Genomic DNA, 72,089 nt, shown 5'->3' with positions numbered 1-72,089 from the left:
ACATGATTCCAAACCCGGTTCACTTCGGTTCTTCTCCAAACTCCAAGAGCAATCAACCAAGGCCTCTATCAACCCAATTCCATCAAGAGCAAAGGCCCAATTGAAGGCTTGAAGACCATTTGAAGAAAGTGTATAAATAGCATAGGATTTAAGTTTTTCGGGAGCTTTTCTTTTCGGTTTTGATTTGGTAGTTTGTAGAGAGCTCACTTTTACATTTTGGCATTGTTGTTCTAGAATTCAAGAGAATTGGGGAGGAGAATTAATCTCTCTTCTTCCTTGTTCTTGCTTGAGCACTCTTTACTTTTCTTGCTTCGGATCTTGGGTGGAGAATTGAAGAACTTCTGTTTCAATCTCACCTTGAGATCTTGTTTAAATTTTCTGCTTAATTGAATTTCAGTTTCTGTTACTTGCTTCTTCATCTACTTTCTCTGCAATTTACATTTCCTTTGCAATTGCTCTTGTTGGATCTAGGAAGGCATTGAAATCTAGACTTGGTTATCTAGTCTCTTGGGTCCTGAGATCTGAATTATCATTTTACTTTCTCTGTTTAACGCTTTTCATGTTCATTTACATTTCCGTTTTAGATCCGGTTCAATCCAAGCCATCTTCTACTCTTTTGTGTGTTAAATTTTACTTTTCCTTGTTTAATTTCTGCAAATCCAATTCCCAATTCCCTTTACAATTCAAGCCATTTACATTTCTTGCACTCTAAGATTCTGCAATTTACATTTCTTGCATTCTAAGCTTCTGCTCTTTAATTTCTTGCTCTTTAAGATTCAGCACTTTAAATTTCAGTTCTCTTTAATTTCATGCAATTTAAATTCTGCAAATCACAAATCTCTCAACCAAATCTTGATTCGCTTGACTAAATCAACCACTAAACTAAAATTGCTCAATCCTTCAATCCCTGTGGGATCGACCTCACTCCCGTGAGTTATTATTACTTGATGCGACTCGGTGCACTTGCCGGTGAGTTTTGTGTCGGATCATTTCTGTGCCCTCTTCTTTGTCATATGAGCAGGAGCAAGGACAAGAACATTCTTGTTGAAGCAGATCCAGAACCTGAAAGGACTCTGAAAAAGAAACTAAGAGAAGCTAAAATACAACAATCCAGAGATAACCTTTCAGAAATTTTCGAACAGGAAGAGGAGATGGCAGCCAAAAATAATAATAATGTAAGGAAGATGCTTGGTGACTTTACTGCACCTAATTCCAATTTACATGGAAGAAGCATCTCCATTCCTGCCATTGGAGCAAACAACTTTGAGCTGAAACCTCAATTAGTTTCTCTGATGCAGCAGAACTGCAAGTTTCATGGACTTCTATCTGAAGATCCTTTTCAGTTCTTAACTGAATTCTTGCAGATATGTGATACTGTTAAGACTAATGGAGTAGATCCTGAAGTCTACAGGCTCATGCTTTTCCCTTTTGCTGTAAGAGACAGAGCTAGAATCTGGTTGGACTCTCAACCCAGAGACAGCCTGAACTATTGGGATAAGCTGGTCACGGCTTTCTTAGCCAAGTTCTTTCCTTCTCAAAAGCTGAGCAAGCTTAGAGTGGATGTTCAGACCTTCAAACAGAAAGAAGGTGAATCCCTCTATGAAGCTTGGGAAAGATACAAACAGTTGACCAAAAAGTGTCCTTCTGACATGCTTTCAGAATGGACCATCCTGGATATATTTTATGATGGTCTGTCTGAGTTATCTAAGATGTCATTGGATACCTCTGCAGGTGGATCCATTCACCTAAAGAAAACGCCTGCAGAAGCTCAAGAACTCATTGATATGGTTGCTAATAACCAGTTTATGTACACCTCTGAGAGGAATCCTGTGAATAATGGGACGCCTATAAAGAAGGGAGTTCTTGAAGTTGATACTCTGAATGCCATATTGGCTCAGAATAAAATATTGACTCAGCAAGTCAATATGATTTCTCAGAGTCTAAATGGAATGCAAGCTGCATCCAACAGTACTCAAGAGGCTTCTTATGCAGAAGAAGCTTATGATCCTGAAAACCCTGTAATAGCAGAGGTGAATTACTTAGGTGAACCTTATGGAAACACCTATAACTCATCATGGAGAAATCATCCAAATTTCTCATGGAAGGATCAAAAGCCTCAACAAGGCTTTAATAATGGTGGAAGAAATAGGTTTAGCAATAGCAAGCCTTTTCCATCATCCACTCAGCAACAGACAGAGAACTCTGAACAAAATACTTTTAATTTGGCAAACTTAGTCTCTGATCTGTCTAAGGCCACTGTAAGTTTCATGAATGAAACAAGATCTTCCATTAGAAATCTGGAAGCACAAGTGGGCCAGCTGAGTAAAAGGATCACTGAAATCCCTCCCAATACTCTCCCAAGCAATACAGAAGAGAACCCAAAAGGAGAGTGCAAGGCCATTGACATAAGCACCATGGCCGAACCTACTAGGGGAGTGGAGGACGTGAATCCCAAGGAGGAAGACCTCCTGGGACGTCCAGTGATCAATAAGGAGCTTCCCTCTGAGGAACCAAAGGACTTTGAGGCTCATCTAGAGACCATAGAGATTCCATTGAACCTCCTTATGCCCTTCATGAGCTCTGATGAGTATTCCTCTTCTGAAGAGAATGAGGATGTTACTGAAGAGCAAACTGCCAAGTTTCTTGGTGCAATCATGAAGCTGAATGCCAAATTATTTGGCATTGATACTTGGGAAGTTGAACCTCCCTTGTTCATCAATGAACTAAGTGATCTGGATCAACTGACATTGCCTCAGAAGAGACAGGATCCTGGAAAGTTCATAATACCCTGTACCATAGGCACCATGATCTTTAAGGCTTTATGTGACCTTGGTTCAGGAATAAACCTCATGCCCCTCTCTGTAATAGAGAAACTGGGAATCTATGGGGTGCAAGCTGCTAAAATCTCATTAGAGATGGCAGACAATTCAAGAAAACAGGCATATGGACAAGTAGAGGATGTGTTAGTAAAGGTTGAAGGCCTTTACATCCCTATTGATTTCATAATCCTGGATACTGGAAAGGAAGAGGATGAATCCATCATCCTAGGAAGACCTTTCCTGGCCACAGCAAGAGCTGTGATTGATGTTGACAGAGGTGAAAGTAGTCCTTCAATGGAATAAGGACTCCCTTGTGTTTAAAACTCAAGGATCTCCCTCTGCAACCATGGAGAAGAAGCAGAAAAAGCTTCTCTTAAAGCAGAGTCAACCAGAGCCCCCACAGTCAAACTCTAAGTTTGGTGTTGGGAGGCCACAACCAAACTCTAAGTTTGGTGTTGAACTCCCATATCCAAACTCTAAGTTTGGTGTTGGAGAGTCTCAACAAAGCTCTGCACATCTGTGAGGCTCCATGAGAGCCCACTGTCAAGCTATTGACATTAAAGAAGCACTTGTTGGGAGGCAACCCAATTTTTATTTATCTAATTTTTATTTTCATTGTTTTTCATGTCTTTATAGGTTCATGATCATGTGGACTCACAAAATAAATAGAAAAATTGAAAATTGAATCAAAAACAGCAGAAGAAAAATCACACCCTGGAGGAGCATCTGTCTGGCGTTCAGCGCCAGAACAGAGCATGGTTCTGGCGCTGAACGCCCAAAATGGGCAGCTTCTGGGCGCTGAACGCCAGAACAGGCATGGTTCTGGCGTTCAACGCCAGAAATGGCACACAAATGGGTGTTGAACGCCCAAAATGGCCACCAACCTGGCGCTGAACGCCCAGAGTTGTGTGCAAAGGCATTTTTACATGCCTAATGGGTGCAGGGATGTAAATCCTTGAACACCTCAGGATCTGTGGACCCCACAGGATCCCCACCTACCTCCACTCACTTCTTCTCACCACTTTCTTTCACACAACCCCATAAACACTCTTCCCCAAAAACCCTTCACCAATCACCTCAAACTCTCTTCCCCATCACCTCTTCACCACTCACATCCATCCACTCTTCCCCATAAACCTACCTCATAAACTCCACCTACCTTCAAAATTCAAAACCAATTTCCCACCCAAACCCATCCATATGGCCGAAACCTTTCCCCCCTCCCTTCCCTATATAAAGCCCTCCATTCTTCATCAAATTCACACAACACATCCCTCTACACCCTTCTTGGCTGAAACACTTCCCACTCTCCCTCTCCTCCATTTCTTCTTCTTCTTCATCTATTCTTTCCTTTATTGCTCGAGGGTGAGCAAAATTCTAAGTTTGGTGTGGTAAAAGCATAAGCTTTTTGTTTTTCCATTACCATTGATGGCACCTAAGACCGGAGAATCCTCTAGAAAGGGGAAAGGGAAGATAAAAGCTTCCACATCCGAGTCATGGGAGATGGAAAGGTTCATCTCCAAAGCCCATCAAGACCACTTCTATGATGTTGTGGCCAAGAAGAAGGTGATCCCTGAGGTCCCTTTCAAACTCAAAAGAAATGAGTATCCGGAGATCCGACATGAAATTCAAAGAAGAGGTTGGGAAGTTCTAACAAATCCCATCCAACAAGTCGGCATCCTAATGGTTCAAGAGTTCTATGCCAATGCATGGATCACCAAGAACCATGATCAAAGTAAGAACCCGGATCCAAAGAACTATGTTACAATGGTTCGGGGGAAATACTTAGATTTTAGTCTGGAGAATGTGAGGTTGGCGTTTAACTTGCCCATGATGCAAGGAGATGAACGCCCCTACACTAGAAGGGTCAACTTTAATCAAAGGTTGGACCAAGTCCTTATGGACATATGTGTAGAAGGAGCTCAATGGAAGATTGACTCCAAAGGCAAGCCGGTTCAACTAAGAAGATTGGACCTCAAGCCTATAGCTAGAGGATGGTTGGAGCTCATTCAATGCTCAATCATTCCCACTAAGCAACCGGTCTGAAGTTACTATAGACCAGGCCATCATGATCCATAGCATCATGATTGGAGAAGAGGTGGAAGTTCATGAGATTATACCTCAAGAACTCTACAAGGTGGCTGACAAGTCCTCCACTATGGCAAGGTTAGCCTTTCCTCACCTCATCTGCCACCTATGCAATTCGGCTGGGATTGACATAGAGGGAGATATCCTCATTAAAGAGGACAAGCCCATCACTAAGAAAAAGATGGAGCAAGCAAGAGAGCCCATTCATGGAGCTCAAGAGGCGTATGAAGCTCATCACCATGAGATCCCGGAGATGCCTCAAATGCACTTTCCTCCACAAAACTATTGGGAGCAAATCAACACCTCCCTAGGAGAATTGAGTTCCAATATGGGACAACTAAGGGTGAAACATCAAGAGCACTCCATCATGCTTCATGAAATAAGAGAAGATCAAAAAGCAATGAGGAAGGAGCAACAAAGACAAGGAAGAGACATAGAAGAGCTCAAGGACATCATTGGTTCCTCAAGAAGGAAACGCCACCATCACTAAGGTGGATTCATTCCTTGTTCTTCTTTCTTCTGTTTTTCGTTTTCTATGTTATGTGCTTATCTATGTTTGTGTCTTCATTACATGATCATTAGTAGTTAGTAACTATGTCTTAAAAGTTATGAATGTCCTATGAATCCATCACCTCTCTTAAATGAAAAATTTTTAATTCAAAAGAACAAGAAGTACATGAGTTTCGAATTTATCCTTGAACTTAGTTTAATTATATTGATGTGGTGACAATGCTTCTTGTTTTCTGAATGTATGCTTGAACAGTGCATATGTCTTTTGAAGTTGTTGTTTAAGAATGTTAAATATGTTGGCTCTTGAAAGAATGATGACTAGGAGACATATTATTTGATAATCTGAAAAATCATAAAAATGATTCTTGAAGCAAGAAAAAGCAGCAAAGAACAAAGCTTGCAGAAAAAAAAATGGGCGAAAAAAAAATAGAAAGAAAAAGCAAGCAGAAAAAGCCAAAAGCTCTTAAAACCAAGAGGCAAGAGCAAAAAGCCAATAACCCTTAAAACCAAAAGGCAAGGGCAATAAAAAGGATCCCAAGGCTTTGAGCATCAGTGGATAGGAGGGCCTAAAAGGAATAAAATCCTGGTCTAAGCGGCTAAACCAAGCTGTCCCTAACCATGTGCTTGTGGCGTGAAGGTGTCAAGTGAAAACTTGAGACTGAGTGGTTAAAGTCAAGGTCCAAAGCAAAAAAAGAGTGTGCTTAAGAACCCTGGACACCTCTAATTGGGGACTTTAGCAAAGCTGAGTCACAATCTGAAAAGGTTCACCCAATTATGTGTCTGTGGCATTTATGTATCCGGTGGTAATACTGGAAAACAAAGTGCTTAGGGCCACGGCCAAGACTCATAAAGAAGCTGTGTTCAAGAATCATCATACTGAACTAGGAGAGTCAATAACACTATTCAAAATCTGAAGTTCCTATAGATGCCAATCATTCTAAACTTCAATGGATAAAGTGAGATGCCAAAAATATTCAAGAGGCAAAAAGCTATAAGTCCCGCTCATATGATTGAAGCTCTATTTCATTGATAGTTTGAAATTTATAGTATATTCTCTTCTTTTTATCCTATTTGATTTTCAGTTGCTTGGGGACAAGCAACAATTTAAGTTTGGTGTTGTGATGAGCGGATAATTTATACGCTTTTTGACATTGTTTTTAGTATATTTTTAGTAGGATCTAGTTACTTTTAGGGATGTTTTCATTAGTTTTTATGTTAAATTCACATTTCTGGACTTTACTATGAGTTTGTGTATTTTTCTATGATTTCAGGTATTTTCTGGCTGAAATTGAGGGACTTGAGCAGAAATCAGATTCAGAGGTTGAAAAAGGACTGCTGATGCTGTTGGATTCTGACCTCCCTGCACTCAAAGTGGATTTTCTGGAGCTACAGAACTCGGAATGACGCGCTTCCAATTGCGTTGGAAAGTAGACATCCAGGGCTTTCCAGCAATATATAATAGTCCATACTTTGGCCAAGAATAGACGACGGAAACTGGCATTCAACGCTAGCTTTCTGTCCAAATCTGGCGTCCAGCGCCAGAAAAGGAGCCAAAACCAGAGTTGAACGCCCAAACTGGCACAAAAGCTGGCGTTCAACTCCAAGAAGGACCTCTACACGTGAAATACTCAAGCTCAGCCCAAGCACACACCAAGTGGGCCCCGGAAGTGGATTTATGCATCAATTACTTACTTCTGTAAACCCTAGTAGCTAGTTTATTATAAATAGGACATTTCACTATTGTATTTGACATCTTTGGATGCCTGGTTCTTAGATTAGAGGGGCTAGCCATTCGGCCATGCCTGGACCTTTCACTTATGTAATTTTCACGGTAGAGTTTCTACACTCTATAGATTAAGGTGTGGAGCTCTGCTGTTCCTCAAAGATTAATGCAAAGTACTACTGTTTTCTATTCAATTCATCTTATTTCGCTTCTAAGATATTCATTCGCACTTCAACCTGAATGTGATGAACGTGACAATCATCATCATTCCCTATGAACGCGTGCCTGACAACCACTTCCGTTCTACATTAGATTGAATGAGTATCTCTTAGATCTCCTAACCAGAATCTTCGTGGCGTAAGCTAGAATGATGGCGGCATTCAAGAGAATCCGGAAGGTCTAAACCTTGTCTGTGGTATTCCGAGTAGGATTCAATGATTGGATGACTGTGATGAGCTCCTAACTCGCGATTGCAGGGGGTTTGTGACAGACACAAAAGGATAGTAAATCCTATTCCAGCATGATCGAGAACCGACAGATGAATAGCCGTGCCGTGACAGGGTGCGTTGATCATTTTCACTGAGAGGATAAGATGAAGCCATTGACAAGGGTGATGCCTCCAGACGATTAGCCGTGCCGTGACAGGGCATTGGATCATTTTCCCGAGAGATGACCGAAAGTAGCCGTTGACAATGGTGATGTATCACATAAAGCCAGCCATGGAAAGGAGTAAGACTGACTGGATGAAGATAGCAGGAAAGCAGAGGTTCAGAGGAACGAAAAGCATCTCCATTCGCTTATCTGAAATTCCTACCAATGAATTACATAAGTATTTCTATCCCTATTTTATTATATTAAATTCGAAAACACCATTATCAATTTATATCTGCCTAACTGAGATTTGCAAGGTGACCATAGCTTACTTCATACCAACAATCTCCGTGGGATTCGACCCTCACTCACGTAAGGTATTACTTGGACGACCCAGTGCACTTGCTGGTAAGTTACACGGAGTTGTGAACCATGGTTTTGGCATCATGTTTTTGGCGCCATTTCCAGGGAAAGAAAGAGCAATGAATTTTACATAATTAAAGTGTAATCACGATTCCGCATACCAAGCATGTTTTGAGCGTTCAACGCCAGAACAGAGCATGGTTCTGGCGCTGAACGCCAGAAATGGGCAGCATCTGGGCGTTTGAACGCCAGAAATGCACCCTGGAGGAGAACTGGCGCTGAACGCCCAGAACAAGCATGGTTCTGGCGTTCAACGCCAGAAATAGGCTACAAATGGGCGTTCAACGCCCAGAACAAGCACCAACCTGGCGCTGAACGCCCAGAGTTGTGTGCAAGGGCATTTTACATGCCTAATTTGGTGCAAGGTTGTAAATCCTTGAACACCTCAGGATCTATGGATCCCACAGGATCACCTCAGGATCTGTGGACCCCACAGGATCCCCACCTACCTCCACTCACTTCTTCTCACCCCTCTTCCACACAATCCCATAAAAACTCTTCCCCAAAACCCTTCACCAATCACCTCAATCTCTCTTCCCCATCACCTCTTCACCACTCACATCCATCCACTCTTCCCCATAAACCTACCTCATAAACTCCACCTACCTTCAAAATTCAAAATCAATTTCCCACCCAAACCCACCCTAAATGGCCGAACCTTAACCCCCCTCCCTTCCCTATATAAAGCCTTCCATTCTTCCTCATTTTCACACAACACAACCTTCTCTTCTCTTCTTGGCCGAAACACAACCCCTTCTCCCTCTCCTCCATTTCTTCTTCTTCTTCATCTATTCTTTCTTCTCTTGCTAGAGGGCGAGCAAAATTCTAAGTTTGGTATGGTAAAAGCATAAGCTTTTTGTTTTTCCATTACCATTGATGGCACCTAAGACCGGAGAATCCTCTAGAAAAGGGAAAGGGAAGACAAAAGCTTCCACCTCCGAGTCATGGGAGATGGAAAGGTTCATCTCCAAAGCCCATCAAGACCACTTCTATGATGTTGTGGCCAAGAAGAAGGTGATCCCTGAGGTCCCTTTCAAACTCAAAAGAAATGAGTATCCGGAGATCCGACATGAAATTCAAAGAAGAGATTGGGAAGTTCTAACAAACCCCATCCAACAAGTCAGTATCTTAATAGTTCAAGAGTTCTATGCTAATGCATGGATCACTAGGAACCATGATCAAAGTAAGAACCCGAACCCAAAGAATTATCTCACCATGGTTCGGGGGAAATACTTAGATTTTAGTCCGGAAAATGTGAGGTTGGCATTCAACTTGCCAAACATGGAAGAGAACGCACGCCCCTACACAAGGAGAGTCAACTTTGATCAAAGGTTGGACCAAGTCCTCATGGACATATGTGTAGAAGGAGCTCAATGGAAGATTGACTCAAAAGGCAAACTGGTTCAACTAAGAAGACTGGACCTTAAGCCTGTAGCTAGAGGATGGTTGGAGTTCATTCAATGCTCAATCATTCCCACTAGCAACCGGTCTGAAGTTACTATAGACCGGGCCATCATGATCCATAGCATCATGATTGGAGAAGAGGTGGAAGTTCATGAGATTATACCTCAAGAACTCTACAAAGTGGCTGACAAGTCCTCCACTATGGCAAGGTTAGCCTTTCCTCACCTCATCTGCCACTCATGCAATTCGGCTGGGATTGACATAGAGGGAGATATCCTCATTAAAGAGGACAAGCCCATCACTAAGAAAAAGATGGAACAAGCAAGAGAGCCCATTCATGGAGCTCAAGAGGCGCATGAAGCTCATCACCATGAGATCCCGGAGATGCCTCAAATGCATTTTCCTCCACAAAATTATTGGGAGTAAATCAACACCTCCCTAGGAGAACTAAGCTCCAACATGGGACAATTAAGGGTGGAACATCAAGAGCACTCCATCATCCTTCATGAAATTAGAGAAGATCAAAAAGCAATGAGGAAGGAGCAACAAAGACAAGGAAGAGACATAGAAGAGCTCAAGGACATTATTGGTTCCTCAAGAAGGAAACGCCACCATCACTAAGGTGGACTCATTCCTTGTTCTTACTTTCTCTGTTTTTCGTTTTCTCTATGTTAAGTGCTTATCTATATTTGTGTCTTCATTACATGATCATTAGTAGTTAGTAACTTTGTCTTAAAGTTATGAATGTCCTATGAATCCATCACCTCTCTTAAATGAAAAATGTTTTAATTCAAAAGAACAAGAAGTACATGAGTTTTGAATTTATCCTTGAACTTAGTTTAATTATATTGATGTGGTGACAATGCTTCTTGTTTTCTGAATGTATGCTTGAACAGTGCATATGTCTTTTGAAGTTGTTGTTTAAGAATGTTAAATATGTTGGCTCTTGAAAGAATGATGACAAGGAGACATGTTATTTGATAATCTGAAAAATCATAAAAATGATTCTTGAAGCAAGAAAAAGCAGCAAAGAACAAAGCTTGCAGAAAAAAAAATAGGCGAAAAAAAAAATAGAAAGAAAAAGAAAAAGCAAGCAGAAAAAGCCAAAAGCTCTTAAAACCAAGAGGCAAGAGCAAAAAGCCAATAACCCTTAAAACCAAAAGGCAAGGGTAAATAAAAAGGATCCCAAGGCTTTGAGCATCAGTGGATAGGAGGGCCTAAAGGAATAAAATCCTAGCCTAAGCGGCTAAACCAAGCTGTCCTTAACCATGTGCTTGTGGCGTGTAGGTGTCAAGTGAAAACTTGAGACTGAGCGGTTAAAGTCAAGGTCCAAAGCAAAAAAAGAGTGTGCTTAAGAACCCTGGACACCTCTAATTGGGGCCTTTAGCAAAGCTGAGTCACAATCTGAAAAGGTTCACCCAATTATGTGTCTGTGGCATTTATGTATCCGGTGGTAATACTGGAAAACAAAGTGCTTAGGGCCACGGCCAAGACTCATAAAATAGCTGTGTTCAAGAATCATCATACTGAACTAGGAGAATCAATAACACTATCTGAACTCTGAGTTCCTATAGATGCCAATCATTCTGAACCTCAATGGATAAAGTGAGATGCCAAAACTATTCAAGAGGCAAAAAGCTATAAGTCCCGCTCATTTGATTGGAGCTATGTTTCATTGATAGTTTGGAATTTATAGTATATTCTCTTCTTTTTATCCTATTTGATTTTCAGTTGCTTGGAGACAAGCAACAATTTAAGTTTGGTGTTGTGATGAGCGGGTAATTTATACGCTTTTTGGCATTGTTTTTAGTATGTTTTTAGTAGAATCTAGTTACTTTTAGGGATATTTTCATTAGTTTTTATGTTAAATTCAAATTTCTGGACTTTACTATGAGTTTGTGTGTTTTTCTGTGATTTCAGGTATTTTCTGGCTGAAATTGAGGAACTTGAGCAAAAATCAGATTCCGAGGTTGAAGAAGGACTGCTGATGTTGTTGGATTCTGGCCTCCCTGCACTCAAAATAGATTTTCTGGAGTTACAGAACTCAAAATGGCGCGCTTCTAATTGCGTTGGAAAGTAGACATCCAGGGCTTTCCAGCAATATATAATAGTTCATACTTTGCCCAAGTTTAGACGACGCAAACTGGCGTTCAACGCCAGATCTCTGCCCAATTCTGGCGTCCAGCGCCAGAAACAAGTTGCAAAGTGGAGTTCAACGCCCAAACTAGCACAAAAGCTGGCGTTCAACTCCAAGAATGACCTCTCCACGTGTAGACTTCAAGCTCAGCCCAAGCACACACCAAGTGGGCCCCGAAAGTGGATTTATGCATCAATTACTTACTTCTGTAAACCCTAGTAGCTAGTTTATTATAAATAGGACCTTTTGCTATTGTATTGGATCATCTTTGGATTATCTTTTGATCTATTGATCACGTTTGGGGGCTGGCCATTCGGCCATGCCTAGACCTTCATTACTTATGTATTTTCAACGGTAGAGTTTCTGCACTCCATAGATTAAGGTGTGGAGCTCTGCTGTTCCTCAAAGATTAATGCAAAGTACTACTGTTTTCCATTCAATTCATCTTATTTCGCTTCTAAGATATTCATTCGCACTTCAACCTGAATGTGATGAACGTGACAATCATCATCATTCCTTATGAACGCGTACCTAACAACCACTTCCGTTCTACCTTAGATTGAATGAGTATCTCTTAGATCTCTTAATCAGAATCTTCGTGGTATAAGCTAGATTGATGACGGCATTCATGAGAGTCCGGAAAGTCTAAACCTTGTCCGTGGTATTCCGAGTAAGATTCTGGGATTGAATGACTGTGACGAACTCCAAACTCGCGAGTGCTGGGCGTAGTGACCGACGCAAAAGGATAGTAAATTCTATTCCAGTATGATCGAGAACCTCCAAGATGATTAGCCATGCAGTGACAGCGCATCGGACCATTTTCACAGAGAGGAATAGGATGCAACCAACAACAAGGGTGATGCCTCCAGACGATTAGCCGTGCTGTGACAGAGCATTTGGACCATTTTCCCGAGAGGATTGAAAGTAGCCATTGGCACCGGTGACATCCTTACATAAAGCCAGCCATAGAAAGGAGTAAGACGGATTGGATGAAGACAGCAGGAAAGCAGAGGTTCAGAGGAATGAATGCATCTCCATACGCTTATCTGAAATTCTCACCAATGATTTACATAAGTATTTCTATCCTTATTTTAGTATTAATTTCGAAAACTCCATAACTATTTTATATCTGCCTGACTGAGATTTACAAGGTGACCATAGCTTGCTTCATACCAACAATCTCTGTGGGATCGACCCTTACTCACGTAAGGTTTATTACTTGGACGACCCAGTGCACTTGCTGGTTAGTTATGCGAAGTTGTGAAGATATGTTTAGATCATGGTTCTGTGCATCCGTTTTTGGTGCCATCGCCAGGGAATCAATTTTGAACAATAATTCACAACCTGAGTAACAATTTTGCATACCAACAAGGCGTATTCAATTCCCATCCTCCTTTTTCTAAGGACTTCCACCTCTCCACAAGATCTCTTAATTTCAATCATTTGTTCAACAATTTTATCTAAACATTTTCCCTTACTCAAATCATAAATGGGAGGACGAGAGAGATTTACCTCCACATTGCTTTCAAATCCAATGGGGGAAGGTTCTTCATGTTCAAAGGATTCTTCACCACTAAGACTTGGTGCTTGATCTTCCTCACCAAGGGAACTCAATTCTTGCTCTATCCCATCCAAGGCTTCATATGGAATATGCCTTGGAAGGTGTGCACTTTCCTCCCTAGCATCAATTTCAATCATCTTAGAGGGGTTTTCTTCAACTCTATGTTCCTAAGGAGGTTTCGCATCTCCTAAGTCTTCAACCATCTCTTCCTTTACTTCAACAATTATGGCTTCCTCCAATTGTTCCAATATAAAGCAACTTCCCTCATTCTCCACCAATCTCTCCTTCATGTTATGCTCTTTATTTGATTCTCCACATGTAGCCATGGGAGTTCCTTGAGTGTTCAAGCATTGGGATGCTAACCTATTTACCACCGCATCCAAGGCAGCCGTGAATTGTTCTACATCCCTTTTCATCTCCTCTTGTACTTGAACAAGAACATTAAGGATATTATCCATTGGAGGTTGGGGTGAATGGAAGGGTTCATCAATTTGGGGGAAGGATTTAGAGTTGGAAGGTGGTTCTTCTTGGTGGAGTTGTGGTGGTCTAATGTTTTCCCTTCTTTCCATTTGTTGCACAACACACTCCATGGTTGCTTGGAATTGTTCCAATTCCTCCTTGAAACGATCCCTTGACTCTTGCTCCTCTTGGATATCATGAGTAGGATCATATGGCTCTTGGATTGAAGGGCATGAATATTCTTCCATGGGAGGTTGTGGTGGAAAGTAGTATTCATCTTGTGGTTGGAAATTTTCATACATTGGAGGTGGTTCATCTTGGTAATAATATGGAGGGGGTGGCTCTTGAAAATGTTGATGTTGGAATGGTGGTAGCTCTACATGTGGTTCATATGGCTCATATGGTTGTTGGTAGGATGGATATGGATCAGGGTCATATGAAGATGGTTGGTGAAAGGTGGCTTGTGAGCATGGTTGATGGCTATGTTGAGGATATGGCTCATAGGTGTATGGTGGTGGTTCTTGGAAGTCACAAGGGGATTCACCATAACCATTGGATTGGTATGCATCATAGAATGGCTCTTCTTCATAGTGCATTGGTGGAGGTTGTTACCAAGAGGATTGATCATATGCATATGGCTCCTTCCACCTTTGGTTATCCCATCTTTGATGCACATCTTCATTGAAGTTCCCATTTCCTACAACATAGTTGTAATCACACTCGTAGCTAAAGTGAGAATTCATAGTGAAAAGTGAAAATAAGAAACAAAAGCTAACAAGAAATAATGAAACAAAGTCCTAAAACTAACAAAAACTAACAAGCAATCCAAAAATCAAGCTATTCACAATATTCACATATATACAATAACCAATAATGTAACACCATTGCGATTCCCCGGCAACGGTGCCATTTTGATGAGAGGACTTTCGTGTGGTTTAGAATTCACAAATGAATTCTCGTTGCAAGTATAGTTTCTAAACCAAAAAATAGTCCTTTCATACAAAAATTTGTTTGTCACAAGTAACAAACCCCTAAATTTATAAACCAAAGTATTGGAACCTCGGGTCGTTCTCCCTAGGAATTGCAACAAAGTGTCTTGTTATTGGTTATGAGATATTTTGGGGTTTTTTGGGATAAGAGGCATGAAAAGTAAATAGCAATGAAAATAAACTAACAACTAGAAAGGTCTTGGCAAGGAATGAGAATTAGAAGTCCTATCCTAGTTATCCTCCTCAATTGTGACCACAATTATCCATTACTACCACTTAGTTAACCTCTAACCATGGAGGAAAGTCAAGTGGATGAATTGATTTGATCCCAAAAGTCCTAGCCAACTCCCAAGGGAAAAGACTAGCTTTAGTGGTATCCAAATCAATTAGCAACTTCTAATTATCAATCAACACGGGAATTAGATAACTCAAGCGTCACTAATTACTCTACCAAAGCCAAGAACACTAAAATCTACACTAAAATCCAACCAAGCATTTTATCAAACACTTGGAAGACATAAAAGGAAAACATAGTAAATTGCAAGGAATGTAAATCTACACTACTCAATTGCAAGGAATTAGACAACAACAAAATCAAATCAACAATAAAGGAACATGAATCATAAATTGCATTGAATTGAAAATAGAAGAACAAAAATGCATCAACATAAAAGTAGAGAATTACATGAATTGAATGCAAAAATAGAAAGAGGAAGAGTAGAAGAAGAAGTATTGCAAAGGAAGAGTAAATCAAAGCATGAATTAAACTTAGATCTAAGATGGAAATATCCTAAGAACCCTAATTCTAGAGAGAAGAGGGAGCTTCTCTCTCTAGAAACTAAACTACATAATGCTAAGCTACCAAACAATTGCTCCCCCTTTTCCAATCTTGAATTCTGCATGAAATAGCATCAGAAATGAGTTGGGTTGGGCCCAAAGTGCTTCAGAAATCGCTGGGGGCGATTTCACTTTAGTGGGCTACGAGCTCAATCGATGCACATGCGTACATGGCGCGTGCGCGCCCCTGTACGCGAAGCAACATATGACAAATTTAATATCATTTCGAAGCCCCAGATGTTAGCTTTCCAACGCAACTAAAACCGCCTCATTTGGACCTCTGTAGCTCAAGTTATGGTCGATTGAGTGCTAGCAGGTCAGGCTTGACAGCTTTACGGTTCCTTCATTTCTTCATGAGTTCTCCCACTTTGCATGCTTTTCTCCTCACTTCTTCTACCCAATACTTGCCTCATGAACCTGAAATCACTTAACAAATATATCAAGGCATTGAATGGAATTAAAGTGAATTAAAATCACCAATTTTAGGGCCTAAAAAGCATGTTTTCACATTTAAGCACAATTCAAGGGAGAATTACAAAACCATGCTATTTCATTGAATAAATGTGGAAAAAAGTGATAAAATACCCTAAATTAAGCACAAGATAAACCACAAAATTGGAGTTTATCAGTGGACTCCTCGAGATAGCAACGAATTGGTTAACCAATTGGCTAAGAAAATGTATAACGACCAATTGAACCCACAAATGTGCTGGAAACCCCAGGGAAAATTGCTTTAATTCTTGTGGAGGAAGCCATAAACGGCAGTCACGGTGGTGGGAGGGTGACAAACCAAACTAGAGAAACAACGAGTCAATCCCTAGAATGGCAAAGCTCACAAGCAGAAGTTCAAGACGCTGGCTGTCTTGGACGGCAAGCAAAATGGTGGGCAACGTTTCAACGACAAGGGCTAACTCAGAGAAATAGCATTGTCTTCTCCTTGGGAATCCTAGTCCAAAGTAGACCCAATTAAAGAGAGAATCAACATAGGCGAGTAGTGAAGATCTCACTGGCAACGGGCAAGGATCTGGGATCGCTACACCAGGGCCAAGCTGTAGCAACCGGCGGTGAAGAGATGGTTGGAGCTAATAGGGATAATGCCAGCAGAGAGACATAGACGGACTTCATCAACCACTTCTCGTCCTGATTCCAGACCCAAAGATCAACTGAAAAGTAGAGCTAACAAGGTCATGTCATGGCGGCCATGGGAGCATGTGCTTAGCGTGTTAATTCAACATTCAACACTCTGAGAGACAACGATCAGAATGGGTTTTAGGTTTGGGCGGGTAGGGGTTACGAATCTGGGTAGGGTTCTCTGGGCATAGCCCAATACCACAAAAAAGCTTTTATGTTATTTTCTTCAAATGTTCCTCTATTTTTTACCGAAAACAAAGTTTTTCGTATTACTAATTTGATGATACTATATGACCAAGTTATTATAATAACTAAGTTAAATCAAATTAGTCCAATAACTTATTGACAAAAAAAGTGTTAAGTACGATTTTGGTCTCTAAGGTATAGGCCTTTTTTTTCGTCCCCAATCTTTTTTTTTATACAAATCGTCCCTAAAGTTTAACTTGGTTTTAAAATTGTCCTTCAGATCAAAATACCCTTATCTTTTTTTACCAAAATATCCAGTTCTTCTTCTCCATCACAGCAGCATTTCTTCTTCTTTTTCTTCTTCTTCATCATCAATAACTTAATCAGAAGAATAATGAAATCAAAAGAACAATAAAATCAGAAGCGCAATAACAATGAATTCAAAGAAATAGAATCAGAATAAGACGCACAACAACAACCAAAACAAAATCAAAATCAAAAGCAGAAGAAACAGAAGCTATCAACCTAACCTCCGACCGTCGCTGCCCTTACTGTGCCGGTTTTACCCTCCTTCTTCCTCCCCTTCTTTTCATCTTCCTCTTCCTCCCAACCGCCACCCACCGTTGCCGTCCGTCGAAAGCCATCAGCCACCACAAGCGCAGCCTTTCCCTTCCCAGAACACGTCACAACACCGCCACATCTTTCTCTTTCTCTCTCTCTCTACATCACCCATCGCCGAGGTAACCTCCATCTCCGTGGTTCCACCTCTCTCTTCCCCTCTCCACAAGCCCAAAACCTCCAAACCCTAGCGCCGCCGTCGAAACCCAGGCCGCCGCAACATCTCCCTCCTTCGTCCCTCGCCAACCTAGCTGTTCACCTGTCCTTGCCATCAATTCCCTCACAGAACAAAGACCACCGAAGCCGGCCACTTTTCTCCACAAGCTCGCTGTTGCTGTCGATCTGCCACTGCCGGCCCCAATGTCCCAACCACCGGCGAGCTACCCATTCTTCTCTCCTCCACCGTGACAAATGTTGTGACCTTTGTTTCTGTTCCTGTAGCTACCAGCGTCGGCGACCACCACAGTCATTGGCTTGTCCCTAGCACTGCTTCCCTCACCACCATTTCCCCTTCCCTGTGCTTCTGCTTCTCTCTCTCAACTCCAGAACTTTCTTTCTCCTTTTTTTTCTTTTTTTATTTTATAATTTTTTTTGATTAGGGATAATTTGGTAATAAAATTTAAGATTTAAATAAAAAGGACAATTTTAAAACTAAATTAAACTTTAGGAACGATTTTGTAAGCACAAAAAAGTCTAGGATGAAAAAAATTTTCAACCTATATCTAAGAGACCAAAATCATACTTAACCCAAAAAAAAAAAATAAAGAAGAAATAAGAAACTACAAAAAAAACTGAATTAAATTTGATTATGAAAATAACTTGTTCACCTATTATTTCTCTTGATATTTCGAATCATTTAAATCATACTTGATAAAAATAACAATCAAATCACAAAATTTCTAGGTTATTACTAATTAAGTTTTCATGGATCACGAGCAGGACAAGTAATTCTTTTTTTTGTTTAATTATTCTGTTGGTCCTATAGTTTTACTAAATATGTAATTAGGTATCTATACTTTTTTTCCCTTTCGATTGAGTCCTACTCTATTTTTAATTTTATAATTAGATCATTTCTAATATAAAAAATATTAGAATTAATTGAATATTTTTTCACAAATTGAATGTATTTATAATTAAAAGTCTACTTAAATTTTTTATTGTATGTTTTTTAAGAAAAATATTTTGTTAATTTTAACGTTTTTGACATAAAAAAAAGTCCTAATTACAAAACTAAAAGTAATTTAAAGATTCAATTAAAAAAAAAGGTATAAAGAGTTAACTAAAAATTTAGTAACCAACGGAATAGTTAAGTTTTTCTTTTTTTTCAAAACAGTTGTAGGTAATTCAATTTTGCTTAAATTAATAGTCATATGTGACACCAATTAAGAATAAAAGAAATCTTAAGCTAGAAGCCTGAACAAAAGTAATGGGTTTAATTATGTTTGTGCTATTATGCCTTTCCATTTCATAACAGAAGCAGATATTGGTGATGTAAAGCAAAAATACTCTAGCTAGCGCTATTATGTTTTCCATGTCTAGGAAAAAGAATCCTACGTCGTTAAAGTTTATCATAGGAATATTATCTAATGAAACTAAAGTTCGTATCACATGCAACAGTTTTTTGACAATTGCTTTATTTTTCTGATTTGATGAAAGATGCTGCAACTTGCCAAGTTAGTAGCAAAATAGCAGTATTCTAAACAGAATATTTTAATAAACTACATCTATACATATTATCAAGAAAATTAAAGAGAAAAACTACCTTAATTTTATATCTAATTTATATTTTTAAAGAATTTAATTTCAATGTGTTGATATTTGACAATATAAAATATTTTTTAATAATTATTCAATCATATTCAATTTTTAAATGATTATTTATGTATGTAGCAGAAGTAAAAATTAGTTATTTTATTAAGGTAACAACAAGCGATTAAGAAAAAGTATATAAAACTATTTTTTAGTTAGCTAATGTTAACTAACTTTACTTTAAGATTTATAATTTAGGATTTAAATTTAGAATTTATAATTTAAAATTTATAATTTAAGATAAACAAAATAATTTTTAAAATATTATCTGATGTGGGCTGAAAAAATTAGTTCTCTAGTATTACTTTGTAAATGTATATTGTCATCCGTAATTAAAATTAAATTATTTTTAAAATTCTTTTATAGATGATATAATATATAGTATTTGTTTAATCATATTTGATTGTTTCACATTTTTTGAGTATATAAATATTATGTGACATAATAATCATGAAAATAACTAAGTGATAAAATAAAATTGGTAAGGAATATAACCTGAATCAAATTCTCACAATTCGTAAGCAAGTAAGTGATTATTATTGATTCACTAATTAATAACAATAATAATTAATTTATTTAAACAGTTAAGTAGAAAAGAAATCTCCAGCTGGAAGCAATGCATATATGCCCCCCTTTGTTATGAAAGAGAAAGTTGAAAGTAAGTCGAGAAAATAAAGGCACGAGACAAAAGCTTCATGAGGGTGAAAGCGGGAAGTTACCAAAATAAAAAACGTTGTTTATAAATAATAAACAAAAAGTTAGCACTTGGCACGACCTATATAGTTGAGGGCAAAATACTTGGAACTTGAAATCCTCACACACACTTGCCACTACTCATGCCTCTATAGGTAGGAAGCTTCACCCATATACCTAAAAAATTGAGCTTAAACAATGGCAATAACTTCCTCCATTCTCTTCTACATTGTTGCATTTTCCTCCTTCATGTTCATAGGTAATGTTATTTCGTCTTTTTAATCCTTGTCGATTGCTCTCTGTATTTGTAAAGAGAGTTTTTGAATGCTAATTTGGTAAATGCACTTGTCACTTGCCATAAGGGTATTTTTTTCCCCTATATATACATACTTAATTTCACCTATAATTGTTTTTTTATTATTACAATGATTAACGTATAATTTATGCTTTTTTTTTTATCCAACTCATATCAAAGTCATGTGAAAACAATAGATAGACTTAAATTGTGGTGGATACACATGAAGAAGAGTCACTCAATCAGCTAAATCGAGCTCAACAAAATTTAAAAGGGTGTCTTTTTTTTCTTTCCAGTATGAATTGGTCACGTGGATAAGAAACATGGGAGTGGGAGGATCTATTTCCTTACTATCATCATTTTCATCTTTAATATTTTGAAAATTTCAATGGTATGTTACTAACTGTTAGATAATTCAATCAAACATATTTAATTAAATATATTCAATTATTTAACAGTTTACTGTATTATTTTTCGTAAAGATGTCTCCATGGAAAGAACCAGTGCCAATGTAGCGGTTGAAATTTGAGACAGGATTACCTTTGTCACATAACTAGTGTGATCCAAAACACTAAGCAAGATTACCTTTGTCACATTAATGTGTATTCTGATACATTGACTAAGAAAGTATATATGAAAAGTGAACAAATAAAATGTATAAAAGACTTTCTTCTCAATAAAATGCTGTCATTCTAATTTCTAACCATATGTATTCTATTGGTTACAGATGGAGCTCAACTGATTATAGTGAACAACTGTCTTGAAAGTGTGTGGCCAGGGATACTTGGAAGTGCAGGGCAACCAACTCCACAAGACGGCGGAATGCACCTCGGAAGTGGCGAAGAAGTAGTTCTGGACGTGCCGGAGAAGTGGTCGGGGAGGATTTGGGGCAGGCAAGGCTGCACCTTCGACACAAACGGAAAAGGCCACTGCCTAACGGGTGACTGCAACGGCCAGCTACATTGTAACGGCAACGGAGGAATACCTCCGGCAACCGTGGTCGAAATGACACTTGGCTCCTCAAAATCGCCACTCCATTTCTACGACGTGAGCTTGGTGGACGGATTCAACTTGCCGGTGTCCATGAAGCCGGTAGGAGGCGGGGCCGGATGCGGCGTAGCTTCTTGTGAGGTTGATTTGAATGTTTGTTGTCCCTCAGCACTTGAAGTGAAGAGGAATGGGAAAGTTGTTGGGTGTAAGAGTGCTTGTTTGGCTATGCAATCAGCTAAGTATTGTTGCACTGGCAGTTACTCTGATCCAAAAACTTGCAAGCCTACACTATTTGCTCATCTTTTTAAGGCTATTTGTCCTAAGGCTTATAGTTATGCATATGATGACTCTAGTAGCCTTAATAGATGCAGGGCTTCAAGGTATGTTATAACTTTCTGTCCTCCTGCAATGCTGTAACCATATTTATCAGAATCGATCTGGATTAACGTAGCTGCAGCTTTGCTAAGATCATTGTCAGTTATCACTGATGATGTTCTTTTCTAAATTGATCTTTTAGTATTTTCTTTGGGTTAAATTGGTGTAGTGATGTTCTTTCTATTAGTCATTAGCAAATGTTATTTCTTGTGTAGATAGTTTAAGAAGGTTAGAGTGATAATAGTTAGTTTCACCCTTAGCTTTTTCTTCCCTGTGTCTTTTGAGGGTGGTTGTTGATTATGCTTTGCAATGTATGGAATATATTCTCTAATTTAATTTGAAACAGTAGTTGTAATCTTTGTACAGTTCACTAGATATTGCACTTGTACAAAAAGTTAAATTAAAATTTGAGTAACATCAGCAGATAGCAGAAATTGTGGGCTGCACAATAGCATATATATAAATAACTTACCAATGTTTCGGTAACAAATAATGAAAAATGTTAGTGACATATATCTTTTCTTATTTTTTTTTTCCAACTCCCGCCGTTACCTCTATACTTTTTATGATAAACACTGATTTTAACACCTGTATTTTTTTAATAGCTAAATAGGTGTTTTCTTTATTTTATTAATTAAAAAATATTTTAAATATGCAATTAATTAGTAATAATCGTATTTTTTAATGATTGTTAAGAGTGTTTAGTGTATAAATAATATTTTTCTTTTTGTTTTGTTTTGTATACGATTAATATTTTTTGGTAGTTTTTTTTTTTTTTTGTGTTTAACCATTGTCGCCACGTTTTTTTCTTGTTACGCTTTAAAAGTGTAGCCAAAAAGGTTCAATAGAGTACATTTAGTTTTAAAAATTATTATTTTATCCACCAGTTTTATCAAAATATCTATTCTATCTTTATTCCTTTATAAAAACCTAACCCTAACCATAAATTCTCAATTTCAAACCCTAATTTCATTAACTCTAACCCCATTTACCCAACACACACATACGCTTTCGACAGTAATCTCTTCCATATTCACACACGCGTTTCACTCTGAGCCACTCACTCACACACAAAAACGCATTACACACACGCAGAAAGAAATCAGAAAAGGGAGGATAGAGGAAGGAAGAAGAAAGAAGGAGAGGGAAGGAGGGAGACGGTGCCGGTGGGCGCCACTGCCACCGTCGCCATCGCCGCAGCCGCCATCGTGTGGGTGAGAGGGAGAAGTTGAGAGAGACTAAAGCTGATGTTGCGAGAGAGAGAGCGCTCACGAGGGAGTCACTGGTGATGAAGAGAACTATTGTCGATCTAGAATTCCACAAAATATATAAAGGTTCGTTGCGAGTATAGCCTAGACCAACAAACAATCCTCAAATCAAAATTTAATCCAAGATAATGTCACAATTCAAACCAATTTAACCGAGAGTATTTAGACTCCCTGGTCGTTCTCCCTAGGAACTAGTACCAACAAGTGCATACAATTTTGGTTGTGAGAAAGCAAAGGGGGTTTCAATGATTGAAAGAAAACAAAATAAAGGAATTAAAGAACAAGACAAAATTGCAATTAATAAACTAATAAGGGAACAAAAGAACTATGTATGTAATATGAACAAGTAAGACTATAAAGTGATAAAAATGTGATTCAAAGCATAAATGAAACCTTGACTTGGGATGAGTTATGGAATCCCTTTCTTGTCATAACCATAACTTTGATAATTATGATGGATTAATCTCACTAAGTCAACCCTTAACATCGGAGAGTAAGTTAAGTGAGCAATAATTGTTATTAATCCACAAATCCTAGATAACTTACCAAATTAATTGGTAAAAAGCTAGCGTTAGTGGAAACAATAACAACTAACAACCCAAGAATTATCACTAAATGTTGGACATTATGGCTCTAGTAATCCATAAACTCATTTTCCCCAAGTCAAGGGGTGAAAATTACCCCATAATCATAAAACATGGCAAAATTGGGAAATTGATGAAAGCTATGAACCATAAATGATCAAAATCAATAAAGGCAACTCAAACAAACATAAAATAAGCATCAAACATCAAATTCAACAACTTGCAAAACTACATATAAATTGGCAAGAGAAATGAAAATATAAGAAAGTGTTGAACAAGTGGTATAATAAAAGAGAAATTAAAAAAATACTTACAATGAAAATAGCTAGAATCCAAGAACAAAATTGAAGTATAAAATGCTACATTGAAACCCTAATTAAAACCCTAAGAGAGAAAACCTAAAACTAAATTACTCTAAAACTACTCCTAAAAACTATTCTATGAAGTATGATATATTATGGTATGATGTATGGTTGCTTCCCCCTTCAAATATGTTCCAAAGCCTTCAAAAATGGGCCAAAAAGCCCTCAAAACGCGAGTCCACGTGACTTTTTAATGGAGGCATATATGCGCTGGTACCTGTGCGTACACACAGGTCTGTGCATGGGCACACTTGCTGATTTTCCTCCTGTGCGTGGACACAGACCTATGCGTGGGCACAGGTGCTGATTTCCATTCTGTTCTGAGCATGGGCACAGCCTGTGCGTGGGCACAGGTGCTGATTTTGACCCTGCCTTGTGCGTACGCACATTTGCTGATTTTGACCCTTGTGCATGGGTACAGAAGCTGTGCGTGGGCACAGGCTGAGATGTTTTTCTCCTCTGTTTTTTTCATATTTTGTCCCTTTTTGCATGCTTTCTTCCACTTCTACCAAACCATTCTTGCCTCTAGGACCTGAAATCACTCAACAAATATATCACGATATCGAATGGAATAAAAGTGGGATTAAATTGCTCAATTTAAGCACAAAAATGCATGTTTCACATTTAGGTTTAATTTAGGGATCAAACACAAAAGTATGCTATTTTAGTGAATAAGTGTGAGTTTATATGATAAAATCCATCCAATTCAAGCTAAAATATATCGTCAAATATGGACTCATCAATTTCCCCACACTTAAACAATAGCATGGCCTCATGCTAAACCAAACAAGGAGAATGATCAAAGGAAAACAACTTATTGAATGCAACTATCTATATGCATGCAAGTATGTTTATACTATATATATCTATCTAACTATAATTTCCTATTGATTTGGTGAAAACAAACAATCAAATTCCAAGCAAGTGTATAGACATATAGGGCTTAAGCAAAGAAATAATCCAATGCAACCAAAATCTAGAGAATTGATTCAACTCATCAAAATGAAGCAACTTGCAAGAATGCATGACAAGAGGTGTGGAAACATAGAATTTAGTAATTGAACCCTCATTAGGTGTGTATACATTCTAATCACTCGGTGTTTAGGGTCAATTCACTCAAGTCTCCTCCTAATCATGCTTTCAAGGATTTGCTTTTCATCTAACAATCAACAAATATGTGATGCGTGAGTGCAAGTATCATGAGATCTTTAGAGGGTTGTAATGGGGTTAGAGTTAAGGTAGGATAAATATGGCTAAGTGGACTAAGGAATTGGATCTTTGATTAGCTCAAGTGCTCCACTCAACCTATATTAACCAAATAACAAAATATGCAACCTAACTTCCCATAATCACACATTTTATACTCATTCATGCATCTTTTTCATCCAAGTCCACATATGCTTTTCTTATTCATTTTATTTTTTTTTCTTTTCTTTAGGGCAACCTTTGTCCCTTCTTATTATTTTTTCATATATTTTTTTTCTATTTTTTCTTTTTCTAGGACAAATGCATATGGTTAAAGCAAATTGATACATGAATGTGCACCCATTTTCCAAAATTTTTCTTTTTTAATGCATACCCAATACAATTTTTTCATTCACTACCAATATTTCCCAAAATCCCCCCCCATACTTAAATGAGACACACTCTTCAACCTAAGCTAATCAAAGATGCAGTTCAAGATAATTCATAATTTTCCGCTTAGGGTTGTGATGTTCTAACAATTAGAACAAAGGAGATTAAGAGGCTCAAAAGGGGTTAACAAAGGTAGATGCAAGGGTAAGTCCATATGGATGAGTGAGTTTAATACAAAAAATGGCCTCAATCATGCTAAATGCATTCAAAACATCAAACATTGGAAATAAAGAATCAAGCAAAACCAAGATTACAATCATAGAAGGAGCGTAGCACACAATGAACAAAAATAGTGGTTAAAAATTATAACCACTCATTAAGGCTCAACAACTCACAAGGTTGTTTTGTTCTTTCTCTCTTCTATGTTCCATAAAAATCATTCAAGCAAGTTTAAAATTAATTTTCCAAATCAATTCAATATAACGCCCTATAACAAAAAATTCTTGGAAATCCTTGTTGTTTTTCACTAAAATTATTCCTATATGTATGTATGTATGTTGTGATGGATGCAATCTTCAAAATTTTCCTAGTTCTCTTCCTAATTTTCAACAACCAAAAACTAACATGAACAATTAGGACAATTGAACTAAGCACTATGCTATTCACATCATCAAATCACAACTTCTATCTATAAATATATACCATGCAAATGCAATAGTCAAAAATACTAACAAATATCTACAAGAATCATAATAAAAGAAAACAAAAAATAAAGTGCAATGTGTTTGAAAAAGAAAGTTTATACCCCAAAATGACGAATCCTCCCCCACACTTAAGCGTTGCACGGTCCTCCGTGCACGAACACAATCTGGGGGGTGTCTCTCAAGAGCTCCACCTTGAGTTGGCGGATGCGGGGGCTCGGGTTGCATGGAAATTGCCAAGTTCAATGTCTTCTTGGCATCTCCATCCTTGGTGTCCTCCTCCTCTCCCGGCTCTTTGCCATTATGTCTCATCTTCAAAAAGAGTGAATAAGGTATAATTAGGAATTATAGGGCAAGTAGCACAAAAGGGTAAAGGGAGAAACTAATAAGCATCTAATTGAGGAGTTTGCATAGTGGTGTGGTATGATGACAATGAGCCGTGTATGTGTTCCAATTATGCGCGCGGTTAGAATACACACAACGGTCGATTAAAATAGCATCCACACAATCAAAAAGTAAGTATGTGTTCCTCAACTAAATGGTTTAAGATGCAAGTAATGAATGATCATCAATTAAGTACAAGCAAACTTAGGCAACTACAACAAGAGTGAATTGAATTTAGAGAATATTGGATATTGAAATTCTGCAAGTAAAAGCGCAAAATTAGTATAGAATAGCACAATAAACAATGACCAATCCAATAATGAGTAGAAAACTTCTTATTCATCATGAAACATAAATAAAAGGTCACATGGTAAAGATACTTGTTACAAAAAAATGACAAGCATGATAAGAATCAAGTTGAGTCACTCAAACAAATGCAAAGCATTAACAAGGAACAAGTATCGGTCATGTGATAAATTTAGCATGAAAAATCATGATGAACAAGTAATTTTAAGTCAATTCACTCAATTCAATGCACTTACATAATTTGTCCTAGTGGTACAATCAAAACATGAGTATTCAAACCCACTAGGTACTAGTGAATTAAGGCAAAGTATAAGTGCATTGATGAAATTTAATCAAGAAGCAACCCAATCAACATAAAACAAACACTTGCAATTTATTCAATTAAGAAACAACTAAAGTAAGACTAATATAATAACTAAAAGGAAAATGAAATGCAAAGAAAACTGAGTAAAACAAGTATATAATCGAGTAAAAGGAAGATGATAGAGGGGTGGAGGGTGTGAAAGTGCGTTAGGGTTCAAAGAAAAGTGCAATCAAAATTTTGCTCAAAACAGCACTTGTGCGTATGCACACAAGGTGAGAAAGGGAAGGTGTGCGCTCGCACAAGGTGTGAGAGTGCTATGAACAGAGGGGGAATCAGGACGTGTGCGTACGCACAAGGGGTGAGCGTACGCACAGAAGACCCCCTTTTTTTATAAAGACAAAGATCATGTGTGCGTGCGCACACAGGTCCGTGCACACGCACAAGGGCAAAAATGGGTAGGGGTGCATGCGCACAGGACATGCGAGCGCTCCCACCAGAGTGGGTGTAAGGACGTGTGCGTACGCACAAAGGAGTGCGCACGCACATAGCACAAAATAGAGGGAGATGCGCACGCACATAGCGTGCGAGCACTCTCAACAGAGGGCATATAGGCTAGTGTGCATACGCACCAGTGTATAGAATTTTGTTGTTGTGTGCGTGCGCACAAGGGTGTACGCACGCACATGCCCTGTTTTTCCAAAAATTTTTCTTTCAAAATCTAATTCACTCAACTTTAGCTCAACCAAAATTCAATCCCAAACATTCAAAACTTCACAAAATCATGATCCATACCAAAATCAACCAACTAAATTCAAAATTAAACTAATCCTAAGATAACCAAGATAAACAAAAATGCAATAAACCAAGATTAATAACAAAGAGAAGGGATAAGAAAGATGTTACCATGGTGGGGTGTCTCCCACCAAGCATTTTGGTTTATAGTCCTTAAGTTGGACTTGTAGAGGAGACTCTTGCTAGGGTGGCTTGTGTTTCCACTCCTCCTTGAATCTCCATCCATGCTTGGTCCTTAAAGCTCCTCCGGGATCCCATATTCTAGTTTCACGTCCTCCTTCTTGTTGCTCTCTATGCTTCAAGCCAGATGGACAAGCTCTCACATTACCCTTGAAGTACCTCAACATTGTCCAAAAACCACTCAATTGTATTCCACATCCCACTTGAATTCCAAGTCTTGAATTGATTTTCTTGAAGAGCTTTGGACTCATTTGGCAACCCACACTCCTTTCTCCACCATGTACCAACCCAAGAAGGACCTTGAGTTGGTTGTCCGTCTCCAAGATAGCATATTGATGGGGGCCAATAAAGCTCATAGGTGAAATTGCCACCAACTCAATATGTTCTTGGAACAGAATTGCTTTCTCACCAACTTTCTCTTCCTCATCACTCAAATCATAACAAGGAGGTTGTGAGAAGTCTACCTCCATGTCTCCCTCAAGCTCAATGGGAAGAGGCTCATAAGAGTCATTAAGGGGATTGACCAAGGAGGACAAAAAATCATCAATGATGAAATCCTCATCTTGATCAATCTCCCTCAATTCTCCCCTTCTCTCCTCCAATTCCAATGCTCCACTTTCTCCCTCTTGTTGCTTGTCATGCTCTAATCATTCTTGTTTCCCTTGTGGCTCCATGCTCTCCTTTTCACTACAAGCTTTAGTTGATCCCTCATATTCCTCAAGAGAAATGCCTTGATCGGTTGAGCGTAGGAGGATTAAGCGGTTTACCACCTCGCCTATGGTAGCCATGAAGTGCCCTTGTGTCCTTTGGAATCCTTCTTACTCTTGGAGAAAGGCTTGAAGGTCTTGATGGTCTTGGGTCAAGGGTGGAAAAGCTTCACATTGGGGTGAAGAATGAGGTTCATAGTTTGGGAGAAAGGTTGTATATATGGGAGGTGATTCACGTTGGTGAATATTTTGAGGTGGTATGTAAGAAGGTGTATGGTGGTGGTGGTGTAGTGTTTGAAAATATGGTGATTGAGGGTTATGTTGGGGGGCATGGATCATAGGTATATGATGGTGGAGGTGTATAATCAAAGTGAAATCCACCATATCCTTGGGTTGGGTATGGCTCATTGTAGTATATAGGAGGTTGCACCTTCCAAAATTGATGTGCCAATCCCATGATGCAATCCCAAAATTGAAGTTATCACCCCTACAAAATGATCACGACCAAACTCCAAATCAAGAGGGTGATAACTCAGAGAAAATTAAAAACAAAAACAAAAGACATCAAGCAACAAAAAGAAACAAAATCCTAATTATCAACAAAAACAAGCAAACAACCCAAAAAGGATCTATTCACACTATCGACATATTTATAACAACCAAAATATAGCACTCATGATGCTAGTTCCCCGGCAACGGCGCCAAAATTTTGATGAAGAGAACTATTGTCGATCTAGAATTTCACAAAATATATAAAGGTTCATTGCGAGTATAGCCTAGACCAACAAACAATCCTCAAATCAAAATTTAATCCAAGATAATGTCACAATTCAAACCAATTTAACCGAGAGTATTTAGACTCCTGGGTCATTCTCCCTAGGAACTAGTGCCAACAAGTGCATACAATTTTTGTTGTGAGAAAGCAAAGGGGGTTTCAATGATTGAAAGCAAACAAAATAAAGGAATTAAAGAACAAGACAAAATTGTAATTAATAAACTAATAAGGGAACAAAAGAACTATGTATGTAATATGAACAAGTAAGACTATAAAGTGATGAAAATGTAATTCAAAACATAAATGAAACCTTGACTTGGGATGAGTTATGGAATCCCTTTCTTGCCATAACCATAACTATGATAATTATGATGGATTAATCTCACTAAGTCAATCCTTAACATCGGAGAGTAAGTTAAGTGAGCATAATTGTTATTAATCCACAAATCCTAGATAACTTACCAAATTAATTGGTAAAAAGCTAGCGTTAGTGGAAACAATAACAATTAACAACCCAAGAATTATCACTAAATGTTGGACATTATGGCTCTAGTAATCCATAAACTCATTTTCCCCAAGTCAAGGGGTGGAAATTACCCCATAATCAAAATTGACATTTTATCAAACACATGGATGGCATAATCATAAAACATGACAAAGTTGGGAAATTGATGAAAGCTATGAACCATAAATGATCAAAATCAATAAAGGCAACTCAAGCAAACATGAAATAAGCATCAAACATCAAATTCAACAACTTGCAAAACTACATATAAATTGGCAAGAGAAATGAAAATATAAGAAAGTGTAGAACAAGTGGTATAATAAAAGAGAAATTAAAGAAATACTTACAATGAAAATAGCTAGAATCCAAGAACAAAATTGAAGTATAAAATGCTACATTGAAACCCTAATTAAAACCCTAAGAGAGAAAACCTAAAACTAAAATACTATCAACTACTCCTAAAAACTATTCTATGAAGTATGATATGTTATGGTATGATGTATGGTTGCTTCCCCCTTCAAATATGCTCCAAAGCCTTCAAAAATGGGCCAAAAAGCCCTCAAAACACAAGTCCACGTGACTTTTTAATGGAGGCATGCGCTGGTACCTGTGCGTACGCATAGGTCTGTGCATGGGCACACTTGCTGATTTTCCTCCTGTGCGTGGGAACAGGTCCTGATTTCCATTCTGTTCTGAGCATGGGCACAGCCTGTGCGTGGGCACATGTGCTGATTTTGATCCTGCCTTGTGCGTACGCACAAACCTATGCGTACGCACAGGTGCTGATTTTGACCCACAGAAGCCGACTATGTCACCGTCGCCACACCTTGACTCCTTCGCCACCACCGAAGGCTCCAACACCGCCGCTGCTACCACAGTCGCCGTCATTGTTGTATGTGCAAAAGGTGAGAGAGAGCGAACAAGACTGAGAGAACAGGAATAGACACGGTGAGGTGGGGAAGAAGGAGGTCGTTCCTCCTGCTGATGAACTGTTGTCGCCCTCGTTGTCACATACTGTCGCCATTGCTGGAAACACGGAAACCACCATTGGAGTTGTTGTCGTGAGTTGTAGTGGTAGATGACGTCCATGTCACCGCTGGTGCTGCTGCTGTAAACGCCAGTGGATGTTGAAGCTACTGTTCTTGCTGGCTCAACCGCTACCGCAACAATTCCGCCTCTGATTTCCTGTTAACGCGACATTGAGGTAGGGGGTTCATTTTAAAATTAAAAATTTTTAATTTAAGAATGCCCAAAAAATTTATTGAATAATTATAAATAATTTATAAATGTTTTGTATGAGTAATTGATTAATTGATATTGGATTGAGACTGTGATTGTTGCTAGAATTTATGGTTATGTTGATTTCTTGATTTGGGTGTTGAATTGAGATTTATTTGGTGATGGTGGACACAATTGCAAGCTGGTTTGGGAATCGTTGCATACTGGATATGCTAATTTGATTGGATATTGTTGTGTTGAGTGTTGAAGTGAATTCGAATGAACCGAGATTCAAATTAAAAACTGTTGAACGAGTCAGAGTTTACTTGATGAACTGATTTCTTGGAAATTCTGATTCTTCCTGGTTATGTTGACAATATTACATTGGTTATTAAACTGAAGTAAGGTAGATTGATTATTGAGAATTATGCTGTTTTGATATTTGTTGGAACACCGGTGAATTCTTGAGAAAGAGGGAACCCGTAAAGGTGGTTTAAGTCCGAATTTTAGAGGAGATGCTGTCAAAATTTTTATAAAACTCTGAGACTTTGTTTGAATTGTTATTTAAAATAAAATTTGATTTAAGAATCATATTATTTGATTTTGATTTATTACAGAAAGAGTCATGTTGTTTGTTTGATTTATTAAGAAAAGTATTATGTTTTGAGTTTAATTTATTGATAAAAGGATTTTGATTTGAGTTTGATTTATTAATAAAAGGAATTTTATCTCGATTAAATGTTGAAGAAGTTTGAATACTTATAACCTAAACGTTTTGATGTTATGATTGATGAATGGCTGAAAGTGTACCTTTCTGGTGATGTAGAGGTGTGAACGATTGTATGGTGATACGGAGGTGTGAATGATTATGTGATGATGCGGAGGTATGATTGATTATTTCGTGATGCGGAGGTATGACAAAAACTGATAATTATATATGAGAAAGATCATTGAGAAATTGTGAATGATGAACTAATGATTGAAAACTGATAATTATATATGAGAACTGGTTGCTTGATTGGGCCTTTGTGCCAATTGCTAATGTGGGGACGGCCATCTAACTCATAGCTTGTTTCTCATTGAGATGCATTTTTCTAAGCTATAGCGAATTATTATTATTATTATTATTATTATTATTATTATTATTATTATTATTATTATTATTATTATTATTATTATTATTATTATTTCTGGCCTGACTGACACGGATAAATCCGTGATGCCGCGATATCCTGATTGACATGGGTTCGCCCATGATGATACCAGTGTCTGACTCACTCAGTGAGAAACCATATTCGGGGTTCGCCCTGGGTAACGTCGGGTTGTGGGTAGACAACCAACGCATGAGCTAATGACCTGCTGACGCATACGCGTCGATGCGAAGTTTGCTTTCTAATAAAAAGTTACAGAGAGTTAGGCTAGAATCACGCTGGTAGGGTGCTAGAAGCACAACGCAACCCACGAGTAAGAAGCAATTAACAAGAGATGTTGTGTATTTAAAAAGCCTTGGCTAGGAGAAGATTAATTGGAGTTTCTATCCTCATTGAATTTCTCAAGTGTAATAGTAAGAAGTTATTGCTTCTACTTAATTATCCTTTAATTAATAAAGGAAAGTCAAGTAGATAACACCAACTTTGATTTACAAGTCCTAATCACCTCCCAATGAGGGATTAGAGTTAGTAAAAAAATATTCAATTGGCAGCAATTTCCAATTATCTATTGACACTTGAGTATTCCAACTCAAGGGTTTCCCATTAATCAACTCCAAAGCCAAGTTAGGAACCTACTCCATTGACATGAATGCCATTTTCGTAAACATGTAAAGGGAGTAGATAGAAAATATGGTAATTAGAACTAAATCAGTAAAATTAAAATTGACTCTGATGATTAATTTGAGGAAACTTGGAATTAAACATAATAAGAATAAGCCATTGCATTAATAACTCAGAATTCAATGAAATACAAATATGAGTACCAATAATTGAATGGCAAAAATAAAAGAGATGAGTAATAGAGAAGCAAACTAAAGTGATGACAAATCAACACACAAATGAATAGCAATAAGACAAACAGCACAATCACAGAGAGACAAGATAAGCAAACACAATCAAATGTAAATGTGCAAACAATGATGATGCATGTCTAGTCCTATTGCAGGTAATGAGATCATTTGTCGGTTTCGACCCGCACTCGACGCAATTCGACTCGCAAGTAAGATAAGACATTCCAGTGGCGTAACCTCTGCAAGTTTTTACTTCTTGTAGAAGCTGATTCTCCAGCTGAAGTATGCCGAACATGACCTCTGCAAGTACTTGCAGGTGCTGATTCTCCAGCTGAAGCATGTGCCACTTTCTCCTGGAAGCCAGTCCATACACACAAGCATCCCCGCACAATCATTCACTCATAAATTCCACAGCCTCTAGTGAGCGTTACGTATCGTCGTTCTCACTGAGCCGTCTCTATTGTGTCAAGTGAGCATTACATATCGCCGTCCTCACTAGACACTTGGCACTAAGGCCCAACAACACTCAATATCTTTTCAGTCACTGTTTTCTACTCTTCTGTGGTAGAGGTCCCTTACCACAACTAGAAAATGGCTTAATACAGACAGATTTGGTCTATATTACAGACGGATTTTTGGTTACCGACAAAATTACTGATGGATTTTGTCCCTCTGTAAAAGCCTCGTCGGAAATTATTTACTGACGGATTTTTTCTGTCGAAAAATTACCGACGGATTTTTACCAGTTATCGACGGATTTTTCCTCTGTAAATTCTCCATCCATTTCCCAAAGCCAACGAACTTTCCGACGGATTTTTTATCGGTAATTACAGACGGATTTTTTGTCTGTAACTACAAACAGATTTTCTGACGGATTTTCTGTCTGTAATTATAGACGGATTTTCTGATAGATTTTTCGTCTGTAATTTGAACCTTGGAAAATCATCTCACACTCTGATTACAGACAGAAAATCCGTCTGTAAATACGTCAGTAAGCTAAAATAGATTTTTTTTTTATTTTTCTAATTACAAAATAAACTTGTTTTCATATAAAATAAATATAAATTTAATACAATTTTTTATCTAATTTGTATTCAAATATTTATAATATTACAAAAAATAAACAAATTCATCGTATTATAAAACTAAAAGAAAATTATTATAAACAAGCAAGTCAATATAATTCAAAACATAAACAAAGTGTATTATCAACTATAATCCTTAGTATATTGTTCAACCATACTAAATTTTACATATATTATAAAAAGATTAACTGAATTCTTTGTCAAAAAATGGACATGAATTAGCATCCATCAACCATATGTGCATGAATTCTTCTTAAACCTAATAGGTTTGATTCAGAAGAGTTGATCACCAAAGGGAAAGTAATTTCCTTATGGTGCTTTCTTCTTACTAGTTTCCCCACCATATTCTCTCTTGAACGAATCTCAAAGTCCATAGCATCCTTATTCCCATTAGATTCCTCAACAGTAGCTTCTTCTGAATCACATCCACTTCCGGTTGGATTAGAATCTAGTTTATTATAAACAGAAACTAGTTCATTGTAAACACAAAAACCAAAGATAATCATAATTCAATAACCAACCTAGTGTTAGCAAATTAAGAATTGTTATCAATATGATGGTAACAAAAAGCATGTGGCACGGATTATCACATCGCATGCGTTATTATACTATTGCATTCCACCATAGTATTTACAAAAGGTGATGGTAATATAAGCATTAATATATTGTTTACAAAGCATAGATTGAAGATCCCAAGAATATAAACAAGAGAAACATCTAAGGACAAATAACATTATATATACATTTAATACCATAACAAAGCTATGGTGGAAATCAAGTGCAATATATTGGGAAACCAAAATATTGGCTATGAAAAACCTTATGGCATGCATTTGAAACTTACAAAAGAAAATATCACAATCTACGTAAAAGATATCTAAATCTTATTGTAACTTAGAGCAACACTTGCCTTTAAGAAACCGTTTGGTGTATCTTGCACAAGAAAGTCTGATGGAAGCCTCTTAAAATTGCGACCAGCATCAACTGAAGCATCTACTACTACCCACAACCCTTCTGCATGCTGCTTGCAAAACCTGAGGAAGCTCAATTGACAAACAGGAATGAGTGGCGAAAGCAATTGAATTTCCGCTTGCATCTGAAAAGCATTATTATTTGACCCTCCTATCAGTCATCAGTTCCAGCTAAACAGGAAAGAAACAAACATTCAGAATAGAGACATACCACTTACAAAGATCCATTTCTTGATCCACCTATGCCACTAGCTATAACATCAAGTGTTACAGCTCTAGAAATCATAGAAGGAAACATCTCCGACCATCGTTCCTAAACACAGAAATGGTCGATAAACTCATCAAGTTATGAACACCTAGAAGAAAAGTATGGCTTCTAATGTATTGAATTAATGGTTAAATATCATCAAAACCTAAGAAGTTGGCCAACATATTCATACCAATCCATCATTGTTTCAACGAGAGCTGAACTGTTGATTATTACTACATCGTTTTCTCTCGAAGCTTCAGTTACATATCCCGGAGATGTTGGAGAAATAAAAGAAGACATTCTTGCATACTCTTCTTAGTTCAGAATTTCCTCCCCGCCATCCATCTTAATCCAAAGTGGGCTATCTGCCTGAGCCGTCTTGATTAATTCGTCCATAGCCACTAATGCAAGTTCCAATACATAGATATCTCCGCATGGATTTCATTTCCCATCAACCCCATAGGTGATCTAATCCCGAAAATCGCAGGCATAGTGCCCCCTGAAAAGTCCCCAAAATCAAGCCCCATTGACATGCCAAGACTGCTTGAACCACCACTAAAACCATTCCTGCCAATACCGAGCTCTAGACCAGAATTCGAGGCAAGCAAGGACATGGGGCTGGCCAATGATGAGATTGGCCTGCCGAGAAACTTGTTCGCCAAGGCACATATACGATTCAATTCATCCCTCAATCGAGCATTTTCAATTCTAATTTGATGCTCATCAAATGAAATTCGCCTTGGAATGGCTGCTCCACCACAGTTGTTGCACATTGGGTTTGCCATAGCTTCCCTCATCACACTGTTCTCAGCTCGGAGCTTCTCATTTTCCTGTTTAAGAATCATATTCTCATGGCGCTCGATTTACGTCTGAATTAGAAAAAAAATAGATTCAATTACTCCTCTATGCAAATTGCACCATAAAACAAAATATCGTAATGTTTTCTTGAATGGCATTGATGAAGTCGCCTATCTCAGAACCATAGAATATTTCTTCTGCTGTCTCAATTATGCTATCATCCCAAACCTGCATGATATCAATAAAATTCAGCCTCTATATAGTAAAATATATGATAGATCACGTTCTTGTATTTGATATGAGAATTAGGACTAACATGGTGAAGATTTTGCTTCTGTTTGTACCAGTGAACATCAATTGTGTTACCTCCCTTATCTCTAAGAAACCCAACATGTAGAGGCTGCACTATATAAAAGAACTCTACTCCATTCTGTTTATACCACTCTACTCCATTCCATTCCCTTGCTTTCCTCTCCATCTTTTTCCATTCTATTAGCTTCCACTAATTACCAACCCAAACATAAATATGACATGGGTTTATCAGAATTTAGCACTCTTAGTACCTTGTCTGGATGAGGAAGGAGGCAAAACCTAACAGAAAATGAAATCTCTGACCTATCAACATAAGCAAACATGAAACAACAAAGAAACCTATGTTTAAGAAAGGCCAAACAAGTCTAAAACCATGAAAGAGAATCAGATAAGATATAGTTTGGTCAGTAGCTGACCGAATTGCAGGGTTGAGCTCAGAAGAAGAACAAGGAAGCAATAGTCTTTTCTTCTTTTTGGCATTTTCATCAATACCACTAGATATAGAAGAATGAAGAAGTGGTTGAGAGTGAGGAATGATTGCAGCCCTCAATATGAGAATTGCCATTGCTTCCTTCTTCCTCTCCTTCACACACTGCCACTGGCGTGAATTGTGAAAATGAACGTTTATCGCTTACAATAAAAGAAACAAAATTACAAAGTATGATATAAATGTTAAACAAAATTACAAAGTATAAATGTTTATCCATATTGAAGAACTAATAAACTAAACAATCAAGAGATTTTTCTTGGTCTCGTTAGGTACCTGAGCAAGGGAGGCAGCACTTCAATTGCTTAATTAAACTACTAAACTAAACAAAGTACGAACGTTTATCCTTAATTGATCTGATCATCACTTCAGTTGTCCCCTTTTTACCATATTTGCTACCACTCCTCCTTCAAAATTCTCTTTGTTTCTTCTCTAATGTAAAAAAATCATTTTATCCTTCAAATTTTAGGGACATACATAACTCTGTTCTGGTTTTAAGACTTTTGCTCATTATTAAAAAGAAAAAAGAAAAGAAAGAATTGCTTGTTTGTCACTTGATCTGGAAAGGCTGAATGGAAAACCAATTCTTTCTGAATGGTGGTAATGCTACGATTTTAAGAAATTGCACGATCGGCAAAAATTCCTTCCGGCAAGTGCACCGGTTATCGTCAAGTAAAAACTCACAATAGAGTGAGGTCGAATCCCACAAGGATTGGTTGAGTGAGCAATTCGGATTAGAAGTGTGTTCTAGTTGAGCGGAATTAAGATTTAGATGAGAATTGCGGAATGTAAAATTGCATGAATTAAAGAGCGAGAAGCTAAATTGCTGAAATTAAAAAGGGATCGGGGTGATTGCATGAATTTAATTGCAAAATGTAAAGAGAAGTGATAGATCAGAAATGGGGAATTCATTGGGTTTCAGGAGATATTGAGATCTCCGAATCAAACATTTTTTTTATCCCTTCCTCAACCAATGCATTCATTGAATTTTGCTTGGCAATCTTATATGATTGGATCCCAATCCCTTGGCTCACAAATTCTCTCTAAAAACAAACAAATTCCCAATCCCTTGGTTTAAATGTTCATAAGAAGAGATGATGCTCGATCACTGATTATACCACACAGTTTCATGAACCACAATTTGATAGGATTACATGTCACAATATCCATCCAAACCCCAATCCAATTCACTGTGAGAAAGCTTCTCTAGCATGAATCCTCCATTCCTTTCCCAAGGTTCCGAAGGATTCCAATTATGGATAGTTTCTTTCCCAAGACAACTAACCAATAGAATTAGATCGAGAAGCTTTCTAACAAAATTCAAGAGAAAAGGTTGAAGAAGAAGATAAAAACTATTATTGATTCATTGAATTACAATAGAGCTCCCTAACCCAATGAAAGGGGGTTTAGTGAGTCATAGCTCTGAATTCAATTACAAAAAGTATGAAAACTAGAAAAAGTGATCCCCCAATTCCCCCCCGAGTGCCAACCAACTTAAATTCTATCCTATTTATACACTTTCTAAATTGAGCTTCTGTTGTGTTTCTTGGGCTTTGAGGCCTTTCCCTGATTTCCTTTTGCTTTGGGTTTATGATCCATAATCCTGATGAGGCTGCTGATCCAATTCTGTAACATTCATTGAGCCAACTTAGTGATAATCAAGTAATGACACATGACTCAACAATTTTGAAATTCCAGACTCATCAATTCTTCAGGCCCAATCCCATAAACCATGATATTTAATTGGGTTTCATACCAGAGTACGTTTAAGTTAATGTTTGTGCTCAAATGCTAACTTAAACTGCAATATCTTTGGCCCAGAAACCTTTTCAATTAGTGGCGTTTAAGTTGCAGTTTAAGCTTAAACTGCAACTTAAACGTTGGACACTCCTGGAGGTGGTATAATTCAAGCACGTTTAAGCTTCAGTTTAAGGTTAAACTGAAGCTTAAACGTGGAAATGGAAGAAGGCAAGTCTGGAGTGTGGAGTTGTCGAACACGTTTAAGCTTCAGTTTAAGGTTAAACTGAAGCTTAAACGTGGAAATGGAAGAAGGCAAGTCTGGAGTGTGGATTGTCGAACACGTTTAAGCTTCAGTTTAAGGTTAAACTGAAGCTTAAACGTGGAAATGAAGAAAGCAACCCTGGAGGAGAATGGTCGAACACGTTTAAGCTCCAGTTTAAGCTTAAACTGGAGCTTAAACGTGGAAATGGCTCCCTGGTGCATTTCTCATTTCTGGCGTTTAACTTCCAGTTTAAGGTTAAACTGGAGGTTAAACGCCACTTTCAGCTTTTCCTCAGCTTTCATGATTTTGGCGTTTAAGCTCCAGTTTAAGCTTAAACTGGAGCTTAAACGCCACTGATAGTTCCCAGCATTATATGGCTTGGTAGTTTGAGTTCCAGTTTAAGCTTAAACTGGAACTTAAACTCCACATGTGATATTCAAGCTTCCTTTATTGATTTTGTTGCTTCCTTGCCTAGCCTCTTCTTCCCTGAAATCATCCAAACAACTGCATCAAAGTCTTGCAAAATTTCATGAGAAATCTTCCATTCATAGCATTCAAGTAATATAACTAAAAACTCATGGAAATTGCATCAAAATCATACTGTTTGGATGGTTCATTGCTTTGTTATTCATTTAACCATTCTTGGTTACTTTAAGCTCAAGAAAATGCATAAAACAACTAAAACTAACAGAAAAAATGCTAGTGAAACTAGCCTAAGATGCCTTGGCATCACAACACCAAACTTAATGCTTGCTTGTCCCTAAGCAAGTCCTGAGTTATTTGAGAGGAAAGTATGAAACAGAAAGCAATTACATTGGCTATATTAGCAAGCATTTGAAGTTCATCAAAAAGGGTTATATGCAGAAAGTTGCAGCATCACTTTTTCATTCTTATCAGGTAAAATTATCACTTTTTCATTGCATCCATCAAACACTGCTATGGCCTCTTGTTATTCTTATGTCCTTGGCACTTTTCTCTTCTTTGTTTTTCTTTTCTTTTTCTTAGAGCTCCTTTGCTCCTTGTTTGCTTAGTGTCATGTGTTGCACAAGCCTTTGGCATTTTCTTTTTCTTATCAGTGCACTACACATATCCACTACAGGCATTTTAGTTCACATTTCTTCTTGAGACATTGGTGCCCAGCACCTCTTTGTGTGACTAAATGTTTTGTATTTAGGTTGCTCTTGATAATGGACTTTTGGTTGATAATCCCGGGTTAGTTAACCCAAGTTACCAAGTGTTGAAACACTCCTCAGAACCTATTCATCCAAGCATATCCTTAATACATAAACACCACAGGCATTTGTCTCAGAAGTTCAAACCATTGGTGCCTAGCTTATTTTCTCAAAATTTTGGTTGCCCTTTTTCAGTGGCTTTTTTCTTCTTCTTTTTCTTTCTTTTTCATGGCCAAAGACATTTATTCATCAAGATCCATAGACAGTATTCAAACTTCTACACAAAAATGATAATTCTACACTCAATTTCCAGTGATCTGACTAAACAATCAAGCATGCATACCACCACTTAATTCTACTTGATTTGTCACTAATTGAGCCAAGCTACTTTTGTTCAAACTTTTCTTTTATTTTTGGAAACAGAACAAGCATGGCAAGCATTTGTTTAAGAAGGTGAAGTTATATCCAAACATCTAGGCATTCACTTTATTCAAAGCATTAAACAGACAAACATACTAGAAATTCCACATAAAACTTAAATGACTTAAAATGAAAGAAAGCTCATAAAGACACTTCACAAACTATTATTTGATTATTAAGGAACAAGACCACCTCTCATTTGTTGCTTGGTTCTTCTTGACTCTTGGGGTCCTGTTTCTTCTTGCTTCTTGTCTCTCTTTGACCACTTGTACTTCCTTTGTCTTTTCTTATGAGCTTTGTCCAGAATCCAGCTTTTTTCATTGTTTCTTCCACTCTTTCTTCAAGGATCACTGCCTTTTTCATTTCTCCTTCTTTTGAATTGTAAATCAATGATTGACTTCCTGAGCTTATAGCCGTGACTCTTGTATTTATGCACACTTATTACTGGACACCAAACTTAGTGTTTGGTAATGTCTCCTGATGACATGAAATCCATGTTGGTTGTCCTTAATGAATGTGCATAATTCTAATAAATCATAGTCACTTTGGCTCTTTGATCCTAAACAATTTTACTACCTAAAGTAATTGAAATCAAAGTATTAAAACATGCAAATGGTATACTTGTCATGAATTTCTAAATCCAGAGGAACTTCTTGCTTTTCATTAACTGTGTTCAAGGAGGAACACCAAACTTAATGTTTGGTTGTGCACTTTGAATGAAAGATTGAATACAATTTGAATAAAATTTGGGGTGCCTTTCAGGCACACCAAACTTAGAGACCAATTGTATTTTACATGCAATGTTTAGTGCACTCTTTCAACAGTTGTCCTGAGGATTCAAGTTCATGCATAAGAAACCATGCTTTATTAGATGCAAAGCAAAACAATAAAGAGTAAGGATACTAAAACATGGGTTGCCTCCCATGAAGCGCTTCTTTAACGTCACTAGCTTGACGGTTGCCCCTTGTTAGGGTGGATTGTAGTGCTTGATGTCCTCTCCTCTCACTATGAAAACGTCCCCATTTGATTCCTTCATGATTTCCAAATGTTCCATAGAAAGAACTTTCCTGATTGTGAACACTTGAGGGAGCTGGGAAGGAATGGTTTTGAGGCCAGGTGGGATTGGCAGATAATGACTTGATATCACTTTATCTCCCGGAGAGAAACCTTCAGTGGGGATTTTCTTGTTTCTCCACCCTCTTGGCACTTTCTTTACAATTCTTCCCTTTCTCTTGAGGATTTCTTCATTGACCCTTATGCCAGGAGGATCCTTCTGATCTGTTTCTATTGATTCTTGTGGCTTTAACTCTTGCAATTCTTGTTTGCCTTCCAAGGACTGTTTCAAAGTTTCAGCTGCTGGATTGCTTTCCTCCAAACACAGATGGCTACTATCATCCTTAGGCTTTTCAGGTTCTAGTTCAGGCTCAGATGCAGGTTTGAAAACATTGAAAATGAGCTGTTCATCATGTATTCTCAAGATTAGCTCTCCTTGTTCTACATCTATGAGCACTCTAGCAGTGGCTAGAAATGGCCTTCCCAGAATGATAGGGTGTAGGTAGCTTTCCTCCATGTCCAAAATGACAAAGTCTGTGGGGAAGAAATAATTTCCCACCTTCACCAGCACATTTTCAACTACCCCTTCAGCTTGCTTCTGAGTTTTGTCAGCCAGTTGTATGATTACATCAGTGGATCTCACCTCATTCAGTTGTAGCCTCTTCATAAGAGTCAGAGGCATCACATTTATGCTAGCTCCTAGATCACAGAATCCTCTGTAAATTTTTGTTTCCCCTATGATGCAGGGGATATGAAAACTTCCTGGGTCTGTTTTCTTAGAGACTATGTCCTTCTTGATGAGGGCACTGCATTCTTTGTTCATTATTACAGTTTGTCCTCCCTTCAAAACTCTTTTCTTGCTCAGCAATTCCTTTAAATACTTGATATGTGTAGGCATCTGCTGGAGAATCTCAAGAAAGGGAATATTGATATGGAGAGACTTAAATGTCTCTAAAAACCTTGAATAGGTTTTCCCTTTTTCACCTCCTCCTAACCTCTGAGGAAATGGTGCTTTCGGTTGGTATGTTTCCAGCATGCCTTTTTGCAATTCCTTGGCTTGCTCAGTTTCACTTTCCTGCTTAGCTTCTTCCACACCTTCCTTCAAGATTTCTGGCTCCTGTTCTGAGGGTCTGATTCCTTCTTCTTCTGAGACTTCCTTCAATATGGTGATGGCCTTGCATTCTTCCCATCTCACTCCCTTTTGTTCCCCTTTAGGATTCTTTTCTGTGTCACTAGGGAACACTGCAGTTGACTTGGGGGCCTGTTGAGATAGCTCTCCTACTTGAGACTCCATCCTCTTGAGTTTTTCACCATGGTTCCTTAAGGTAGATCTCACATCATCCCTAAAGCTTTTCAACTCACTTATGTCCTGACCCATGTTTGCCAGCATTCCTTCTATCCTGTTTAATTGATCTTGAAATTGTTGGTTCGGATTAGGTTGGGTAGGTTGATTATTTTGGCCATGATATGATGGTTGGGAGTAAGTGTTTTGTGTGGCTTGGTATGATCTTTGGTTGGAGTTTTGGTATGTGGACTTGTTATGTTGGTTTTGCTGGTTTCCCCACCCAAAGTTTGGGTGGTTTTTCCAGCCTGGGTTGTAAGTGTTGGAATGTGGATCATATGGTTGCCTTTGTTGATTTCCTACATAATTGGCCTCTTCCCAATCACCTCCTTCAGTGCTTACTTCCTCTTGATCTTGTGTGTGTATTGCAGCCACTTGCTTTGTTTCTAATTTCCTGGTGAGCTCTGCTAGTTGCTTGGCAAACACCTTGTTTTGGGCTAAAATTGTATCAACATGGTTCAGCTCCATGACTCCCTTAGTGTTGTGTCTCTCTGAAGCATAGTAGTACTCATTCTCAGCCACTGTCTCAATCACTTCAATGGCTTCTTCCACAGTCTTTTTCCTGTTCAATGAACCTCCTGATGAATGGTCTACAGCCTTCCTTGATTCATAAGAAAGTCCATCATAGAAAATATGAAATTGCACCCAGTCATGGAACATGTCTGGTGGGCATTTCCTTGTCAAATCCTTGAACCTCTCCCATGCCTCGTAGAGAGTTTCACCATCTTGTTGTCTAAAAGTCTGAACCTCAGATCGAAGCCTATTGACCTTTTGTGGGGGTAGAAACGTGCCAGAAACTTGCTTTCCACCTCATCCCAGGTTGTTAGGCTCCCCCTTGGGAATGATTCCAGCCATTTAGCTGCCTTGTCCCTAAGTGAAAATGGGAACAAGAGCAGTTTATAGGTATCTTCCTGGACTCCATTGGACTTCACAGTGTCGCAAATTCTCAGGAATTTTGTGAGATGTTGGTTTGGATCTTCATTAGCATTCCCACCAAATGAACAATGATCCTCCACAAGTGATATTAGCTGTGGTTTGAGTTCAAAATTGTTGGCCTGAATGGGTGGTTTCTGAATGCTGCTACTACAATTCCCAGAGGTTGGGTTTATGTATGAACCAAGAACCCTCCTCTCGGGAATGGCATTGTTTCCATCAGCTCTCTCATGGTTGTGAACTTCTCTATCCATGTTGAGATCTAGAGCTTCCTCAAAATTGTCCTCAGATTCTCCTTCAGATTCTTCTTCTCCCAGTACTCTCTTCCCTCTTGCTTCCCTTCTAAGTTTATGAAGGGTCCTCTCTGGTTCGGTATAATGAGGAGTTGATGTCTCTCCTCTCCTACCTGTCATACAAGAACACAGCACAGGCAACAAACAAGTGAAATACTCTTAGTTAATGGAAGAGTATGGTTAGAGCAGTTGAGGAATTAATTCAAATAGTTAGTGAGTCAGTGAGTTAGTTGCTTGAATTTAAAGGCATAAAGAAAGAAAGCATGTAACAGAGTGCAGAAATTAAAATTCAACAAGTAACTTGAACTGAATTAACAAAGCAAGAAAAATGCTCAATCTAGTTAACTTCCAATTTGAGAATTGTCAATCGAAAACCAATCCCCGGCAACGACGCCATAAACTTAATGCTACGATTTTAAGAAATTGCACGATCGGCAAAAATTCCTTCCGGCAAGTGCACCGGTTATCGTCAAGTAAAAACTCACAATAGAGTGAGGTCGAATCCCACAAGGATTGGTTGAGTGAGCAATTCGGATTAGAAGTGTGTTCTAGTTGAGCGGAATTAAGATTTAGATGAGAATTGCGGAATGTAAAATTGCATGAATTAAAGAGCGAGAAGCTAAATTGCTGAAATTAAAAAGGGATCGGGGTGATTGCATGAATTTAATTGCAAAATGTAAAGAGAAGTGATAGATCAGAAATGGGGAATTCATTGGGTTTCAGGAGATATTGAGATCTCCGAATCAAACATTTTTTTTATCCCTTCCTCAACCAATGCATTCATTGAATTTTGCTTGGCAATCTTATATGATTGGATCCCAATCCCTTGGCTCACAAATTCTCTCTAAAAACAAACAAATTCCCAATCCCTTGGTTTAAATGTTCATAAGAAGAGATGATGCTCGATCACTGATTATACCACACAGTTTCATGAACCACAATTTGGTAGGATTACATGTCACAATATCCATCCAAACCCCAATCCAATTCACTGTGAGAAAGCTTCTCTAGCATGAATCCTCCATTCCTTTCCCAAGGTTCCGAAGGATTCCAATTATGGATAGTTTCTTTCCCAAGACAACTAACCAATAGAATTAGATCGAGAAGCTTTCTAACAAAATTCAAGAGAAAAGGTTGAAGAAGAAGATAAAAACTATTATTGATTCATTGAATTACAATAGAGCTCCCTAACCCAATGAAAGGGGGTTTAGTGAGTCATAGCTCTGAATTCAATTACAAAAAGTATGAAAACTAGAAAAAGTGATCCCCCAATTCCCCCCGAGTGCCAACCAACTTAAATTCTATCCTATTTATACACTTTCTAAATTGAGCTTCTGTTGTGTTTCTTGGGCTTTGAGGCCTTTCCCTGATTTCCTTTTGCTTTGGGTTTATGATCCATAATCCTGATGAGGCTGCTGATCCAATTCTGTAACATTCATTGAGCCAACTTAGTGATAATCAAGTAATGACACATGACTCAACAATTTTGAAATTCCAGACTCATCAATTCTTCAGGCCCAATCCCATAAACCATGATATTCAATTGGGTTTCATACCAGAGTACGTTTAAGTTAATGTTTGTGCTCAAATGCTAACTTAAACTGCAATATCTTTGGCCCAGAAACCTTTTCAATTAGTGGCGTTTAAGTTGCAGTTTAAGCTTAAACTGCAACTTAAACGTTGGACACTCCTGGAGGTGGTATAATTCAAGCACGTTTAAGCTTCAGTTTAAGGTTAAACTGAAGCTTAAACGTGGAAATGGAAGAAGGCAAGTCTGGAGTGTGGAGTTGTCGAACACGTTAAGCTTCAGTTTAAGGTTAAACTGAAGCTTAAACGTGGAAATGGAAGAAGGCAAGTCTGGAGTGTGGATTGTCGAACACGTTTAAGCTTTAGTTTAAGGTTAAACTGAAGCTTAAACGTGGAAATGAAGAAAGCAACCCTGGAGGAGAATGGTCGAACACGTTTAAGCTCCAGTTTAAGCTTAAACTGGAGCTTAAACGTGGAAATGGCTCCCTGGTGCATTTCTCATTTCTGGCGTTTAACTTCCAGTTTAAGGTTAAACTGGAGGTTAAACGCCACTTTCAGCTTTTCCTCAGCTTTCATGATTTTGGCGTTTAAGCTCCAGTTTAAGCTTAAACTGGAGCTTAAACGCCACTGATAGTTCCCAGCATTATATGGCTTGGTAGTTTGAGTTCCAGTTTAAGCTTAAATTGGAACTTAAACTCCACATGTGATATTCAAGCTTCCTTTATTGATTTTGTTGCTTCCTTGCCTAGCCTCTTCTTCCCTGAAATCATCCAAACAACTGCATCAAAGTCTTGCAAAATTTCATGAGAAATCTTCCATTCATAGCATTCAAGTAATATAACTAAAAACTCATGGAAATTGCATCAAAATCATACTGTTTGGATGGTTCATTGCTTTGTTATTCATTTAACCATTCTTGGTTACTTTAAGCTCAAGAAAATGCATAAAACAACTAAAACTAACAGAAAAAATGCTAGTGAAACTAGCCTAAGATGCCTTGGCATCAGGTGGCATGTCCCATCACCGGCACCATCCAATTCATCAGTTTGAAGCCGCTTCAATGCGAACAACATGGTGTCATCATTCGTCATCATCATCATCCATGGAAATTCATCAACAAAATAATGTTGTAAATTCCTCTCCTGAGAATAATAATCACCAAAACCAAGATTCCTTCTACAACAATAACAACATCGATCATAACAACCTTCAATTTGACTCCTCATCTTTGAGCTCAATGGTTTCATCTCCATCAACAGTAGCATCGAATTTCAACATGATCCAACACGACAACAATTTCGTCATAAGAGTACTCATTAGAAAATTAGGAACAAAGAAAATAGAATCGAGAAAAAGAAAAGGCTTATAGCGACGATGTCAGGGTCACACCAGAAAAGTTGGTCTTTGCCAGAGAAGAAGTTACCAACAGAGTCAACTATCATTCCGAGTTTCGCTTCAAGCTTCGCCATTCAACAATAACCACCGAGTTTCCACCGAGTTGAGATGAGTTTCACGAATCGCTACAGATGCGACGAGAGCGGTAGCGGAGGGAGCCCGTGCGACGCAAGGGATGACAAAGAGAGATCCTGCAACGCGAGTGGCGGCGGCAGCGGCGGAAGAAGCTGGGGCGACAGAGAGAAGAAGCAACTCAGTGACAGAGAGAGGAACAAGCTCATTTAATTTGTGTGGAGTGTGAATGGAGCTCGATAAGTTGGGGATAAAATTAGGGTAAACTCAATATTTTCGACGGAAAATTTTAAATTACAGACGGATTTTCTATCTGTAATAATTTAATAAAATGCAGCGTTTTTATTTATTTAATTACAGACGAATTTTCTTTTCCATCTATAATTTATGCTAATTCATTTTTTTTTTGTTTTCTGACAAAAAATCCCTCTGAAATTCCGTCTATATTTCCATGGGATAAAATCCGTCGGAAATATCCATCTGTAATAACAAATTTTCTAGTAGTGTACTTAATAAACCGAATTCAAGTCAGTTTTATTTAAAACCAACACCTCTCTTTATAAGCTTTCCAAACCTCTGAAACCACTTTACTTACAACAAGTTCTTCTTTCATATAAAAACCAATTCTTTCTTAACCATGATTTTCCCAACCCAACTTCAAAACCATTTCAGATTGAAAACTCTTTAAAAGAATTATTTATTAAGTAAATCTCGCGGTAGGGTCTCGAGACTTTAGGGAGGACGACAGTCAAACTCAAAACATAAAGTCTTTCTTAATAAATCAAACCCAAATGTAAATCTTTTCTTAATAAATCAAGAGCCAAATAATACAATTTTTCAAGTCCAACCTTTTTCTAAATATTTCAAACAAAGTCTTAAGTTTCATAATAAAATTTCGACAACGTCTCCCCTAAAACTCGGACTTTGCCATCTTTTTCGGGTCCCAACCGTACCATTCTCAACCTCTTTTCAAACATTTCCAAAATCAGAAATCATTTTCAAATCTCAGTTCAATACCAACAAATCAGACCGACTTTCCAACTCAACAATCAGAATTCTCAGCATTCCTAAACAATCAAGAAATCAAATACATATTCATCACATTCAGTCACAAATGCAATTCAAACTTATCATTCAGTCATTCCAAACAATCATAAATTATTTGCAAATATCCACTAGACTCCCATGGTATTCATAAATTAAAAATAGTTATGAGTTCTAAATTGCATCAAATAGTAATTCAAAGAATTCAAGTAAGCAAACAGTGAATGGGTTGTGAATTTAATATGAGAAAACAGTTAAGGTTTTGGAGATGTTAAATTTTCGGATTAACGGTTCTTATCACTCACTTTAATCATGCAAAGGTTCAATTCATGGCAAACCCTAATTGATTAAATCCTAATTCCTTGGCAATTCAGTCTCTTCCAACCAAATCAACCACCAATTTCTTGGTCTAGCAATTCAATCCCTGGTGATCCTACTCAAAACACCACAGATAAGGTCAGATCTTCTGATCGGAGAATGAAGCTTTATGATTCTAGTCTATACCACAAAGTCCCTAATCGCCCCGTACCTCGGCTGAACAGATGTTCCCATGTCCCCAACAAAGTCGTGGATTAGCCATCTAAGAGATGTATAATCAAGCTTGTGATTCAATGCTGTCCCGCTAGGGACTCGCAAGAACCCATGTAGAAAATGGGTCATACTCTCGTTCCACCCGGTTTCATTAGTTTGATGAACGAAGATACATCTTAGAATGGTGTCAAACATAGATTGAAATAGAAACAGTAATATTATTAATCCATGAGAATCAGCAGAGCTCCTAACCTTAACCTAGGAGGTTTAGTTACTCATAGCTTATAGAAAATAAAATATGAAACGTGTAGAGAGGCAAGAGTTCCTAACAAAGGTGAACTCTTGTCTATATATACTAATCTAATAACTAGAGATTACAGAAATAAGATAGACTGGACTCCTAGTGCGAAAATCCACTTCTTGGACCCACTTGGTGAGTGTTTGGGCTGAGCTTGGAGTGAATCCATGTGTTGGGACTCCTCTTGGGGTGTTAGACGCCAGCCTTGCTCCTTTTTGGGCGTCCAAACGCCAAGCTTTCTCCCTTTGGGGAGTTGAAAGCCAAAAAGAGGGTGATTCAGGCGTTCAACGCCCATTTTGGGCCTTCATTTCCAAAGACAAGTATAGACTATTATATATTGCTGGAAAGTCCTGGAAGTTAGCTTTCCATTGCATTTGAGAGCACGTCATTTTGACCTCTGTAGCGCTAGAAATGCTTGTTTGAATTCATGAAGGTCAGAATCTGACAGCATCTGCAGTCCTTTCTCAGCCTCTGAATCAGACTTTTCCAAAACTTGCCAGAATCACTCAAAAATCACCTAAAAAAATAAGAAAAACACAAAAAGTCAAAGTAGCATCCAAAAAGTAATTTCTGCACTAAAACTTGATAAAACTTAACAAACCAAAGCCAAAAACACTAAGAAAATAATACTAAAATGTGTATAAAATATCCGCTCATCATTAGCTGAGGCTTCAACTCAAAATTGTTGGCATTCATAGGGGCACAAAAATGCTACTGCTATAGAAAGTAGGATTTGGAGCAATGTAAGAACCAAGAGTTCTTCTAGGTTATTCAGGAGCATTGGAAGCGTTAGAAATAGAAATATTATTGTTGTTATTTGGCTCCATGATGCTTTCTTTAGCTTCCTCCTTAGAATTATCTCCGAGACTCTCAATAGCTCTAAATAGCCTGTTGTTGGCATCTTCTAACGGTCTTTTCAATCTCAGAATCAAACTCAAGAAGGGGTTTCTTGTCCCTGTTCTAACTCATAAACAAACAGAAAACAAGAAAAAGTAAAAATCTCTACGTTAGAGTGAAGAAAATTTCCAGTGAGGTAAACTAAGTAAAATAAATAAAATAAACTAAATATAAAGAAGGGAAATTTCTCGAAAATAAAAAGGAAAACTAAAAAAAATTTTCGAAATTCAAGAAGGAAAAATAAAAAATAAAAAAATAAAACAAGGAAAAATTTAAGCAAGGAATTCGAAAATTAAAAGGAAAAATAAGCAAATTAAAGCAAGAAAGCGTCTGATCTAGGTAATAAAACAATGGGTAGTTGTCAATCACAGTTAATCCTTGGTAACGGCACCAAAAATTTGGTTATAGATTTTCGAATACCACAAACTAACTAGCAGGTGCATCGGGTCGTCCAAGTAATAACTCAGGTGAGTGAGTGTCGATCCCACGAGGATTAATGGATCGAGCAACAATAGTTGAGTGATCGAGCTAGTCAGACAAGCAATTAAGAGTGTTTTGAGTTCTAAATTGCATCAAATAGTAATTCAAAGAATTCAAGTAAGCAAACAGTGAATGGGTTGTGAATTTAATATGAGAAAACAGTTAAGGTTTTGGAGATGTTAAATTTTCGGATTAACGGTTCTTATCACTCACTTTAATCATGCAAAGGTTCAATTCATGGCAAACCCTAATTGATTAAATCCTAATTCCTTGGCAATTCAGTCTCTTCCAACCAAATCAACCACCAATTTCTTGGTCACTTAATTTAAATTAGAGGTTTATGTCCAATCCTAGTTTATGAGCCACACAAACCCTAAATACCCAAAGATAAGATGATTATATATCACATATGACGTTAAGTCCAGGTAATTAAAGAATTATGAGGAATTGATTTCAAGCTTTTATTCAAGTGATTTAACTTTTTCAAGGTTCAACCAGAATTCAATTTATCTTCCAATATACTCTAATTCCTAGGATGAAGAACAAAACCAATCTTTGAAAATAAACCAATGCATTGATTAAGGAAAGAATGACAATAATATTAATCTATTAAAATAACAGAGCTCCTAAACTTAACATAGGAGGTTTAGTTGCTCATGGATCAGAGAAAAATCTAGGGTTGTAAAAAGTCTGAAAAATACGGAATGAGAAAGAAGAAGGGAAGAGAGCCCAAAGGACTAAATCTTTTCTCCTTTTATATCTAATCCTAATTGATTTGAAAATAAAATACAATAAACCCCAAAAGATTTTGTTTTCTTAATTTGAAAATTAATTAAAACCTAAATCAAAGCCTTCCGTGGAGCACCAAAATGCACTACTGTCGCTAAACGCCGGTCTTGGCATTTAGTGCCACTGGGGCAAACAGCTTTCCTTTGGTTTATGGATGCCTGGCGCTAAACGACAGGTAGTGGCACTAGTGCATGGTTCTGGGCACACCTTACGAGACACCTGGCGCTAAACGCCGAGTCGTGGCATTTGGCGCCAGTTTCACAGAGAACTTGCACGAAGCACGAGGTGCCTGGCGCTAAAGAAAAAGCTAACTACAGCACTAGTGCTCGTATTGCCCGAACCCCATAAACCATTTAAAGTTTATTGTGATGCTTCATTGAATGGTTTAGGGTATGTTTTGATGCAACACTAGAACTTTTTGTAGCCTATGCTTCGCGACAGTTAAGGCCGCATGAAGTTAATTATCCAACTCACGACCTGGAGCTTGCAGCAGTTGTGTTTGCACTGAAAGTATGGTGGCATTATCTTTACGGAGTGAAATTCTAAGTCTTTTCCGATCACAAAAGCCTGAAGTATCTCTTTAATAAGAAAGAGCTCAATATGTGTCAAAGAAGATGGATGAAATTGTTGAACGACTATGATTTTCAGATAAACTATCATTTGATAAAGGCAAATATAATGGCAGACGCCTTAAGCAGAAAGTCTCTAAGTGTTGCTTGGATGATGATCAAAGAAGAAGAACTATTGAGCAAGTTTGCAGATCTTAAGTTGGGTGTTAGAGAGGTGGCTAGGAGTGTATGTCTAAACCAGTTGCATTTCTCTAGTAGCTTCAAGGCTAACATTCAAAGGGCTCAGCAAGATGACTATGAGCTGTAGAAGATGCTGCAGGCGATTGGACAAGGAAAATAGGAAGAAGTCACCTAAGACAAAGAGGGAATCTAGAGATACAAGGGGAGGATCTGTGTACCAAATGTAGGAGGTTTGCGACACAAAGTGTTGACAAAAGCTCACAAGAGCAGGTTTTCATTTCACCCTGGATCTACCAAGATGTACCATGACTTGAAGGAGATATTCTGGTGGCCAAGAATGAAGAATGACGTAGAAATGTACGTATCCAAATGCCTCACATGCCAAAAAGTGAAGATAAAGCACAAAAAGCCATCTAGAACATTGAAACCCCTTGAGATTCTGCAGTAGAAGTGGGAAGGTATTGCCATGGACTTTGTGTCAGGCTTGACAAGGACTAGAGTAGGATATGATGCGGTGTGGGTGATTGTGGATCGATTGATAAAATCTACTCATTTCTTGTCCGTTCGTATGAACTATTCCATAGAGGAATTGGTGAGGCTGTATATCAAAGAGATTGTGAGGTTACATGGTGTGTCCACAGCTATAGTGTTGGACAGAGATCCCCGGTTTACTTCAAAATTTTGGGGAATTCAAAAGGCGTTTAGGACACAATTGTGTTTGAGCACATCATACCATCCTCAAACTGATGGCCAATCAGAAAAGACAATTTAGACCTTAGAAGATATGCTGAGGGCGTGTGTGATAGATCAACCAGCTAGTTGGGATCATTACATGCGCCTTTAGTAGAGTTCATGTATAACAACAGTTACCATGCAAGCATCAGAATGGCTCCATATGTGGCTTTGTATGGGAGAAAGTGCCAATCTCTGTTGTGTTGGTATGAGGCTGGAAAGACAAGCATCTTGGGTTCAAGAGTAGTGGAAGAGCACATGTGGAAACTTGAGTCAAACATGATGAAATATTATCCCCATCTTTTAACAAGTAACAAAATTTTGAGGAAAAAATTCTTTTAAAGTAGGTAAGATATAAGATCCAAAAAAAATTTACTAGTTAATTATAGATTTAAAAATTTAGTTAAGAGGATTTGAAAATGTCTGGTCTAGGTTAAAAATTTAAATTTCATAATTTATAAATTTATAGATAAAATTTGAACTTAGAAATTTATTTGAACACGTGAGCTTACGCCCAGTAGGACAGGCATGCTTCATATGCATTTGCTTGTAATTTCATCGGCATGCATAATTACTTAGTTTGCCTAATTGATAATCTGTTTAACTACTAATTGTACTACTTCACATAATTGTTCTCTATCTGTGATTGTTTTGTATTAATTATTGTTTATGTTTGACCCATGGAAAGACTTAAGACTGAGAATAATGATGATGACAGTTGGGAATGGATGAGACTAGTGGTAATTTAAATCACTCATGCCATAGCAAATTAACCCTGTCTGGATTAGTTAAGATACTAGGCTTGAATTCCTGTTAAGTTTGAAGATCAGGATTACCTGGAGGGTGATTACCTGGAGGGTTCATGTTTCCTTATGTAATCATTATTTGGAACTGTTACCTAACTAGGAACCTTCGGGTTCTCACTCGTTATTGTTATCTTGTTTCTTTTCATATACGGATCGCCACGTACCTCAGTGAGAGTGCGGGATTTTAGGTGCTGAAGCGAAGAGGATTACTTTTGAGATTTTATTTTGATACTAGAGTTCTTTTCCCATTTTAAAATTATTCTATATATGACTTTAATTCCTCTTAGAGGCTTTTTATTGGAGAGATAGGTTTATTATTTTGTATTGTCTCTAGTGGTGTAATATTCTAGCCGGCCGTTCTTCATGGGTCGAGACTAGTAACTATTATGTATATACTTTATAATGTAGTTTCTTATTGAACTTCTGATATTTCCACTTCTATATACAATGCTCTATTGCTTTAGCATGTCGGTGAGTGTTTGACGGTTGATGATATTCAAGTTTTCTTTATGGGCTCCTAGTTTTAATATTATCCTTCTATAATTATATATGTATCTCTAAGTCTAAGTGTAGTAATTCCTCGCCACCATTGATTTATGACTTAAGCATAAAGCTCTGTGTGGTAGGGTGTTATATCATTTACGGTTAATTTGATGACTAACCATTCTTATCTCCAAGTTAATTCAGCACATGGTGAATTTAAATTATGGTGGTAAGAAATGGTAAAATACGATGAAAATATCACTACAAGAAAAACGCTGAGAATCGTCAGATTTAACATCAAATTGTACTAGCAGATTTACCATTGGATTTTTTTATGGAAAGGAAGAGAAATTCGTCCCCATAAAAGGTTATCATCGGAATGGTTTTTCCACCGTAAAAATCGACAATAATTATTGGTGCAAAAATAAGACTCAATGACGCCAATGTTACCATCGAATTTTTCGGCAGTATAACGGTTTAATGAAACGCGTCATTTTGGTGATTTTCCATCGAAAAAATCCGACGCTAAATTTGGCTTAAAATTCAAATGCGGAACCCCTCCCCCTCACTTGTCCGAACCCTCTCTCTCTTTTCTTTCTCTCTCTCTTCTGGCATGCTTTCTCCATTGATGTCGAGAAGCCATCGTTGCCACCGCCGGGAGCCCGTCAGAACCTCTTGGCCGTATCTAGCGCCTGGAGTACCCACTAAAGCTGCCACTGCATGTCGTCATCATTTCTGCTGTTGTATCTGGGACCGCTTCCACCGTGGTTGCCGTTCACATCACCGTTACTGTCGCCTTTGTCACCACCATGTTAAAGAGACCATGCAGCCACTATCATCAGATTTATTATTGGTATGGTTATTTCATTTTACATATTAATCTATGACTTTAGCATTTTGTTAGGGTTTAGTTTAAATCAATGGTTAAATTTGTTTAACGGAGTATGTGATTAGAGTTTGTTGTGTTAATTTAATGGATATAAAAATCAAATAATGTTAGAGTAGATTCATTAAGGTGAGATTAAGAATGCTCGAGTTATTGGAAGATTTTAGTGGAGTTTAGTAATGAGTTTCTTTCAATTGCATTAATCTTATGTCGCTTATTTTTTACACGTCTCTTGTTAGTTTGGTGAAATTAGACTTAGGTTATAATTAATTGGACTAATGAATTTTACTTATTCTTTTAAATTAGTTTCTGATTTAGTTTCATCTTGTGAATTTAATACATTGTCCTTTCTAATTTATCACGACAGTGCTATTCTCTCTAAGATCAATTGGAGTTTACTTTTTTGTTATTTCTGCAGTAATATTCTAGGCTGGCTTTCTATCTCTGAATATAATAAATTGTTTAAATTTTAAGTCGGACTTACTTTTTTTAGGATAGAGTTTTAGGATGGAAGTGGGAGAAGGTCGTGTACTGGTGCCTTCTACAAATCCTTGTTTTTTGGACAATTATGGAGTTATAAAGGGTTGCGCACTAGAACGATTAGGATTTGATATTTTGTTGAATGCGTGTATGTATAATTTATCCCTGCAGCTATTTTCTATGTGAAAATGGTTACATTCATTTCATGGATGTCTCTGAATCAAGGAGAAGTTCTGCCGAATTACCGTTTAACATGTTTAAAACATGTTTGGTTTGTTAGAAAATGATAACTGTATTTGGCAGGAGAGTCTAATTACAGGGTACACTCTACTGAATTTTCTTAAAAATTGAATAATTTGTGTTGTTCGTTGAATAATGGAGTGTGTGTTTCAATATGATTCTAAGTCATCATCTATGGATTTATGAAAGGGATAATGGTGGCCATAGGGGGTTTAAAACCTGAATTCTTTAAGAGGGTTGACGCATTTGTCGAGCATGTCTTCAGCATAGAACCATTTGGGTCTGAAGGGGTATCTAGGTGTCCATGTCAAAAGCGTCGGTTGACTAAGTGGTTAGGACCTGCAGACATAATGCTTCACCTCTATTGTAACAGGTTCAAAGATGGGTATTAGATTTAGACGGAACACGAAGAAGTAGATGAGTAGGAAATTAACTGGTTTGCCTCTAATTTGAATAGGTCTGATTGTCAATCAAGGAGGTTTTGGGTGGTGAGAGACCTAAACATGGATAAAATGAGTTGGGAGGCTAACCAAAAGAGATACAACAAGATGGTGTGTGATGCAATAGGTGTTACAGAATTGGAAGAGGATGAAGAAGAGCCTAACCCGGAGGAAAAGACATTTTATCATCTATTAGAATCTGCTGCGAAACTTTTGTACGATGAGTGCATTCATTCAGAGTTGTCTGCATGTGTTAGGACGATGAGTATTAAGTTAGAGTCAAATCATACCCAAGAGTCCTTTGATAAATGGGCCACCTTTTGCAATGAACTAGAATCTGTCGGGTCAACTGGAATCCTCTGAAACCACTACGAAGCAAAAAAGCTAGCTTCAAAGTTGGGTATAAATACAGTGAAAATTAATTGTTATTTGAATGGTTGTATGATATACTACAAGACAGATGCAAATCTAATTGAATGCAAATTTTGTAGATCATCGAGGTTCCAAGTCGAGAGAGAACAGATTGGTAAACCCGGTTAAAGAGAATTCCAATGAAACGGATGCACTACTTGCCCTTAATTCCTATGTTAAAACAATTGTATATATCGATGAGTTCGGCCCCTTACATGACTTGACATAGTAACAAGAGAGATGATGGAATCATGATGCATTCGTAACATGGAGAAGCTTGGAAGCATTTTGCTCGGGTCTATCCTATATTTGCGAGCGAGCCTAGAAACGTTAGACTAGCTTTATGCTCTGACGGGTTCAGGCCGAATTCTAATTTCGATTACGCATACTCTTGTTGGCCCGTAGTCATGACACCTTATAACTTAAGTCCCAAAATATGCATGAACGACCCATACATGTTCTTAACTTGCATCATACCTGGTCCCAACAATCCAAAGGACAAAATAGATGTCTTCTTGCAGCCTTTGGTGGATGAGTTAAAGGAGTTGTGGATTGATGGTGCATAAACGTATGATATTTTGACGAAGACAAACCTCCAACTGTGGACTGCATTGATATGGACCATTAACGACTTTCGTGCATATGCCATGTTGTCAAGTTAGTCTACTCAGGGAAGAATGACATGCCCCATTTGTATGGAGGATACGAATGCATTTTGGTTACCGATGGCCATAAGAATTCGTGGTTTGATTGCCATCAAAGATTCCTCAACTTTGATCATCCTTTAATTTTTGGCGCAAGTTCAAAAAGAATAAAATTGAAGATGAAGAGGCACATACAAGGTTGGGTGGTAGGAAAGTTTGGCAACATGACCGTAGAATCCCAAGGATCGTCAATAACGAGACAGGTCTGAGACCTCCAGGATATGGCTAGGAGCATAATTAGACTAAATAAAGTATATTTTGGGAATTGTCTTATTGGAAAGACAATTTGGTTTGACATTGTCTTGATGTGATGCACATTGAAAAAAATGTTTTTGATAATATCGTGCACACAGTAACGGACAATGAGCGAACAAAGGACAATAATAAGGCTAAGTTAGACTTGGTAGACATTTGTAGATGGCCAAATCTGAACTTAAAGAGACTTGATAACGAGTAGTGGGCTAAACTAAATGCGGTGTTTTCTCTAATGAAGGAGCAGAGATAAAATATTTGTAAGTGGATTAGAGGGTAAAGGTTTCCTGATGGTTACGCTTTTAACTTGGGCAGGTGTGCAAACGTGTCACAGGATAGGCTTGTTGGGTTAAAGAGTCATGATTATCACATCTTCATGGAGTATTTATTTCCTGTCGCATTTAAAGAACTTCCAACCAACATCTTAAAACCCCTCATAGAAATAAGTGAGTTTTTTAGGGAGTTATATACTGTAAAACTTAGCATTAATAATCTCACAGTCATGGATAAGAACATTCCCGTTATACTTTATAAGCTAGAGAGGATATTCCCTCTATCCTTTTTTGACGTTATGAAACACTTAGTAGTCCACCTACCGTACGAAGTAATACTATGTGGGGCAGTCCAATTTAAGTGAATCTACCCATTTGAGAAGATGATTGGTTCATTCAAGTGCACTGTGAAGAACAGAGCTAGCATTGAGAGTAGCATCTGCGAAGCATTCCTAGCTAAGGAAACATCTGCATTTTGCTCATTCTATTTTCAGTCTCATGTTGAGTCACGCAGAACAAGGGTTTCAAGGAATGATGAGAGGGGATAATCCTCATCAAGTGGAACAACATACCCAATCTTTTTTCCAGAAGGAGCTATAATAGGTGTGGGTATTGACTACTAGTTAGAGTAGAAGGAAATCAATATTGCACATCTGCATGTGTTGCTTAACTGTGACCAAATTTTATCTTATCTCATGTGAGTTTTTTAAGTCTTGGTAAATATTGCAACCTGTAATGTACTAACTTCTTAATCTAATTAAAACTTCTTTATCCTATGATGAATCATATAGGTTATTCTAAGAGGAAAATTCTAATACCTCATTGAACAATTTTCCACGTTAGTTCAGAGAATAACTCAGCGTGTAGCGAACTGACACAACAAATTTGGAACTAGTTGCACTTAGTTAAGGCCTAATAAATAAGGGAACTAGCTACCTAATGTACATTGTTAATGGATATCAGTTATATACCTTACAGTGGTCGATTGAAAAGAAAATAGATAACACCAAAATTTGGGTTCGTGGGGATTCAGGCGGAGGTTACCCTGAGTTACATAACATAATTGAATTAGAGTATCTCTGTTGCACTATGTACAAGATGTGCGTGTTTAAATGTGAATAGTGTGATCCAAGTTCATGGCAAAGAACACGAAAGCACAAGGACTATGATCTCAGTGAAGTTAATGTAACCAGAAAATATAGGTACTACGATCTTTTTATTCTACCTCAAAATGCACGACAGGTATACTATTTGCCAAATCCGGGTTCATGCAAGTCTAGTTAGATAGTTATGGTTAAGACTAAGCCAAGAGGCCACATCAAGTCTGATGATAAGACAGAGGGCCACATCCAACTCCTACGAAAATGTTGGTTGATACCAGTGAGCCAATCATCCTTAGCTCTACTGTTATGGATGATGACATCATTGACCTTGGAATAGATGCCGACGCACTTCCACCAAAGGAACATGATCTTCAAGAAGAAGACAGGGTCAATGGCGACGAAGAAGAGGAATATGAGTTCGATGATAATGACGTAGCGGAAATTGGCGAATTAAGAATTGTTATGAGATATGCGTTGCAAGTATAGTTCTTAACCAACCAGAAATTTGCTTATCAATTTAGAAGGGTTGTCACAAAATCAAAATTAAAATACTGGGAGTATGAATCCCAGGTCGTCTCCCAACGAGTTGCAGAAAGGTGTGCTATTTTATTAATCAGATGTTTTCAAAAAGGGTTTGAGTTGAATAAACAGGAAATTAAATTGGAGAAATTAAGTTAAATAAAAGCCTTGACTGGGAGTAGATTAGTTGGAAGCCCTATTCTTGTTGAAGTATGATGCCAGGGCATTTTGGCCAGTTTCACTGACCTTTTCTTTACTGTTTTTAGGGTAGTTTCATGCATTTCCTTAGGAAATAAGCTAGTTTTGGGTAGATATTCACTTACATCTTGATTCAAGCATACATTGTGCACTTTACATGATTTCATGAGGATTTTACATGAATTTAAGGACAAAATTGGATGTTGCATTTCCCATGACTTGGACTAGAACTTTGATGCACGTTATTGCTTGATTTCAGGACAAAGGAAGCAAAGAAGAACCACATTAGTGGCTACGTTAGTTACACTAACATTAACACTAACGTGGAATGGGAGTAACTTGCAAAGTTAATGAGAAAAGTGATTGCCAATAACGCTCTCGAAGCCTTCATTGCCCACGTTAAGAGTCATGTTAACAAAGTTAACGTGAACTCTAACGTGGAAGTAAAGAAATGGAGCCAACGTTAGTGACACTTAACATTATCACTAACGTTTGACCAAGATCATGAGTGGCCACGTTAGAGTCCATGTTAACTTAGTTAACGTGGCCTCTAACGTTAAGAAGAAAGGGGGGAGCCAACGTTAGTGACACTCAACATTGTCACTAACGTTGGCCAAAGCACATTAAACCACGTTAACTCCCACGTTAACCTAGTTAACGTGGAAGCTAACGTAAAGGAACAAAGTGGTCGACAACGTTAGTGACACCCAACATTGTCACTAACGTTGGAAGAACACAAGCCCCCAATGAGCCACGTTGGCTCCCACGTTAACCTAGTTAACGTGGAAGCTAACGTGAAGAAAGAAGGTGATCGCCAACGTTAGTGACACCCAACATTGTCACTAACGTTGGAAGGAGCCACACATGCAACCATGAGCCACGTTAACTCCCACGTTAACTTAGTTAACGTGGAGGCTAACGTGGATAAGGGAAAGATGAGCCAACGTTAGTGACACTCAACTTTTTCACTAACGTTGGAGATGGCTAGCAAGGCCACGTTAGAAGCCACCTTAACCTAGTTAACGTGGACTCTAACGTGGAAAATAGGGGCAATTTGGAACGTTAGTGACAATGGTAAGTGTCACTAACGTTCTCGAAGGATTGCAAGCCTACGTTAAAAGAGCCACGTTAACTAAGTTAACGTGGACTCTAACGTAGGGAAGGGGGAGGCTTCTCAACGTTATTGGGAAAGTTGAGTCCCAATAACGTGTGCGAAGGACATAGTGGAAACGTTAGTGGCAACGTTTGTGCCACTAACATTGAGATTAACGTGGCTTTTAACTTTGGTGAGGAACGTTAGTGAAAAAGGTGATTGTCACTAACGTTCTCGAACCCATATTTTCACTGAACGTTAACACCACTAACTTCCTGAGCCAAAGCCCCTGCCCACTTCATACTTTCTCTCTGCAAGTAAAAGCTAAGCCCAATGAAGAAGAGAACTGCTTCAAACTCAAGATCCAAAGGCCCAAGACTTGAAGAATCAACTAGAAGAACAGAAGAGTAGTATATATAGGAGTAGCTTTGAAATATTTTAGAGAGTTGGAAATTATAGGGAGACTCTTAGCATAGAACTACTCTCTGTATTTACTTTCTCTACACTTCTAAGTTTTCATCATGTATTCTCCATCTTTGTTTTCATTTTTCAGAGCTATGAACAACTAAACCCCTGTCATTGGGTTAGGGAGCTCTGTTGTAATTTGATGGATCAATACTAGTTTTCATTATTCTTCTTCTATCTTTTCTCTTGATTTTACTTGAAAGCTTTCGATCTTCATCCAATTGAGTAGTTATCTTGAAAAAGAAGCTATTCATACTTGGATCTCTTCTGAACCTTGAAAGAGGAATGAAGAGATCAAGCTAGAAATGCTTTCTCATGCTGGACCAAATTGGGTTTGGATGGATATGTGACTATAATCCTCTCAACACTTGGTTTGGGAAATGCATGTGGTATAATCAGTGACCATACTTCATCTCTTCTCATGAGCAATTGACCAAGGAATTGGCTATTGATCAAGATTTGAGAGATTGAATTACAAGAAATTGTAATTCAATCACTTAAGATTGCCAAGGAGATCAATGAGTGCATTGATTGAGGAAGAGATGAAAATGAAATTGATCCGGAGAATGCAACATCTCCTAAGCCCAATGAACTCCCCATTTCTGATCTTACCCATTCTCTTTAATTTCTTTTATTTACTTTAATGAGCAATTCCCCCATTCCCTTTACAATTCTGCAATTTACCTTCAGTCATTTACTTTCAGATCTATAATTCTAGCATTTACTTTCCTGTCAATTACCTTCCCGCCATTTTATTTTCTGCAATTCTCAACTCAAATTCTGGATTCGCTCAACTAGAACAGTCCTCTAATTAAAGTTGCTTGATCAATCAATCCTTGTGGGATTCGACCTCACTCTATTGTGAGTTTTTACTTGACGACAAATTCGGTACACTTGCCGAAGGAAATTTGTTGTGAGACAAGTTTTCCGTGCATCAAGTTTATGGCGCTGTTGCCGGGGAATGATTGTGCATCAACAATGATTAGATTGGAGGATAACTAGATTGAGCATTTTATTTTTGTTTGATTTAAATTTCTGTTTTAGTCATTTACTTTCTGTTTTAGATAACTTCTTCCCTTCCCCCTTACTTTTTCTTTGTTATTTACTATTCATCTCACTAACCCACTAACTATTTGATATATTGCATCACTCACACTAACAATAATTCTGACATATATACTTTCTGCACCTTTTCTCTTTGCTTGTACTTGTTGGTTGTATGACAGGGAGAAGAAGCGGGGCTTTAACTTCCTTTGATTCTGAACCTGAGAGAACCTTCCTTAGACTAAGGAGGGAGGCAAGAGAAAAACGTGTAGTTGGTGCTGAAGAAGAGGAGGAACACTTTGAGGAATACTTTGAACCAAACATGGAAGAAAACATGGAAAACCATCATGAAGAAGAGGCTCACAACCATGGCAGAGGAGGTCGAGCAAATCATGCTGGGGAGGATAGAAGAGTTTTAGGCTCTTACATCAATCCAAACCCAGGAAACTATGGAAGTAGCATTCAAAAGCCAACCATCCATGCCAACAATTTTGAACTGAAGCCACAGCTCATCACCCTTATTCAGAACAACTATTCGTTCGGAGGGAGTGTCCAAGAGGACCCCAATCAACATCTAACCACCTTCCTGAGAATATGTGACACAGTGAAATCTAATGGTGTTCATCCTGACGCCTATAGACTGCTCCTATTTCCATTCTCACTCAAGGATAAGGCAGCCAAGTGGCTGGAATCTTTCCCAAGGGAAAGCTTGACAACTTGGGAAGACGTGGTGAACAAATTCTTAGCAAGATTTTACCCTCCTCAACGAATCAATAGGCTGAGAGCTGAAGTCCAAACTTTCAGGCAACAAGATGGTGAGACTCTATATGAAGCATGGGAGAGGTTTAAATACCTAACAAGGAGGTGCCCACCAGATATGTTCAATGAATGGGAGCAGCTGCACATTTTCTATGAAGGGCTCTCTTATGAGTCAAAGAAGGCCGTAGACCATTCATCCGGAGGATCTTTGAACAAGAAGAAGACTATTGAGGAAGCCATAGATGTCATTGAAACAGTAGCAGAGAACGACTACTTCTATGCTTCCGAAAGAGGGAACACAAGAGGAGTAATGGAGCTAAACAATGTAGATGCTCTGCTAGCACAAAACAAGCTCATTACCCAGCAGCTGGCTGACCTCACCAAGAAGATGGAGAGGAACCAAGTAGCAGCAGTATCCACTTCATCAACAACCAAGAAGGAGTGAATGAAGAAGCAGAGAGTAGTCAGGAGCAAGCCAACTACATTGGGAATTCACCTAGGCAAAACCATGATCCATACTCCAAGACCTACAACCCTGGATGGAGGAATCACCCAAACTTTGGGTGGGGAAATCAACAAGACCAAAGCCTTGATCAAAGACGCCCAAATCCAAACAATGCAGCCACCCAACACTTCACATCTAGACCATATCAACAACCCCATAACAACAACTCCCCACATTCATATCAAAGCCAGAATAACCCTACTCAGCCTGACCTGTCATCATTTGATGAAAGAATCTCAAGGATTGATAATCTACTTGAAGGCCTAAGCAAGGAGATTCAAGACAACAAGGTCTTCAAGGAGGAAGTGCGAGCCAGTTTCAAGAACCAGGGAGACACAATCAAGAGGTTGGAATCTCAAGTAGGATATCTCTCTGAGCAAATTCCCAAACCCACAGATGGATTCCCAAGTGACACAGAGAAGAATCCGAGAGGTGAAACAAAGAAGGTAAGATGGGAAGATTGCAAGATGGTCACTATAAGTGATAAGGAGACTGAGGACAAGCCAAGCAAGCTGTTAGAACAACCTGAAGATACCTCAGTAGAGGAGGTGGAAAAAGATTACCCAGAACCAGAAATCTCAAAACAGGAGTTGCTGAGACTCTATGTACCTTTTCCCCAACTGCTCAAGGGAGCTGTGGAGAGGAGAATATACTCAAGATTTCTTGACTTATTTGCATCTCTGCATGTGAACATACCATTCATCAAGACTATCCAACAAATGCCTGCATTCATCAAGTACATGAAGGAGTTGCTTCCTAGGAAAAGCTCACTCAAGGGAGGCCAAACTATAGTGATAAACAAGGAGTGCAGTGCCCTCATTCAAACGCAGTTGCCTACAAAAAGAAAAGATCCAGGGAGTTTTCATGTCCCCTGTGCCATAGGAGAAACAATGTTTGATAGAGCACTCTGCGATTTAGGAGCAAGCATCAACTTAATGCCTCTATCCCTGGTGAAGAGGCTGCAGATCAATGAGATATTGCCCACAGATGTAGTCATCAAGCTGGCTGACAAAACTCAAAAACAAGCAAGAGGGGTGGTGGAAAACGTGTTGTTAAAGGTGGGGAAATACTTTCTTCCCACAGACTTTGTCATCTTGGACATGGAAGAGAGTCACACTCACCCAATCATATTGGGAAGACCATTCCTAGCTACAGCCAGAGCACTCATAGACGTGGAGCGAGGGGAGCTAATATTGAGGATCCATGATGAACAACTCAGCTTCAATGTCTTCAAACTCTCCCAAGAAACTGACCAAGAAAACAAAGAACCAGGCAATGATCATAACGGGATGCTGACAGAGGAAACAAGCACTGAGGCACCACCAACACATCTGAGAACCCCACTGAATGATGAACAAGGCAAACAGCAATCGTCACAGCTCAAGGAGAAGCTGGAGGAACCTAAACCACCAGAGGCATGTGAAGACAACAACAAAATTCACTTAAAAAAAGAAGTCGCCAAGAGCAGGGAAGCATCAAAAGGGACAAAGAAGAAGGTACCAAGGGGGTGGAGGAACAAGAAGATCCCTACGGAAGGCCTCTCTCCAGGAGATAAAGTGATTTCAGCTTACTTCCCAGATATCCCCCCTAATCTCCCCACTGTACCATCTCAGTTACCTAAGGTCTTCACTATCAACAGAGTTCTTTCCTTGGAACATGTAGAGATCATTGATACAACCAATGGATATAAGTCCAAGGCAAGAGGGGAGGACTTGAAGCATTATCAACCACTCTGATGAAGGAGAAACGCCAAGCTAATGACGCTAAAGAAGCGCTTCATGGGAGGCAACCCATGTTTTATTAGCTTTTACTAGTGAATAAGTCAATATTCATAAATTCCAACCCAAACTTGGTGAAGTCCTTATATTGCAGTATATAGTGAAGAACAAGTTTGGTGTTCAAAGCGTACCAAGAAAGCATGAATGCAACAGAGAGCATTCTAGTCTTGGAGCTTTGAACAGAACTTTTCATCACAATGCTTCAAACTAAGTTTGGTGTCACCCCATGGTGCCACCAAAATGCATAAAGGAATACACAGTTAGTTAGTTAGTTGGATTTCATGAATAAACAATCTAATCTTTTCTTCTCTTTATTATTTTAGCCGTAAAAATCTAAATTGATTTTTTTTTATATTTCTTACTTTTCTTGTTTGATCTTTATAGGGAAAGGAAAGGAGCATTGAAAGAGATTGATTGGGCAATTTAATGGGAAAGGTTCGGCCACTTCATGAAGAGGGCACTACACACGTGCCTCAAGGGGGAATGCATTGGGAATGGTTGCCATGCAACATTGGAGGAAGAACAAACTTGGAAAGTGAACCAACTCCATCATAAAAAGAGAGAAAAGTAAAACAGCAAAAGGAAACACTCAAGAAGAAGATGGAAGATGGTAGTTTCTGGAAGAAGCTGCTTGGAAAAGGCAAAGGAAGTGGGAGCACAAGCAATCAAGAAGGAGAACATGAACATCCACAAGAGTAAAAGGTGGTGGAGTTCCTTCTTTGGTCCATCTTTCTCTATGCTTTAAAAAAGGAAGATCTTGTATGAAATAGAACTTGCTTCCATTTCAGTTTAAACATTTCTAAATTCTTTCTTTTAAGTTTTTGTTGAAAAGGTTTATGATATCTAGTCCTTATGTCACTGCATCCTTACTTTGCTTACTTGTATGTTTGTCCCTTTAAATCAAATAAAAAGAGAATGAGTGCTTTTAAAGACCAGAGAAGAGTTCATACTAGGGAGTAAGTCCATGAGTTTGTGGTGTGGTCATAAGTTAGCTAAGTTGGTTCAACCATAAGGTGGGAAGACAACTATCTGTCATGAATACTATGCTTGAGACACACCCCATGAGATTAGATAAATAAGAAGATCCTAATAAGAAAAAGGGAAAGAACAATCAAAGTTGAGGAATAAAAGAAAAATAGTAAGCAATAAGGCTAGGCACCAATGGTTTTAATCTTGAAGCATGTGTTTGTGGTGCTCCTGTGTGAGGGATCTACTTGGATGAATAAGCTCTTAGGGGTGCCTTATCACTTGGTAACTTGGGTTAACAAACCCGGGATTATCAGCTGAAAGTCCACTATCAAGAGTAACCCTCACCACAGAGCATTTAGTAACCCAAAGAGGTGATAGACACCAAGGTCTCAAGAAAAGAAAATAAATAAACTATGTGCCTGTGGTGTGTATGTATGGGGGAGAGACTTGAGCAAGTAAGTCCTTAGGGGTGCTTCAACACCTAGCACCTTGAACTAACTGGTTCGGGAGTGTTGGCTGAAAGCTTATTTTAAAGAGTTGCCCCCTTACAGAGCACTTAGCTTAAGAACACAAATAAGCCCTGAAATAACAACAAAAGGATCAATGAATAAAAGTCTCATGGGATGCAATCAAAGTGAGTGTTTTATGACAAGATAAAGGTCTGAAAGCCAGGAATGAACCTAAGATGCTATGCATGAAACCACCATAAAACCAAGGACATAACTTCCACAAGAATGACTCATTTCTCTTGGCTTTCCATTCATCATTCTCTTGTTCCAGTACTTGCTTAGGGACAAGCAAGCTTTAAGTTTGGTGTTGTGATGCCAGGGCATTTTGGCCAGTTTCACTGACCTTTTCTTTACTGTTTTTAGGGTAGTTTCATGCATTTCCTTAGGAAATAAGCTAGTTTTGAGTAGATATTCACTTACATCTTGATTCAAGCATACATTGTGCACTTTACATGATTTCATGAGGATTTTGCATGAATTTAAGGACAAAATTGGATGTTGCATTTCCCATGACTTGGACTAGAACTTTGATGCACGTTATTGCTTGATTTCAGGACAAAGGAAGCAAAGAAGAACCACATTAGTGGCTACGTTAGTTACACTAACGTTAACACTAACGTGGAATGGGAGTAACTTGCAAAGTTAATGAGAAAAGTGATTGCCAATAACGCTCTCGAAGCCTTCATTGCCCACGTTAAGAGTCACGTTAACTAAGTTAACGTGAACTCTAACGTGGAAGTAAAGAAATGGAGCCAACGTTAGTGACACTTAACATTATCACTAACGTTGGACCAAGATCATGAGTGGCCACGTTAGAGTCCACGTTAACTTAGTTAACATGGCCTCTAACGTTAAGAAGAAAGGGGAGGAGCCAACGTTAGTTACACTCAACATTGTCACTAACGTTGGCCAAAGCACATTAAGCCACGTTAACTCCCACGTTAACCTAGTTAACGTGGAAGCTAACGTGAAGGAACAAAGTGGTCGACAACGTTAGTGACACCCAACATTGTCACTAACGTTGGAAAAACACAAGCCCCCAATGAGCCACGTTGACTCCCATGTTAACCTAGTTAACGTGGAAGCTAACGTGAAGAAAGAAGGTGATCGCCAACGTTAGTGACACCCAACATTGTCACTAACATTGGAAGGAGCCACACATGCCACCATGAGCCACGTTAACTCCCACGTTAACTTAGTTAACGTGGAAGCTAACGTGGATAAGGGAAAGATGAGCCAACGTTAGTGACACTCAACTTTGTCACTAACGTTGGAGATGGCTAGCAAGGCCACGTTAGAAGCCACGTTAACCTAGTTAACGTGGACTCTAACGTGGAAAATAGGGGCAATTTGGAACGTTAGTGACAATGGTAAGTGTCACTAACGTTCTCGAAGGATGGCAAGCCTACGTTAAAAGAGCCACGTTAACTAAGTTAACGTGGACTCTAACGTAGGGAAGGGGGAGGCTTCTCAACGTTATTGGGAAAGTTGAGTCCCAATAACGTGTGCGAAGGACATAGTGGAAACGTTAGTGGCAACGTTTGTGCCACTAACGTTGAGGTTAACGTGGCTTTTAACTTTGGTGAGGAACGTTAGTGAAAAAGGTGATTGTCACTAACGTTCTCGAACCCATATTTTCACTGAACGTTAACACCACTAACTTCCTGAGTCAAAGCCCCTGCCCACTTCATACTTTCTCTCTGCAATTAAAAGCTAAGCCCAATGAAGAAGAGAACTGCTTCAAACTCAAGATCCAAAGGCCCAAGACTTGAAGAATCAACTAGAAGAACAGAAGAGTAGTATATATAGGAGTAGCTTTGAAATATTTTAGAGAGTTGGAAATTATAGGGAAACTCTTAGCATAGAACTACTCTCTGTATTTACTTTCTCTGCATTTCTAAGTTTTCATCATGTATTCTCCATCTTTGTTTTCATTTTTCAGAGCTATGAACAACTAAACCCCTGTCATTGGGTTAGGGAGCTCTGTTGTAATTTGATAGATCAATACTAGTTTTCATTATTCTTCTTCTATCTTTTCTCTTGATTTTACTTGAAAGCTTTCGATCTTCATCCAATTGAGTAGTTATCTTGAAAAAGAAGCTATTCATACTTGGATCTCTTCTGAACCTTGAAAGAGGAATGAAGAGATCAAGCTAGAAATGCTTTCTCATGCTGGACCAAATTGGGTTTGGATGGATATGTGACTATAATCCTCTCAACACTTGGTTTGGGAAATGCATGTGGTATAATCAGTGATCATACTTCATCTCTTCTCATGAGCAATTGACCAAGGAATTGGCTATTGATCAAGATTTGAGAGATTGAATTACAAGAAATTGTAATTCAATCACTTAAGATTGCCAAGGAGATCAATGAGTGCATTGATTGAGGAAGAGATGAAAATGAAATTGATCCGGAGAATGCAACATCTCCTAAGCCCAATGAACTCCCCATTTCTGATCTTACCCATTCTCTTTAATTTCTGTTATTTACTTTAATGAGCAATTCCCCCATTCCCATTTACAATTCTGCAATTTACCTTCAGTCATTTACTTTCAGATCTATAATTCTAGCATTTACTTTCCTATCAATTACCTTCCCGCCATTTTATTTTCTGCAATTCTCAACTCATTCTGGATTCGCTCAACTAGAACAGTCCTCTAATTAAAGTTGCTTGATCAATCAATCCTTGTGGGATTCGACCTCACTCTATTGTGAGTTTTTACTTGACGATAAATTCGGTACACTTGCTGAAGGAAATTTGTTGTGAGACAAGTTTTCCGTGCATCAAAGTACTCTCAAGATTAATTGATAATTGAAGGTTGTTCTGTTTAGTTATCCCTTACTAGGTAAGGGAAAGTCAAACAAGTTGGAATGCTGTTTCTATTCACAAGTTCCAATCCGCTCAATTGAAAAGGATTAGTGTTAGTGACTAGAGAGCATTCCAACAATAAAGCCAATTACAATTTTTCTTTTAAGCATCCCAACTCAAGGGTTCCTTTCAATCAACTCCCCATCAAGTTAGGGAACTACTCGCTCATTGTGAATGTAGAACTCATAACATAGGAAAGGGAATTAAAGAAAGACATGATAAATAAAACTCAAAGGAATCAATTAAAAATAAAAGTAATTCTTGTATTAATAAATTCTAAAATAATCCAATAGTAAAATTGAGTAAATTAAAGGACATGGAAGAGTAAAGCCAAGTAAAGAAAACGAACTAGAATGACGAAGTCTTGATGAGTGATAAACCCATATTTCATGAGTTCTTTTCTGCTTAATTTGAGTGATTTATACAATCCTTCACCTACTTATTCACATTAATTGCATGGTTTTACTTTCCCTTCCTTATTATGTCATATTGTGAAAAACATGTTTCCTAAGCTTTAAAAATTAATTATTTTAATTACCTTTATTTCCATTCGATGACGTGATTAGTGTGTTGAGTAGTTTCAGATTTTCTAAGGCAGAATGACTTAAAGGATGAAAAAGGAAACATACAAAATAGGAAGGAGAAGGCAAAACGGAGCTTTAAGGAAACTGGTATCCACGCGACCGCATGGACAAAGCGATCGCGTGCCAAGCACGAATCAGCAGCGACGCGGCCGCATGACTGACGCGACCGCGCGCCTTAAGCAGAACGCACATGACGCGGTCGCATAACTGACGCGACCGCGTGGCAAGGAAAAGCTCCAAATGACGCGACCGCGTGACCCACGCAGACGCGTGACAGAGGCCACGCACCAGAATTGCAGAAAACGCTCATAGCGATTTCTGAAGCCCTTTTTGGCCCAGATCCAAGTACAGACAGCATAGACCAGAGGTTATAAAGTGTGGGAATGCATCCATTCAAAGGGGGCTCGCATATATTTTATTTTTCAATGATTTAGATTTAGTTGAGAGGGAGATCTTCCCCTCTCTCTCTCTTAGGATTTAGGATTTCTTCTTGCTTTAAGAGTGACTCTCAATCCAGGTTTTATATTTCTTTGTTTTAAACTTCCCTTTCACTTTATTTATTTATTTCAGTATCTGAGTTGGCTATTTACCCTTATAATTGGATCTAAGAATTCTTCCATGTTACAGACTGTTATTTGAATTAAGGATAATTGAGGTATTTTCAGTTTATGATTTTTCTCTTAATTTAAGTTACCATTGCTTCCCATCTAAGCACATTTTTATTATTCCAGCAATTTTACTTTTTCCCCTTTTGGTCCTGGTTAAGAATTCAGTAACTCAACAGTTATTAAACTCAACATAACTGATAATCATTATCTTGCTAATTAAGCTGAACTTAAGTAATCCCAACCTTTTCTTAGGAAATAAATAGGATTCAAAGGTCAATTTAATTAGTCCCCTGACTTTCCTTTGCCCTAGTAAAGGTTGACCAAGTGGAATTTAGATTCAACTTTCATTATAGTTGAGAGAGATAACTACGTTGGACCTCCAACTTCTCTTACCTTGCCAAAAGTCTGCTTTACAGTATTTATTTATTTTAATTGCCATTTACTTTACTTGTCATTTAAATTACTTGCTTCTCATCTTCTAAACCCTGATTACAACCTTTATAGCCAATAATAAGAACATACTTCCTCGCAGTTCCTTGAGAAGACGACCCGAGGTTTGAATACTCGGTTAACAATTTCTAAAGAGGTTTGTTACTTATGACACCCAAAACGTTTGTACGAAGGGATTTTTGTCGGTTTAGAGACTATATCTACAATGCAACTGTTTCTATGAATCTCTTTACTGGTAAAAATCCTAACGTCAAAATGACGCCGTTGCCGAGGAACTGCTAACATGTGCCTTATTATTGGTTATTGTAAATATTTTTCCTTTGCTTGTTTATTTATTTTTGTTTTTCCTTTTTATCTTTATTTGCTACTATGAACTCTCACCCCTCTCGCTTTGAGTTTGGTTCTAATATTGTTAAAGGAAATAGAAGTTACAGCAGGAATGTGCATCAAGGTCAGACCAATCAAGGATGGATGAACCCAAGAGGATCTAATCAACCCTTTTGGCAGCAACACCCTCCGAGATATCCCAGACAAAGACCATTCTACAGTGCATACCCAGCTGAAAGACATGGTGGACAACCTTGTAACTACCAACAAGCCCCACCCCGTGCATATAAACCATCCTTTCAACATAACCTCGAACCACCACACTCACAAGCTTCTCTTCACCATTCGCCACTATATGATCCTTCCTTCCCCCAATACCAATCCAATCACTCCCAATCA

At 38.2% G+C, this 72,089-nt stretch overlaps 1 protein-coding gene and 2 non-coding genes across 3 annotated transcripts; 2 read left to right on the top strand and 1 right to left on the bottom strand.

Annotated features, from left to right (window-relative positions):
* Positions 1-1,547: 1,547 nt before the first annotated feature.
* On the bottom strand, positions 1,548-1,655 carry LOC112745652 (small nucleolar RNA R71). The gene has a single exon (XR_003173569.1). It is a non-coding gene; the product is annotated as a small nucleolar RNA R71 (small nucleolar RNA).
* An 18,412-nt stretch (positions 1,656-20,067) lies between these two features.
* On the top strand, positions 20,068-21,995 carry LOC112743534 (thaumatin-like protein). The gene is made up of 2 exons (XM_025792782.3): positions 20,068-20,237; positions 21,001-21,995. Exons 1-2 carry the CDS (start codon positions 20,177-20,179, stop codon positions 21,678-21,680), a joined length of 741 nt encoding a protein of 246 aa, XP_025648567.1. The 5' UTR covers positions 20,068-20,176; the 3' UTR covers positions 21,681-21,995.
* Positions 21,996-43,851: 21,856 nt separating this feature from the next.
* Positions 43,852-43,955, top strand: LOC112745101 (small nucleolar RNA R71). Its single transcript, XR_003173046.1, has one exon. It is a non-coding gene; the product is annotated as a small nucleolar RNA R71 (small nucleolar RNA).
* Positions 43,956-72,089: the final 28,134 nt, after the last annotated feature.

The sequence above is a fragment of the Arachis hypogaea genome, chromosome 14, assembly GCF_003086295.3.
Source record: "Arachis hypogaea cultivar Tifrunner chromosome 14, arahy.Tifrunner.gnm2.J5K5, whole genome shotgun sequence".
NCBI classification, from domain to species: Eukaryota; Viridiplantae; Streptophyta; class Magnoliopsida; order Fabales; family Fabaceae; genus Arachis; species Arachis hypogaea.
This window is presented reverse-complemented; position numbering and strand designations above follow the sequence as displayed.

Bases quoted from the DNA above. Each gene is read 5' to 3' on its own strand.
- LOC112743534 (XM_025792782.3), top strand. From the start codon at position 20,177: ATGGCAATAACTTCCTCCATTCTCTTCTACATTGTTGCATTTTCCTCC. The intron at 20,238-21,000 runs GTAATGTTATTT...TATTGGTTACAG, and splicing joins TTCCTCCTTCATGTTCATAG to ATGGAGCTCAACTGATTATA.